This window comes from Ipomoea triloba, chromosome 9, assembly GCF_003576645.1.
Source record: "Ipomoea triloba cultivar NCNSP0323 chromosome 9, ASM357664v1".
Classification (NCBI taxonomy): Eukaryota; Viridiplantae; Streptophyta; class Magnoliopsida; order Solanales; family Convolvulaceae; genus Ipomoea; species Ipomoea triloba.
Genome location: NC_044924.1, coordinates 8710440 through 8777789, shown reverse-complemented (window position 1 = coordinate 8777789; position 67350 = coordinate 8710440). Strand labels below are relative to the sequence as shown.

Below are 67350 nucleotides of genomic sequence, written 5' to 3'. Positions count from 1 at the left end.
ATATATATATATGTATAATCAAGTTCAAAACATTAGTAAATTATATAAATGATTTGTTATTAACTTATGGATTAACACTTATTTATTAGTCATTATTGTGTTTAAAAAATTACAAATACATTACTATATGTTTAAATTATCCAAATTATTTTAGTATACACTTACTACATTTTTATATTAATTTTTATTTAAATTTAAAACTTTTAAAATTTGGCGGGCCCCCGCCGAGGCCCGCGAGCTTAAGGCGAGACGGGGCGGGTTGCCTCTACTTAGGCCCGCTTTTTGGCGGGCTTTTTAGCCCGCCCCGCCACAAAGGCGGGCTTTGGCGGGGCGGGGCCCGCCAGCCCGCATTGACAGCTCTACTCCTCAGTTACTAAGATCCCAAATGCTAGCAAAGAGGATAGTCGCATATTATATTTTTGCTAGCACAAACATTTTTTTTAACATCAAAATGGAATTTGGTGACACATGTCAACAATAAGACAATTCACTATTTTGGCACCAAGTTTCAAAATTTTCCCACCAAATAATAGAATCACAACTAACTGCTCTGATCCGCTCTGATATGATCTAATCTACTGTGAGGAATTAAAGTTGTGATAATGATTCTATTATGAAAGGAAAACAACAAAGGAGTTCAAAAACAATTACACTTTTTTAAAATTTCGCCAGGACCTATAAAATGTTTGAATCGACCTTGGTAAGAACTCTATAAATAGGCTCCTTGTGGAAGGTCACACTTTTCACATCTTGTGGTTGCTTAAAACTCTTTAATTTCCTGGCCGATGTAAGCTAGTTGCACCCTTTTGTGTTTTCCTCTTCCTCTAGTTCTTTTTTTTTTTGTTAATCACTCTCTTTCCCTTCCTGTTATAGTTTTCTCTCTCTTCCCTTTTATAGTTTTCTTTTACTTCCCCATCATAAAAGCACACATCCCTTGGATACAAATACTTTTCTAGTGTTGAGATAATACATTTTGTATCCCTTGACAACATTAAAAAATCCCAAGAAGATGCAGTTTTGGCCCTTGGTGAAAACTTAACATTTCAGCATATGTCAAGCAGTAGACCTGACAATATAATTCGTGTATTCGTGTTCGTTAAATGTGCAATTCAACTATCAGCTTAGGCTTTTAGTTGAAATAGAGCACAATACTTCAATTTGGTATCAGAGTCATGCTAAAGGTCATGGGTTCAAATCTCCGTGTCACCCGATAAAAAAGAGTGTTGGTTGGAGTCATCAAAGTAATTGGCCCGTACACGTGCAATCCTCTTCACTGCTACAGCTATCAGAGCTTGAAACATGATTGTGAGCTTTTCCTGTTCCCTTCTCCTTATTATTTTCCATCCTGGATCCGAAATCGCCGCCTCTTCTGATACACTTGTCTTCTTTATCTGCTATGTTGAGCATATGACGGAGAGCGTGCATTTTGTTTCTGCACTCTCGCTTAAGGGTCGCACCCCAATGCATGCGGCTTTAAACGGCCTAGCAAATCCACAACCTGAATCTCTTCTGCCTCAACTCTCCAGGCCCTATCAGGATGGAAATGCTTCTCACACACGTTGATCTCTTCTTCTTCTTCTTCTTCTTCTTCTTCTTCTTCAATTCTTCTTGTGAACCTGTTTTTGGCCTTCCTCGCTTGAACATGGGCGCTTAAATGACCTCCTAGAGCCTTCTCGGAGATGAACCTCCGCTGGCACATGTGCTCCCTCTCTCTCACTCTCGATGTTTCTTGTTTTGTACTCTAGGGTGCAATCCAACTATCAGTTTAGACTTTTAGTTGAGATGGAGCACAATGCTTCAATTGGATCGACATGATAACAGAACGAACACGATAAAACTGCTCATTTCACTCAAATAACTTAAACAATTAATTTCAATTTTAGATCATCAAATATTACATTTTTTGTTTCCATTTTTGGCCAAAGACTATCATAATTCATAACTCATATCGTTATAAATCATTTTACACGTTACCCATTAATAATAAAAAATTAATTTACCAAACACTTTTTTACAATCATTAATACTACATATTTATCAAAATAATTAATTTAATTCACTACCTATTATCTGATAACAAAATTTCCAAATTAAAGGCCCACTATGAACTATGAAGTTTAATATAATCCTTAAACTAGCACTAGTAATTACAATTGTTATACTATGAACCATGGTTCATATTGCATTATGAACATTGATACAAAGTTTATACCTTCACTTAACGCATTCTGTACTTACATATAACAATTACTATACATGTAAACAAATAACTTGATAATTGCTGACACATAATATAATAACTACAGGTATAGAAATTATCAACTACAAGTACATAATGTGTCAATTACAGATGTAAAATATGAAGGTTATTTTTAAATCAGGGTCTACAATGCAAAGTAGACCCTGGTCCATTGCATACTTTGCCCTATAATTACATATATCTAGTGGACCAGGTCCCGGCTGCTTCATATGACCAGGTCAGTTCATTAACGTTAGATAATCCCTAAGATGAATTAAATTGGAGTTCATAACACATTCTATGAATAGGGTATGGTTATAAATTAAACTCGGATTCTCCTACATATATAAGTTTGAATAATATAATTAATGGGTGTGGGAGCTGTTATTTGACCGCTGTCCGGGCATCTCAATTCTCAAATCGTCCGATCCGTCAGTAAATTAAATACAAATAACAAATTAAAATCAGAGGTCCCATGCATGCATGGTTTTTGGTGAATTGAGACATGTCTCCATCTGGCATTAATTAATTAGTAGTTCTGCGTCATGCTACCAATAAATAACGACTGTACTTCAATATATCTAATGTAGTTGGACAATTACGTCTAATTAATCTTTCATATACATACATTTTACATAGGCATGCATAAATAACGTACGTTATCACAAATTCATATGTTTCCATCTCATCTGTGTTTGTGTCTTCCCTTTCTTAAGGGCGCCAGCGACCCATGCATGGTGTGGGGTTACTTTGCTTACTTGGGATATAATATAATGTATCAATTTCACCTAACCCAATAATGCTTCTCTTTAATTTACACATTCCCTCCACAAAATGGGTACGTAAATTAAACACAATCATAAATAATTATGGGTCATGCTAGACTCAATTTTTGACGTGTTTTAAATTTTCGATCTATTTTAGAGTATTCGCATTTTGATGTGACGTTGTTTGATTGAAATTTGTTATAGGCAGGTAAATTTTAAAAATCGTGTGAAACTATCAATTTATGAACAAACTAATAAATTTAAAGCTTTAGGACCTGAGAATATATTTTTAGTCCCTCAATTATTCATTATTGGTTATTTTAATCCTTAACTTTTTATCGTTGGAACGAACTCGTTCTCTAATGTAGTTTAATGATTTTGTTGTTTTATAGACTAAAACTTATCTTGCATATATAGTAACTAGCTAGTGCCTTGTTACAATCCATCTACCAATTGTTAGGATTGAATGTTTACCATCCTACTAAATGTTATAGCTAGTAGCAAAGATTAACTTTAATTACTTTCTTATGCATGCATATAGCTGTCATCGTCATTGTGTTTGAATATATAGCTGGTCGGATTTGACCCTCCAAACCTCCACCAAACAAAATTGTAACTTATTTGAAAGTACAATTAATAGGGTTGTTGAGCGATGCAGGCTTTGAGAGTTGAGTTCAGCATCCTACCATCAAAACATAACGCTGACTATTACGCAAGTATATGAAAATATAGTTTTGGAAATGATTCAATATTGAATGATTAAATTTGGTAGCTTTAAATATCAATGATTAAAATTGAAAATGAGTGATGGTAATAAGACTAAATTCAAAATGAACTCATTTTTATCTAAATATAATAGCTCCACACATTTTATTATATTTGTTATACTACTCCAATGTTCGATCCAGTGAAGAACTCAAGTATCATTTCATTAATTATAAAACACATTATTGTACTTTTTAAATTTCTAATATAAGTAAGTCAATAGTCAATAATTACTATATTATTATGCTTTTCAATATTAAAGTCTTGTTTGGTAAATGGCTGTTAGTTGATTGGGTTGGCTGTTTGGGTTAGAATGTATGATTTGTTGATAACATTGGCTGATTGTAGAAAGTCGTTTGATAAATTAGCTGTTAGCTAATGGCTGTTTGGTATAATTTATTTTCTCAAAAAGCTAATTGAAAAGGCTGCTTTGGGTAGCCTTTTGAATTTTGACATTTTGGAATTAAAAAAGCTTATTATTTGCCAACTAATAGTGGTCAAATAAGCCAAAATTGACTGACATGCTAATTATTTACCAAACAGGGCCTAAATAAGGCCAAATTAAATATATAGTAATATAGGTTTACATCATCTTAGAGCTCTAGCTATAGTGGACTACTAAAGGGAGATGATGAATGTTTGAGAAAAGTGGGCGGTGGGAATCTATCATAACTTGCTTCCAGAACGAAATTATTGTGCTGATCATTTCACAAATTTGACACAAGTAGTGCAACTACCTAACAAGTCTTGTTAATAGACTCTTGATCTATTAAAAACAAAAAAAGTACATATATACTCTCTATATATAATTCAAATAAATAAATCTCACGGTACTAAATTGATTGAATATCTAACCTCTAAATTTTACACATCAGTACTCTTAACTATTAGGTCTTTCCCAATTGTAAATTTTAGAGAGATTTTAGAACAGTAAAATTTAATGAGTGGATTTTTATCAAATGGAAAGGGAGTTTTTTTTTTTTTTTTTTTTTTTGAGTTCTTTATCTTACAAATTGGGGGTTTTGGTAGGCTGAAGTGAACCCCACTGGGAGAAGTTATTGCGCCCCACGTACGCGTGAGGCGCAGTTTTCGCACCCAGGCAGGCGCGTAAAATTATTATTTTTTTGTCAGTTTTTGTTTTTTTTATTTTTCCTTTTTCTTTTTTTCCTCCACCTCATTTTCTCATTCCTAATCACACCTGTAAAATCTCCTCAAAAATCGCTAACTATTGAGGAAAGCCTTATAGAAAAAAATCAAGATTAGTGATCTGTCGGTACTAAATTGATGAAGGTAGAAGGAAAAAGGAAGAAGAAAAGCTGGTAGAGGTAGTTATGGAGAATGAATAGTTAACAGAGGATGATGTTGCCACAACATAGGCACAGATTAAAGGAAAAGAAGAGAGGGAGGGGGCCAGTGAGTGAGAGAGAGAGAGAGAGGGGTATATGTCAGACAATTTTCCAACTTTATGAACGCACCAACTGGTGCAATGTCGCAATGAAGTTGAACTAACTCTCTTCGTATCGTATCTAGCTACATTTTAAAAATATATATATTACATATGATGAAAATGAATTCTTTTATTTAAAAAAAATGAATTTTCATGGTCCCCTCCATAGTCCATACCTTGAATATGACTTTAATGGCAAAGATTTCAAGAGTTTGCTAGCTGTTGTGTTCGCTAGGGTTTCCAATCAGATTTGGAGTTTAAATCTAAGGCATTATTGTTGTTGGATATGGAGAAGATAAGGACCCCATCCACTTCCCCATATGCGTGGCGCAATTCATCCCACTATAAAATTACCAATTACAAATTATAAATTTTACCATCAGTAACATTAATAAAATTTAAGTATAACTTGATATTAAAATCAAATCAAATATTTATCATTAAATCAAAAGTTATAATTAATCATTTTTATTATTGTGTAACAGTCTACGTCATTATAATTTAATGGTGAGATGCTTAATCTTAATCTTTCAATCTAACACCTAAGACTATATGCAATTATATATAATAAAAGTCATGATTGGGAAATAAATAAATAAATTTGTAAAGGTGGGAAATGGGTGCGTTTCTCTATGTTTGATCTTTATTGAATAAAAAAAATTTATTTGTGTAGTTTGGGTATAGAGGATAGTGACTAGTCTTGGGATGACAAAAGAAGCAACTCAAAGGAATTATTGAAGAGGCAAATTGAAGAGGCCGGTATAATTGTATAACGACTGCATGCAGAAAAAGACTGAATTTTTTCATAATCATCCCACTTCCATTTCACACATCAATCCTACAAATTTGAATATATATATATATATATATATATATATATGAAATAGAAGTGAGATATGATGAATATGGTTTAATTATAATTCTTATGACAATATATAGCATAATCATGACAATCATTGATGGAGAGATGTAGCTTATTCTGGCCGGATGCACATATATTTGGGTACTTACCTAATAATGTCCTTTTATATTTTTCTTTTGTGACAAGAAAGGCTGATAATTACTATTTAAAGATGTTCATCGCAAATTATACAAAAGAGGTAAATCGCAGTAGGAATATAATGAATGCGCATTTGTTTTTATATTGAAACATAGTAATGGTAGAAAGTAGCAGTAGTGAACCAAAATATATCATGCATCAATTAGTCCTATATGGAGAATAAGATTACACTTTTCATTAAAATTCTATTATATACTTCGCAATCGCTATTTAAAGATGCATTCGGAGTAGAACCTATCTTGTGATCCTAGTCAACAAAGGATTACAAAAAAAAAAAAAGATAACATAACCTAAATTGTCTATAGCTGGCCGGCTCAAACAAAAAATTGACAACAGACAACGCAGCTCTCTCCCAATCCAACTATCCAACTAACTTGATTGGGATCGTCCCAAATTCTACTATACACTTATTACAATAATAATATTTGAAATCATTAAGTTTTAGTTGATGACTATATGCAAATATGTTTTCGTGCTTTTATTTATAAATCTTGGGCATAGAAAATAGAATTGATTAAATTAGACTCTGATACAAAATATCAGAGCATAAAGTCAATTATGAGACCATAGGATATAAGATCTAGGTTTACTTAGATCTTAGGTTTAGGAATAAAATTGATTAGGAATTTAAAATTTGAAAAGCCGCAGTGAGAATGTAAGACATTGCATATAATTGCATATTTATTTGATTTGATACTTTTAAAGGTGCTCTATGTTTTGAAAGAAAATCACCCAACATGCCACAGTACTTGTTCATTCAAAAGTTAATTGGACCATGCATGATTTAATGAAGATTTGTACTAGGTTAGCTTCATGATTAGATGATAATATTATAATAATGTAGGTCTGAGATTAGTTACTAAGCTTAGAATGAACAAGAATGGAGGACCACAGGACATTATATTACTGACTAATGCTTGCAGACCACAATATATGTGTCTAAAAACAGGCAGCACGGGTAATAAAGAAACAGCACCAACTACAAGTACTCTGCTCCTGTCTTAGCTATCTTAGCTTCATACAGACCCACTAGCAAATTCAAATTAAACAAGTTATTGCTAAAACATGCACTTTCTTTTTGTCCTGAATTTCTTTGTATATTGACAATGATTGGAAAAGTAAACACAATTTCAAATAAGAGTAGATAATTCTGCACAATAATTAATTTGAGGGAAAATTGCACTTTGCCTCTAAGTTAGAGTGTAATTGTAAAATTCGTCCTTGAGTGTTGGTCATACTCACTTTTCATCCCTAAATTATTATTAGCGTTGCATTTTTCGTCCTTTCATGCTCACTTTTCGTATATGGTATATTTATTGTTCCTCGCTATTTTGTTCAAGTCCTAGTATATATAACCTCAAAACGATGGTTTGTGGTTGTATGTTTAAAAAACTCCAGTTTACTATCTTATAGTTTGTTATTAACATTGTATTTTGATTTATAAATTATTTCTTATTTGGACGTTGTTTTGTGGTTGTATTTTGACTAATTTTTAAGATCAAGAGTTTCCCACTATGTCAAATTAAAATATATAATTAGTAATGAAGACACACTTTTATTTTCTTATACTTGCGTAGTATTTAATGCCATGTTTTGATGACAGAATGTTAGACTCACCCCCTCCATGTCGACATCCAGTAATCTATTTTATCCCATTAATGATGTTTCATATTTTGTTGTAAACATTTTCTGGTTGTGTCATTGACTATTTCAACATGTAACTATTTATATATGTAAGTATAATAGGACATGGGACATTATGAGACTGTAGAAACTCAGATTATAATACTATTCAAAGCATATGGAGAAAATTTAAAATTTGGATGCATATAGGGGTTGTACTGAATTCAGTTAAAAAAGTGTAGGGATGTAAATTGAGGTATAGGAGTGCATGGTGGTGATAGAGAAATGCGCGTGGTCCGCTCCATATTTTTGTCTCATTTGTGCAAAGTTGCATTGTCCAAAATCTTAATGATTTGAAATGAATAAACACTTATGGAACACCCCCCTCCCCCCATACATGTTTTTTTTTTCTTAACTGGCTACCTACATACCTTTTGTTCTTTTTTTATTTGTAGTCTTTGATTTTCTGCCAATTTATTTTTACCTCTTAATATTTTGAATTTAGATAAGTGTATTTCTTGAATTAAAACTTATCTAATCAATGCTCCTACTCGATCTTAAACAATTAAACCGCACTAAAAAAATTGTGCGACACGCTCAACTGAAATGATATTTACAAAAATCAAATTTCTGACCTTCCAGTTACAAGAATCATGCGCCATCTACTTGGTCATCCCTTCTAGCCCTACACACTTTATTTTCAATACTCTCCCAGTCTCAAATGATATAGTTTCATCATGGGACTAGTTTGTGATAATTATGATTAGGCGATTCACAAAATAATTAATGAATTTTTTAAATAACCACAGTCGAGGGAACTAAAAATCTCACCTCATTTAATTTCTATTTCAGTATTCTAAAATTTGTCTTCATCCTCGGCTCATCTGCGTCAAGATTGAAAATCAAGTTTTTTTATCACATACCAGAGTAATGACATCCTAATAATAATCATGATTCACAAACTGCACAGGAGACAAATCATATAGGGTATGCAACATTATATTTTCTTTAAGTACATATGAAATCATTAAATTTTAGTTGAATATATGCAAATATGTTTTTATATATAAATAGGACATGCATTCAGTAAATTTTGTAAATAAAGAAATAAAAACAATTGTACATACATTACATGTGGGGGGAATTCAGTAAATTTTGTAAACATACAATTGTGCATTTTGGGAGTGGACCTAAGCAATAATTGTTAGAGTCCATGGATGATGTGATTGACCTCAAAACCCCCAAACTATACAAAAACATATATGCTTAGCTTAGCTTCTTCATTCTCTTCCCTCCTTCAGCTCCTTCCAAATTCTCCATATCCTTTCTTCTCTCTCTCTCTCTCTCTCTCTGGTTTAACATTTTCAGTTCACAATTCACACCTAATTTTCTTTCTTGTTTAAACTGAGCTTATAATGGAGAAGAATGAGCAGAGAGAGACTCGCGATTTCATGAACGTTGACTCCTTCTCTCAGCTTCCGTTTATCCGCCCTACCGGCACGCCGATGAAAGCGGAGAAAGGCATTAGGCTGTTTGGCAAAGACTTCGGCGGTGGCGGCGGCGGCGCGGAGGATGAGTCCGAATCAAACGACACTAACCACGCGCCGGCCGCCGCCGGCAAAGACAATGACAGCAACGGCGGCGAAAGCAGCCGGAAATTCGAGTGCCACTACTGCTGCCGGAATTTCCCTACTTCCCAAGCCCTCGGCGGCCACCAAAACGCCCATAAGCGGGAACGGCAGCACGCCAAACGGGCGAATCTCCAATCCGCCATGGTCCACGGCGGCCTCTCCGCCGCCGACGCGCAGCTCTACGGCCTAATCAACTACCGCATAGGCTCCGCTCCGGCCGCCGCGCCGCCCATGCCTTATCACCATCACCACCACTCCCAGCCGTGGAGCGGCGGCACTAGGGTTTACGGCTCCCACGTCGGCTCCAACCCTTACTCCCAACCTCCTATCAACGGAAGTCCACTCGCCCTATGGCGCGTCCCCACCGTTTCGCATAATTCGCCGCCGCAGTCGGCTTACTTCAGCCGCGACCGCTCAATGCATCCGTTTCTGGCAAAGGAAGCCGCCGATCTGAAGCCGCCGTCTTCCATGATCAGTAGCGCCGCCGCTACTCATCAAATCCGGTTCGGGTACGACCCGAAGCCTCCCAGCGTCAAAGATAATCACGTGAGTTTAGATCTACACTTGTAATAACCATAGCTTAATCCTTCGTTTTTACTCCATCTTTTGTATTAGCCCGCAGATGACCAAATTTTCAAGAACAGTTTCATATATATATATAATATTTTTTTTTCCTTTAAACTTTAATTTTTTCCATATATATATTTTATATTTATAAACTTTTTTTCTAAATTCCCTTTTGAATGTCAAATTCATCATAATCACTCAATTTTGGTTCACATTTCATATGGTATTCGGATTTCTTGCCGGGTTAGTGCATATCATATGATAGTGGAGTTAAACTCCAAACTTCTTTCTTAAAGTTACCAAAAAAACAATTTTTTTTTTAGGGGTGGCATTATAGGTGCTGTTTTTCAGCTACATCTGGAAATATATATAATTACAACTTTAGGTTAAGAATAGTGGAAATGTTTAATTTGTTATGTTTTCATGCTTAGGACTGTCGACAGCTGCATTTAATTTACTTGGGAAGTTAATTAATGTGGTAACATATATACTCTTTGGAAATTAAAGGAATTAAGTGACAAAAGTTGAAACTAAATAGCGAGCTACATTTTGCATCCAGCTCGGTTCAAAAACATAAATGTGTAGTCCAATTCTAACTTTAATTTTTTAATTGTGATGAAACACATCATTCAATTTGGTAGTAGAGTTTCATGTCAAAGATTGAATGCACTAATTGATAATCTTATTAAACTTTTAATTGAGACAGAAGATTTGTAGTTGATTTCTAGTCTCTTTTTTCTTGCTTTTGAATTGGTTGGTTTAGGGAGCAGATAAGGTTTAATTTAAATTAGTCATGTTTAAGAAAACTTGATCTTGACAAACGGTATAAAAAAGATTGAGCATGAAAAAAGGAAAAAAAAAAAAAACAAAGGAGATATATGGACCAATACCATGTCTGCTTCACAATCCTATAAATTTAGATGTAAGGAGAATAAAACACAGTTTTTTGTCTGTATTGATATGTGATATGAGTAAACCTGAGATGACAACCTAGAGCCAATAATGTATATTCCTGAGCTCTGGTTTGGTACCTGTTATGTATTGTATGGACTGGCCTGCTTCTCAATTCAAATTTTAATTTCTTTATTTATTTAATTTCTTGCATTTTGTGTGTATGTGTATATATATATATATATATAAGAAACTCTCTCTCTCCAATTCATTGAATTTTTGTCAGATAGATAACCAAACTATTTGATAATCTGGGTCACCTTAGCTTGGTCATATATATATATATATATATATATATATATATATATATATATACACATATATGTTTTGTTACTCTTTTTGTCTCAATTTATATAACGATGATCTACTAAATTTTTTTAATTACAATTTTTTTTATATTAGCATAGCTATGAATATAGTTACATATAATCATTACTATATGTTTATTTTTAATATATTAAATGTTTATTTTTTTATACTACTATATGTTCAGTTTTAAGTACATATATAAACATTATTTTCAATTACATACAATACATGTATGCGCTTAAAAAAAAGTGTAAAAAACTGCTTGCTACTTGTGGTTAAGAAGTTGATCTCGAGATTCATTTATTCATAGAAATTTTAAGACAAGATAGAAAATAATAACACTACCCGAGCTTTCCGGCCGGCACCCAATCTGAAAGGAGGGAGCTTCTGTGCATATAAGGAACCAACCTCCATCGTATCATCACCAAATGTTACAACAATAAGTGGATTGACCTAACGTTGTACGAGGGAGGGAGTGCATGCATGTGTTGATTATGATAAGATAAGATGTGTAGGGAGGGGTCTGTCTGTGTACATTTTCATGGTAGTAGCGGATTACTGGCTGGGTACAACTAACTTTCTAAAGCTTAAAACAGACCAATAAGCGATGAATTGAAACCTAGCTAGCTCTGATCTGATCTGATATGATATAAGAAAAGTACGATCGTACGGCTGCTTTTCTGTTATCGTGCAGTGCTTCCCTACTGCTACTGCACACTGTACTCTACGTGATTCAACAAAAGTTGCACACACATTTTTCTTTCATGTTTTACTGTTCAACTGCTGCTTAATTATATTGCTTCACCAACACAAATATTATTGCTTTAATTTGGAAGGGAAGATACAACCTCTCAGCTCATCTTCTAATCCCTACTTTCATACATTATATCGCTGATAAATCACATCCATCTTTAATTCCCTAGCTTCCCGGCCCTAATTACTATATATGCTCATTTATTATACCAAATACGACTATATATATACATATATATATATGCCAAAGACCTTGTGGTCAAGTGGCACCCGGTGTCCCCGTTAACACTCCCACATTGATGATGGGAGTGGGTTCGAGTTTCAGTAGAGGCAACAAAAGTAGCTATCAACAGATACTCAAAAAACTAATAGAGTTAGTTGTATTCAAATATATATACATGGAGAGTGGTGAGCTAGGAATTTTACACATCCTTTTTCTATTGTTAATTTGATAGTGTCAGTTGTATAATTGTACAAAATAACAAGTTTTTAAAAGGAAATAATTTCATTTATGGTCATAAGATTTATAGGTGGTAGTCCACTTTTAATCCTTTTTCATTAGAGTATCCACTTTTGGTCCTTGTATTATTGTGGCGTGACCATTTTTGGTCCTTTATCAACAAAACAGTTTAAATATCGCTAAATAAAAGAACATTTCGATCTTCAATTATTGATGTTTTCAAAAAAATAAATATAAAAAATATAGCGATTCAATATACTTTGTATAAAAAAGATTGAAATATCTTTGTATTTAATGATATTTCAACGATTTTGTTGATGAAAGACTAAAAATGGTCATGTCACAATAATCTAGGACCAAATGAAGATACTCTAATAAACAATAACTAAAAATGGATTATCACATATAAATCTAGAACAAAAAATAGAATTAACTCTTTTTAAAAACCATATCCGTCACCATACTCACTACGCACTGAAAAGTTGTCAGTATTTTTTTATGGCCACTATAAGTGGCGGTCAAACACTCTAAACACTTAATTAGTAGAAAATTTAATTTCTGTCAACTTTGGAAATAGTAACAAGTAATTTCCCATATCCACATACAAGGTGGTCAAAACATCATTACCATTTGATACATACCCCTAGATTTTAGTACTACAAAATCTCAAAAAATTTTGAGTAGTGATTTATGATACTATTTTATATATATATATATATATATACATAAATACAGGATGAAAAGCGAAGGAAGTGAGAGGTTGTGAATTTATATGCATGAGAGACATTAAACACTAGGAAAGCAATATGACTTAATTGATGAGTATATGAGACAAATTTCCGATCCCCTTCGCACATATTATTGCATGAATGTGTAAACTGCGGTTTTAAAGATTTTTGAGAGTCCATATATACCAAGTGGGGAAACTGGGAACCCTAGTTTTGTGATGGGGCAGAGAGAAAGAGGCATGAAAAGAGCAAGTAACAAGGAAGTAAAGAGAGCAGAGGTGATTGGTGTGAGAGTTTAGGGACAGCATTGATGGAATGTACTTTCAAGGACTTGTGCACACTATGTCCTGCAATAAATCCATATAAGGTTTTTGACATCTCAAGTAGACACTGCATCAACTTTCTGCTCAGTCAAGCCAGGGGACACGTCTTAAGTTTTCACATGTGGCGATTGTACTATACCTCTGTTCCTGCGGTCACCACTTTGGACCGCAATGTCTAATCATCACTCGCCTTAAAAATCTAAACCTCATCAAAAATCCTTAAAACTATGGTTACAAAAGTTGAATTCCATCTCAATCAATATTTCACTAAATGAATGACCAATTAACAATAAGACTTACTTCCAACAACATTATGAAAATTTAAATCTTACTGGGAACCGGTATTTCTTCTCTGTAATATACTCCAACTAAGCTGGAAAATCTTGTGCAAATCACTCCATCATACACCGTTCTATTTTATATTTTTCGAAACATTATGTTTCTCAAATTACTCGATTAATTCTAAGCACCCATAACTCCTGTCCAAAAGTTACTAGGGATGTAGTGCAAATCATCCAAGTAACCTCCCAGTTAGTTCCTGTCTTGACTCTACGCACAAGGGATCTATCTTCTCAATTTCGCCACCTTGAGAAACCCAATCTCCAATTTAGACAATCCAAGAGCCCAAACTCTAACTTAGAGAGTTCTAGCTCCAAGATGTTTGTGAAAATTGGATCCCCAGTCCCCACTCTACCGCTAGAGTGGTGCCTAAATTAGTCATTGACTCCACTAGATATTAAGGTAAGTCAGAGTGAAATAGGGAAAAAGAAATGACAGTGTGGCACCACATATAGTGTCAGGCTTTACTATACATACATCCCCCAACTATCTAGGGGCCCGCAAGTAAATGCACAAAATGGTGGGGAGAAAGCTAAAAAAGTATGAATATATATGCAGAAGAGAGATTAAAGAGTCACACGCAATGATTAGGACCACATACAAGATTAGAGACACAGCCCGCAGCGGAATTTAAGAAAGCTCGGCCCACGACCCTATAAAAAGGCTGGGAACGAGGTTTAACAGTTTGAGAAGTTTGAACAGTGTGCCCATGCTAAAGTGCGCAGTGGCCAGTGGGCGCACGAAGCTGCCTGCTGCCATTAAGTTTTTGTCTTTGTACAGACTCTTTTTAGGTGGTGATGGCAGGCAATGGGTGCACGGAGAGGCCACACCACATTTAATCCTCGAAAACCCACCTGTACTTACCGCTTCTGATCTGTTTCTTCACATCAACCCTTCAACTAATCATACATAATTACATACTCAGTAGTATACTCGTACTGTAAACCAACAAACAAAAGAATTGATGGAACACTGTCAAAATTAGACGACATAACTTTATACGGGTATTTGTCAAGTATTCATATAAGCGCACTCATCCAATAGAAAGGAAGTATAGAAATTAGAAATTAGTAGAGATTCTCTAACAAGCTTGACCAAAAAATATGGACACATAAGTAAATCAAGCACCTAGGCATCTTGATTTGAATATACACAGGATTTGTTACAAAATTGAAAGCGGATTCTCACTTTGTGCACCTGGAATAATCAACTGAGTTTTTCAGGGTGAGCGCCTGCAGTATGTGCTTCTTCAATGTGCCTCGTAAGCAATGATATTCCATGATGGGATGCACTTGAAGCAGCATAATATGATGTCACGGTGAGCTGTGCAAACTTTGGAAGTGCAAAACCTGTAAAGCAGATCAAAAGGATTCCCAATGATTTACTTTTTAAAAAATAGATAATTAAATTATACACAAAGGTTATGAAAAATGAATGGTGAGAAAAAGTTAATCAGCAGTGATTTCAAAGAGATCCTTCATACTAGTTCATTGATCAGTTATACAGAGTATACAATTGGTTTGATTTCCAATGACCACTTAATGAAACTTACCCATTTGGAATCCTTTGTAAATCAAGAAACTAACCAGAAAGGTGCTACTTTGCTACTCATCCCAAATTTCTTTCAGTAGCATACGAACTCGGTCAAATATTATAAAATTATACTAGTCATCAAATTGTAAGAATATAAGTACACAATATCTATGAGCTGAGAAAGTTCAATCTAGGAGTATGGTTTGGATCAGAAAATTGCAAATTATACATAACACTATGATACAATGCTCAGTTATATTTAGAATTACAATACATAGGATTACAAAATATCTATCTCCAAACAGACAGAGATAAAGTTGTTTCAGACTATTTCACATGAAAGAATGCTTAATTATATAAACAATTACAAATTACAAAAAGACTCATTCGGCAGTTAGCATAAACTTATGAACAAATCTTGTAAACCCCCATAAGAAACCATCAATGTACAACCTCAAATTACTTGCTTTACAGCCACCGTTTAATATTTATTTTTACCAATAGGTAGAAACTATATACAATTAGAAATTAGAGAGGTTCTAGCAGCAAAAATGCCAGACCCTTTGGACAAGGTTTTTGCACCATGAAGGATCATGGGAAGAGAGATGTGCCCAATTTTACCTCTGTCCTCAGACAGATTGAACTCAAGTCTGTATAAACAATAGCACTACAGAGAGACAGAGAGTACACATAACTAATGCCATCATACAGCCCACAATAGAACCTTAAATCTAAACAAAAAGGTAACCAACCACAGCTGAAGTGTAAAAATGGTTCTGAAAATGAAGTTTGGATATCTAAAAGAGGGAAGAAATGTACCGCCAAATGCTGCACTAGCTGCAGAAAACATCAGAAGTGGAGGGAGCTGCAGGCACAAATCCAGAAGGAATGCAAAGAGGAAGAACAATAAGTTCAATTGACATAGGCAAATGAAACATCATTCAACTATATCCAAATCTCGCACATAAGATGAAATGAAGTGCAACAATTCCATTAGCATGTAACAGCCATACCCCTATAACAAAAGGAAGCCACTTTGGTCCCTTCACACGCTTCTGAACGAAAGGAATACCTGAAGTATAATCATTTTATTAATTATTAATATGAATGTGACTTAATGGAAACAAGTGAAAGAGAGCAGTGCAAGGAAGTAGTGTAAACATGCCTGTGTTCAAACCATGGACTGAACTAAGCAATCCACCAATTCCACAGCCAGTCTATTGAAAGGATATATGAGATGAGAACCAAAAAAGAAGAAACCTTTTAAGGGATAAATTGGAAACAAAGAAGAGTTAAGATTTAAGATAAGGAACTGTCAACTTGAAGTCGAATTATATTTTCTAAGCCCTCTTCAATATGAGTGATTATAAATTGGCTAAAACAAACCTATCTTTGCATTGAGATAAATGGCAATGAGAATGTGTTGCATCATGAGGAATAAGGTCAATCCATGTATAAATAGGTTTTAGCATTGACATGTTAGGTTTACATAAGTTTTGACAAGTTAAATGAGGCTATCTTGTTACAATTCCACATTAGCTTCATAAGAGATTGTGGAATGATATTTAAGTTTGTTGTGTTCTCCCACCTATTGAACTAGTTTTTTGGGATGAGCTCTTCCATTGAACTTGAGAACCTAACATTGGAGTTCTCATTGAGAGCCAATGCAGGGAAGAAAAAGGCTGCCCAGTACCAAAAAAAAGTTCCAGAGTGAGAGTTGTTTGCTCCTCAGGTGTCATCATAGTGGAGGGGGAGACCTAGAAAAAGGTTACCTAGTGCTTGATAAGGTCCAAATGGAGCCAAGAAGAGTTCGGAGTGTGAGTTAGGCCACGGTAGATGTTGGCTTCTCAAGGTGTAGGCAGTGATACGATCACATATCAGCTCCATAAGAGATTGTGGGATGGTATTTAAGCTTGAGGGGTTCTCATACCTATTGGACTAGTCTTTTGGGATGAGCTCGACTACCTATCATATCCACTCACAATGCCTATTTACCTTCTCATTTGAAATAAGTAATCCAGTTACAACCCCTCCTACTTTCTCAATTTCTCACAAGTTGTTTTACTAGTATAATTAGCACGGTTATATTCCAGTCATAAAAGCATTTTCAAATATATCTTTCAAGCACATTTTATTCCATTCACAAAGACACACAATCATGTGCTGAATTTACTAAGAACAAAATCAGTATAGATGTTTTCCTCTATTCTTCTCCCTGCTTATTTACCATTTATAATAAATTACTCATACAACTAATGCCAACTAAAGCTAATAAAGCATCACTTCTCCCAGTTTCTTGTTTATATTTTGTAGAAAAATTATCACTTTAGTTCTATGAGTATTGGTGTATTACTCATACAACTAACAACTAATGCCAACTAAAGCTCATAAAGCTTCAGTTCTTCAGTTTCTTGTTTATATTTTATAGAAAAATTATCACTTTTGTTCTATGAGTATTGGTGTATGTTTAATTTAGATCCATGACTATCAATTTTAGTAGAGATATTACTCAGCAAATGACACAAACATGATAGACAATCTTATTTGAATATTATAAGATCTATTTGTCAATTATATGGTTGACATCTGACTCTCTAATTTATCAAAATTGCACAAGTATATTACTTAAATACCTGCAAGTTTGAGATAATAAGATGCATTTCCAATTCAATCCATATTGCTTTAAGACCATGAAAAGGTACTCAGTACTCTAAAAAGTAACTTTGAAAGTTGAAACAATTCCAGAGGGTTCTAAACAAACAACTATGAATCCAAAATCCTCACAATAATCAGATTGAAGCACTTGCTGAACTAACATCTAGATACATAAATTTAAATAAAATAAAATTTTAAACAAAAAAACATTCCGATTTGCATATGAGAACCAATAAAAATCCATACCACAGTAGTGAAGTCATGCAGAACTGGTGTGATTCTCCATTCTGCGTTCCCCTGTACCGCATCAATCAAAAATTAGAAAAATATTCGGCACAACAGCTCAAAATCTAGGAATCAATTAATTGAACGTGTATACGCAAAGCGTAAGCATATAATTGAAGAAGGGAGCGAACGTACAGAGGTGGGGTTTAAGAGAGACAAACAGCGAGGGCAACGAGCCGAGCCGAGTCCAGGCTTGATGGTTGGATCGTGATACAGATTCCCCGTCCTCAGCCGCTCTTCGTAAACTTCCCGAGTCCCCATGTATAAGCCTCAGAGCTCTGTTCTCTCCTTTCCACTTTCCAGAATTCCAGTTCTCTCTCACACTCTCAGCGGAGGAACTAGGAAGGAGAAGAGAAATCAAGTCCGTACGAAGTATAGGCTATTGGGCCTGATTCCGGCCCAAATAGTTGGAATAGCCCAACCTTCAAAAAGCCCATAATTCACATTGTAATCGTGGTAAACAAAACCCTATAAACCAGAACTTGTGCTAGGGCTTTTGCTTCACAGTCGTCAGACACCACTCGGAGCGGCGCTTGCACGGAGGAGGAAAAATGCCGGCTGGTCACGGTGTAAGGGCGAGGACGAGGGACCTCTTCTCTCGGGGGTTTAGGAAGCGTGGTACCATCCCGCTCTCTACCTACCTAAGGATCTTCCACATCGGCGACTATGTCGACATCAAGGTTAATGGCGCCGTGCACAAGGGAATGCCTCACAAGTTCTACCATGGCCGTACTGGTCGCGTCTGGAACATCACCAAGCGCGCAATCGGTGTCGAAGTCAACAAGCAGGTATATACCTTGTCTCGCCCATCCTATCCTAACCCTATGTGTATCATATATTCGTATTTACAGCATGTATGTATGACTCAAATGCTCCATTCTATTTCAACATATTGATCGATAGCTTGATATGAATTCGTTGCTTTTGTATTGCAAACTATCATCTGATTATCTGAATGGAGTTTGTATTTTGATTTATTGTTTCTCTGGAAAAATTGTTAATGATTTTCCTTTTTAAAAAAAAAAAAAGTTCTGAGTTATTGACTTAGGCCTGAAACTTGAAATGGAATGTTATATTTGATTATACTTGTATAAATCCTACTAAAGAAAATATGCAATATGTTTTGGTTCCTTTTCATGTTAGAATCTCTTTCTTCCATATATTTAAGAAAAAGAGGAATGGAATGTAATGCTGATACTAAGCAATCCTCAACTCTATGAAATGAAGACACAAATTCAAGAAGGGATTTTGAGACTCTAATCCCAATTCCCAAATACAAATTCAAGAATAGAATGTAATGCTGATGCTAAGCAATCATCATCTCTATGAAATGAAGTCACAAATATACAAGAAACTAGATTACATACCAGCACAATCCCGAACTATAACACATAAAATTGGATGGTTTGTATATGCATTGGTTATTTGGGTTATTTCATTTGTTCATTAAGCTTAAATGATTCTTGAGCACAGGTTGGGAACAGGATCATCAGGAAGAGGATTCATGTCCGAATTGAGCACGTTCAACCCTCCAGGTGTAATGAGGAGTTTAAGCTGAGGGTCAAAGAAAATGACAGGCTCAAGGCTGAGGCAAAGGCCAAAGGTACAGTGATCAGCACCAAGAGGCAGCCCAAAGGTCCTAAACCAGGGTTTATGGTGGAAGGTGCAACCTTGGAGACTGTTACACCCATCCCATATGATGTGGTCAACGATCTCAAAGGTGGATACTAAGTTCTATGTTTCTGGCAATGTGTTTTTGTTAGTATTCAATGAATAGCTAAATCAGAGAATGTTTTATTGTCTTGTCACTTATTATTTTCTGATTCTGAAATTTTGTTCCTCCAATATATGTGGTAGAACTTGTTTGCCTGGATTTCTATGGTTTCCTACAGTGAACCTGACTGTTTTAGTTTTCCCTCTACATTCATTTTTGCTCAAATGTTTCTACATTTTCAATTAATATATGTGGGAGATTCAGGGAGAAATACTAGGGAGATATATGCCCGATTAATGTGACAAATTTCCCATCACTATAATATTGCATAGATCAATGCATTTGAGATTTTTCTTCATATTTTATTGGACAAACGAAAAAAGAGAATGATAAAGTTGTCAAGACATTTTATCAAAATCTTTCACTACTTGATGTTATAATTTTTATCCATTTATTATTATGAATTGGTTTATTCACTCTGTTAAAAAATGAAATGTTTATTAATCAAATACCAATCACATATTGTTATGTCAAACCATATTAATAAAACCTTAAATCATTCAGGATTTAACTAAAACATTGTTTCATCAAGAACATTGTGTTAATAAGTTGCCAATTAACAACTTTTCATCAACTTGCATTGTTAATGGCAAGTCAATGACCCAAAACTCTTCATCCTGAACATGAACCTAGGGAGATCAATGCACTTGTATTCTTTTTAACATTGGTAGCATAATTAAACTTGGTCATAAATCAGAGAGTACTAATTTCATATTAGAAAAAATTTGTTATCACTAATAAATTTTTGATAACATAAATCCCACCCTCCTTGAGAAAATTTCTATACTTCTCTACTTTTTTTTTTCTTTTTCTTTTTCTTTTTTCTTTTTTTGGCAAATGGGCATGCATTTCGTTTTCTAACAAAAAAAAATGCAAAAGAAAATTTAGAAAAATCAAATTTGTAATGCTTTTTTGATATCACATGTACACAGTATGATAATGCACATTGATCTACATTTGTATACAGTACATCTTTTTTTTTTTTTTGAATACCAGTACATCTTTTATTACTTATAATAAAAAAAAAAATGCTAAAAAGAGATTACATCGTTGTTTTGAACGGTGCACTTTTTACTCCTGGTGTATTAGTTTTCCTTGCGTTCCATTACTTCATAGGTTCATATCAATCAAACTCTCATTGCATTTCTTGTATTTAAAGGGGGTGATGACGCTTACTAAAATACTGGGATGTATATATAACCATTTTCGATCATTAACTTTTATAATATTTGTGTTTAAATTCTACAAATTGAAATGTTGTTAATGAGTTGTGCAATTACTTTATATAGCACACAATCTTACTTCTAAAATTCAAGGGTTCCCGTCCTTAAAGATATTAATCGTTACTTTAGTTGTATGCTTTTTTATCTGAAAGGTCATCACCTTTCAAATAATAATTTGTGCATTTAAAAAAATTAACTACGATATTGAGTTAATCAAGAATTAAAAGGTTATCACATAGCTAGTAAGTTCACACACGAAAACTAACTTTGGGAATCTAGCTAATCGCACGCACGCGTTTGCCAATCCATAAAATTCCTAAATATAAAATAAATACAAAACGATATCATTAACAAATAGGCGGAGAAAAACAATTTATTTTAACAATATATCCTTGCTTTTATATGTTGTAAGATTATATACTTTCTTGAAAAAAATAATTCCTTACTATTCACCATATAATTTGTTTATATTTAATTATTACCTGCAATTTTTAATAATTTATAAATAATATCACATTAAATTGTGGGCATTAGATAGTATAGTTTTAATAGGGAATAATATTTTGTAATATTTTGATTATTGGTAATTAATTTTTTTTTTGAGTACATTATTGGTAATTAATTAAATTATATAAATATATAGAAAAGTATTTACATTTAAGACAATTTAGTAAAGAAAAAAGGTTATAGGGTGTTTTCAAAAAAAAAAAGGTTATAGGGTGTTTACGAGAAAGTACATCTAAAAATTGGACAAATTTGAGAAATAGAATTATAGAAAACACAAAAATATCATGCCACTCTCATTTAAAATAGACAAAAAAAAATTAGAGTTAATTCCAGCAATAGTCCTCCGACTATTGTAATTTTCCAAATTTAGTCATCGTCTTTTAATTTGGACGAAATAAACCCTTGACTATCAGAATTGTTCCACCATTGGTCCTTCTGTTAACCAACAGTTAGATGGACGTTAGTGAAGGGCTAAAAAGGTCATTTCCTCTGCTAGGTTTTTTCTTCATGATGTTGGTTGAGTATATGTATACAATTCACGAACAAAACTTGAAAATCACCTTCGCAGCTTATCTGCCCATCTCTCACTCTCGAGTCTCGCCCTTGCTTTCTCCCTCTCCCTCACCCTCACCCAAATCCCCCTATAGTGCTGACTAGCAGTTGAGAGCAAGAAAAATCCAACCTCAGTTTCCGAAGAACCAAACTTGGGAATTGGTATTACTGAGTGTGTCAGTTCTATGTAAAAAGATTCAATAAGGCTTCTAATGATTCAAATGTGAAGAGCATACTACTGGGAACTAAGCATACAGATAACAAGTTTATGCAGGGATTACTGATTAGACAAATTGAATAAATAATACAGAATTAGAAAAACCAAACTCCTAGCAAAACTTCAAACATTACATTTATTAATTCAGTTAACAATTTGAAATAAGAAGAAGCAGTGTAGTCACTCTACACTACTAGTCTCCTATGAGCTAATAATCAGACAATTGTTTGAACTCTTTACATTGAATGCAAAAAATCAGACAGATTCCTTAACAAAATAGGTTAAGTTATTAAGCGAAAATGAAAAGAAAATTGTGATAGATACCCAGTAACGAAGCGACAGAAATTCGACGAGGGTCTCGAAAGCCGAAAATCCTAAGCTAATTTTCTGTGCAACCTTGATCTGAGCTGTTTTCAGATCTTGATCTGAGCTGTTTTCAGATCTTCATTAGAGTCTGGGTCGGAAACGTTGATCGCCAATGCCAATTGGACCAGAAACTCCTCCTCAAAGTAATTGAAATCCGTGGCCAAATCCGACACCGAATTCGATTCCCCAACCCTGGGCAATGCCGCGGACGAAGATAACGGCGTTTCGGAGGAGGACGAAGTCGGAGTCAGTGCGGAGTTCGATTCCCAAAACGGTGGCGGATCAATCGGTGGTGGGTGGTGGGTGGTGGTGCAGGTGGTGATGGTGATCGGTTACGCCATTGCCGATGTGAAGTTTCCGGAGTAAATGCTTCATCTTCGACATGGGGTCTCATTAACGAGAGAGAAGAATTCCAGATTGAATTTTTAGCGAACGACACGGTCAGGGAAAACGATCCTTTTCATCAGGAAGAAGAAGCTTTGCAAAATGACCATTTTAGCCCTTCACTTAACGTCAGTCTAACGTTTGGTTAACGAAAGGACCAATGGTGGAACAAATTTGATAGTCAAAGTTTATTTCGTCCAAATTAAAAGACGATGACCAATTTTGAAAAATTACGGACTATTGTCTCAAAAAAAATTATCCTTTTCTTATATTCTTATTATACTGTATAAAAAAAGTAAAAGAAAATAAAATAAAATGAAAAAGATGTTGGGACAACTTTCTTCTCTTTTTTCCCCTCTCCTCTTCTGTGTAAAACCCTAAATCACCAATCAATGAAATCCCATGCCATCTCTCTAAAACTCCATTTCACTCTCTAATCTCTAAGCTCGATCGTTTTTTCTTTCAGCTCTTCGCACCTGCTTCATTTCTTCCCATCTTTGAATCTTTTCTCGAAAGTTTTCATTTTTATTTACTTTTGTGGGGGGTTTTTTCAAAAAGAATTTGATTTTGCTAGCAGAAATTTAGGGTTTTGGACTGCAATAGAGAGAGGGGCTAAAGCGGAGGTCAGGCTGGCGATTGGTGCTAAGGTCAGGTGATGGCGGATCCGCCACACGTCCGCCGCCGATTGATTGTTATCCCGTGTTTGGATATTGAAGAATTAAGTTTTCTCGACGCTGGTGGTTTCCCAGTAGTAGCTATAGGTGAAGAAGTAGTGAGAAGAGAGAGGGCCGTTGCACATCTCCCAGAATGCTGACTGTTCTGCGAGTGCACCTCCCTTCAGACATTCCGATCGTAGGTTGCGAGCTCACGCCTTATGTTCTCTTGCGCCGCCCAGATAAATCTGTTATTACTGACGATGTTCTAGATTCCGCTCCTATTGACGGCCACGCCTTGAGATACAAATGGTAAGTTTATTTCTGCATATTCTTTAAATATTTCTGCATTTGACTATTGTCTCAGTTGTTCTAATTTGTAGTTGCAGTTAGTTTGGTATTGCTTGATCTCTGTACTCATTTATATATTTGAATTCTTTCAAATTGTAAAATGGGTACTTTATGTTTAGACCTGTGATGCAAGTTGTAGGATTTAGTAATACGATGTATTATCCGGGAGACAAACATTTTGTCTAGGGCTCTAGGAGAATGATGCCTCTTTTAGAATGCCTTCCTTCTTTTGTGTTTGCCCGAAGGAAAGTATTGGATGTCTATTGATTAAAGAAAATGTGACCTTTGAAGCATATGTTGCTGACTGAAGAAACTGTCATTTTGCCATTAGAGATTATTATCTTTCTTGTTTGAACTGCTCTAGTGATACTTGCTCCAACTTTGAGTGCATTTGTTAGTTTCTTCTTGTCATTGTGTCTGGAAATATATCATGTACTAAAGTGTATTTTTTCTGTATTCAGTTTTATAGTTTTAGTTCTTAAACCCAATCTTGAGACATGCTGTTTTCTTCCAAGATGCTGAATTGGCTATAGCTGCCTGCATTATTAGCTATTCATCTGACATCTTTACATTCATTGGTCTGCATGTGGCAAATGTATTTTACTTAACTTATCATTTAATTTTATGGTATAATCCTCCTGTTAGAGCATTGAGTAGTTAAGGGTTGAATTGCTTACTAGGTAGAAGGGCATCCATTAACTAGGGACTTTAATGGCCTTGTTTCACAGCTTTAGGAAACCCAGTATCTGCACTTGAAAGCAAGAGCAACAATTTTGGCAATATTTTCAGGAAGTGCGTGATATAATTTAAACTGGCTCCACTGCCAAATGACGTTTTTCTGTTTTGCTATTGGCAGGACTCTAGTGGTGCAAAGGATAGTGTGGTCTTCAGTTAGAATCTCATATCCAATGATGTTATGCTACACAAATTGAATGGATTAAAAAAAATTTGTTTTTGAAATATTTTGATTTTGGAGCATAGTCGTATGAAAGATATCTTTGTTTTTAATTGGATTGATGTGTTACTTTCATTAGATGAGATCATGCTAATGTTTGTGTTGCCGGGGTGATCCCTTTCCCGGAACTATTACACATTACTTATGTTTGAGGTGTATCTAAAGTATCTGGTTCCATGATGTAATTTGTTAACTTATTTTTATCAATTGACAATGATCACTTAGAAGTTTTAGGATCTATTTGGTAATATCTTTTATTTTTTAAAATTTAAATTTTGTTTATATCTTTCCATTTCAAAATCAAATATACTATTTTTTTTTGGTTCAACAAGAAAATTAAAAACATGTGTTTGGTTCACTTTGCATTTGTTAAGGGGCTGTGGTTAGAGAGGTGTTAGAGTGGTGATGATGGGAAGCGGTACCAAGGGAGGAGTTACATGGTTAGAATATGTTGCCAGGTGTTGGGCTAAGGAGTGTTGGTCTGTTGGATGTGAATAGGTTATGAGGGATGGTGTTAGGCCCCACATTGGGTTCACGGGAAAAGTTGGTCAACATATTTGTCAATATCCATCATGCATACAAATCCTGTCCCGAGTCTCCTGACTTTATTGTCAAGGGAGGAGTTATATGGTTAGAATATGTTGCTAGGTGTTGTGTTGGGTTGGGCTAAGGAGTGTTGGATGTAAATAGGTTGTGAGGGATGGTCTTAGGCCCCACATTGGGTTCACGGGAAAAGTTGGTCGACATATTTGTCAATATCCATCATGCATACGAATCCTGTCTTGACTTTATTGTCAACATATAAGATACATAAGTGAAATTCTTAAGATTTGACAAAAATCACTAAGCATAATTAAGAGGTTAAGTAACATTTCTCTTAATGACTTTAACGGCGAATATAAAATTTAGAAGTTAATAATTACTATTATATCATTTATATGGATATATCCATCATGCATACCAAACCGTTTCCTCACCGACTACATTGTCTTCATATATATAAATATATAATATAAATATACAAAATATAGTAACGTAAGATTTGCCAATGTGTAATCAATTGTTGCCTATCTAAAAAACAAGCATTTCTTTTATCAACATGCCAACAATCACTTGTTCGCCAATGCAAACATGTGGGTGAGAAGTGAGAACTGTTGCTAAGTAATTGATTTTTGCCGCGTGAGTTGAGTTCACACCGTCTTTAATCTCCCATCTTTCTTAATGAATTGGTTGCCAATTAAATGAAAAATTTTATGCTATTTAAGTTTTCATTAACTCTGGTTGCTATTTTGATTCCTGTTAATTTGTACCATATGTAGGTATCGCATACAAAGTGATAAGAAAGTCGCTATTTGTAGTGTCCACCCATCTGAGCAAGCTACACTACAGTGCCTTGGATGTGTTAAGGCCAAAATCCCGGTTGCTAAGAGTTACCATTGCTCTACCAAATGTTTCTCAGATGCATGGCAACATCACCGTGTTCTACATGAACGCGCTGCTAGTGCTGTCAATGAAAATGGAAATGAGGAGGAAGAAGTATTTGGGCGCTTCAATAATGCTGGCAGTGCCGTAGTTAATACAAGCTTGCCTCCATCACAATCAGCTGGCAATTTGGCAAATGGAGTGACACCCTTATACCCAGCAACGGTCGCACAAAGGAATGGTAGTGAAACGTGGTTTGAAGTTGCTCGGTCCAAAACATATACACCAACAGCAGATGATATTGGTCATGTCCTTAAATTTGAATGTGTTGTTGTAGATGCAGAAACAAAACTTCCAGTGGGACATGTGAATACTATATTGACATCTCGTGTGATTCCAGCACCATCTCCCACTCCACGCCACTTGATTTCCTTCAGTGGAGTTGATATCCCTGGGCATCTTGATTTAGATGGCCGTATTTCATCTTCCGAGTCTTTTACCGTGCTTTCATATAACATCTTATCTGATGCATATGCATCAAGTGAAATATACAATTATTGCCCCTCTTGGGCTCTTTCCTGGACGTATCGAAGACAGAATCTATTGCGTGAAATTGTTGGCTATCGTGCAGACATTGTTTGTCTTCAAGAGGTATAGATACATGCTAGAAACACTGAAGGCTGTGCAGTCATTTTAATTTCTTAATTAGAAGTTCTAAATATGGCAGTCCAACATTAATTGGTGTATCAAAAATGGATTCCTCTGCCTGGTTTTACCCGTTTCCAATTTAATTTATCACAAGAAAGTGTCATTTTTTTATGTGCATTGCTATCTTAAGTTTTGCTTCATTTCATATGATTATATTGGTTAGTGAGCTTATAAACACTTATCCTAGATGCCTGCATTTTTTTCATTTTAGGTTCAAAATGACCATTTTGAGGAATTCTTTGCTCCTGAGTTAGACAAGCATGGCTATCAAGCACTTTACAAAAGAAAAACTGCAGAGGTTGGTTAGCCACTTGCTCTGATGAAATGTTAGGCATTGGAGATTGTTGCTTCTATAAGCTGTATTTTTGTGGCTGCAGGTATTCGGTGGAAATATTAATACAATTGATGGATGCGCTACATTTTTCCGACGAGATAGATTTTCTCATGTTAAGAAATATGAGGTATGAAAGAGTTAGGAGTCTATGGAAGTCTATCTTGCTTTGGTAAATCATGTAATCATCCGCATCTGCTGTGTAGGTTGAGTTTAACAAAGCTGCACAATCCTTGACTGATGCATTAGTTCCCAGTGCTCAAAAGAAAGCTGCTCTAAGTCGTCTAGTTAAGGTATCTTATTTAACATGCCAAGTGATGTTCATTTGGTTATTATTTATTTTTTCTTGCAATCTTCATTGGTTACACTCTTTTGTTTTGCTCTAATTATTTTTGATATTGTGCTTTCATACAGGATAATGTGGCACTTATAGTGGTCCTGGAAGCAAAGTTCAGTAACCAGGGAGTTGATAACCCTGGAAAGCGTCAGCTTGTTTGTGTGGTATGGATCCCTTAAGATGTGCCCTTTATTTGATTGAAATTTTTCACGGGTTTTTTTAACTAGCATATTCCCTATCCTGAATCCAGGCAAATACTCATGTGAATGTTCAACAAGAGTTGAAGGATGTCAAGCTTTGGCAGGTTATATCAATGCCATTCTGCCCTCCTGTTTTTATGATCTTTTGGTTCAAAACTCATTGTGTTTGTCTTACTTATCAGGTTCATACACTTCTGAAAGGACTGGAAAAGATCGCTGCAAGTGCCGATATTCCGATGTTGGTCTGTGGTGATTTTAATTCAGTACCTGGAAGGTCTGTTGGTCTTAATTGATATGGAGTACTTATTTCTGAACAGTGATCTCATCTAAGTAGAGCATAAAAACTCAACGTATTTGGTTGGAATAACTTTAATAATTGAAATGTTTTGTGGACCAAATGCAGTGCTCCTCATTCACTCCTTGCAGCGGGGAAAGTTGATCCATTGCATCCAGATCTACAAGTTGACCCTCTTGGTATTCTGCGCCCTACAACCAAGTTAACGCATCACCTGCCATTGGTATAGCTTTGTTAAGCTTAAAAATCTCCATATCTAGTTTTTCACTGCCCCCGTCCCTATTCTTAAAAGTAAAGGGAAAAAGAAGAAATAACCAAGCCCAATTAAATTGTTTAAGCTTAAAAACCTTGTTATGACATTCTTCAATGCAGGTGAGTGCTTACTCGGGCATTGGTAGACTCGGGGTAGGTCTTGGGTTTGAACTACAGAGAAGGCGAATTGATCCTACTACAAACGAACCCCTATTTACTAATTGCACTAGGGACTTTATTGGTACTCACGATTATATATTCTACTCAGGTATGTTTTTGGACCAATGCTCGACTGCCAATTCTGTTTTCCTTTTTGTTTAACTTGGGATAGTTGATACCCCATTTGATGCATGGTTTTGTTTTATTTCATTATTTATATCAAGTTGGGCTAAAATTTTGCTTGTGTGATTACATTCATTATTATGATGTTTCAGCGGACTCTTTAACTATTGAATCTTTGTTGGAGCTCTTGGATGAGGATAGCTTGAGAAAAGACACCGCGCTTCCTTCTCCAGAGTGGTCTTCTGATCATATAGCACTCCTAGCCGAGTTTCATTGCAAGTCTAGAACTAAACACTGACAACTAGGTGCGTGGGTAATTTCTGATAAGTGTTTATGCCAATTCTCGATTATCATTTCTGATGGAACGGTTTACGTGGCAGTGTCGTTTTGTTGTAGGCATTGCCTCAAGTTGCAGAATAGAAGCAGAAAGAAGTGAAAAAGGATTACAGATTAAGTCATTGTAAGAATAGTAGATGGATGCACCATAGATGTTCATCTTTGTATTATGATCTACCACCTTGTCCCATAGAAAAAATTGTTTTTTTTTTTGACTTCATTTTCCTATCTAAAATAGAAAAATATTATATGCAATCTCCACCAGCGTTTTTGGTATTTTTCTGCATCCCATTCTACATCTTGGACCAAAGAGATTTTCTTTTTAGTTGTTAATCTGATCTGACTCATTTTTCTCCAATCCTAAACTTTAGTCCTCCTTGCATGAATTATGGATAGGAATGAGGGGAAATTGAACTGAACTGAACTGGACATAAATATTTATGGCATTTTGAATAAGTTTCTTTCAGTAATAGACATGGCAAGAGATGCATAGCAATCTCCCTGTAAACAAAATTTTGTATTAAATTACAACCACTCAAGAACAGTCATCTGGATAAAGCCACATATGCAGCATCCTCAATGAACAAAGTGCAGGTTCTTAAGTTTTGAAAAGATTGTTTTCATGAGGATTACCGTACATCACTAAAAGCAAACGCAAGGAATAAGAGTCAACAACCAAGATTAGCTATGCACTTTGAAACACTCGAGCTTTGGGAAGAGTTGGAGCAGTTGATCACGGCTCCGATTCTATAACATGTAGTAGTAGTATTAGTAAAAGGGATTAGTATTTTCATGCTAAAATCTATTGATGATTTCACTTTATACCTTGATGCCAATACAACCGTTCACATCCAGAGTTGTTAGCGTATTTGAACAGAAGCTTGAGAGTGCCTCGAGAGACTTGTCAGTCACCCCAACAATTCCAAACAAACTGCAGTAATAGTAATAGGGCACGGATAAGAAATCTGAGTTCCTTTTTGGCACGAATCAATAAGAAAGAAATATTTACCTTAGCAATTCAAGAGACCTACAGCCTCGGGCAATTGCTAAGACCCCCACATCAGTAACTCTTACACACCTGTCAGTTAACAGACACCAGATTACGTATATATGTGAAACGTGTTCTTTTGCTCAAGATGAAATTCTGGTGCACACCCATATAGCTTACATACCATGTCAAATTGAGAGACACTAGCCTTTTACAGTTTGCAATACAAGAAAGTCCATCATCGGTTAGATTCTGATGCACATCTTTGGTCAATACACAAGTATACATAACCAATTTGACCACTGCACCAAGTGGTGACAGAATCTACTTAGGCAAGAGGCCAAAGAAATGCAAAATTAAAAAAAGACCATCACCTGTGCACCGCAGAGATCCAGGAATTTTAGATTAGGCAAAAGTGATATCTTCTTGTAAGCTTCATCCGTAAATCTGCACACAAATAAGTGAAGCAATTGATGGCTTATTTGTCAAACACTTTAGTTTGTATGCATATCATGCATATGTAACATTGAACAGGGAATATAATCTTAGTTTCATACATAGAAAGGGCATAAAGGTTCAAACTTTGAAGCAAATAGCACTTCAGCAATATCCTTTGTAAACCACTATCCGTTAGCTTGATGCACCTAAATACATGAAAGATCACAAAAGGATTATACAACTGTACAAATAACTTGGTATTGTGTTAACTCCAGTCATATGCCTCATCTTGAATCAAGCAAATGAAGAAATCTACTTTTTATGATGAATGGCATATTTCAAACAAGGAGAGATTTAATTTTTTTTTCTTTTTTTAAAGTTTCCTCAAGAAAAATAAGCTTAGTAATCTACACACATCTCTTAGTATTACCTAGTGAGATTCAGTGAATCCAATTCTTGATAGTTGTCCGCAATTAGATGCAAACTTTTATCTGTAATATTCTGTAATATGCACAAACAAAAACTGAGGCAGTCTTTCAACAACAACAAGAAGAAATGAAACCAAATGCTTGCATTAAGCAACAAATTCATGGTCTCTGCTCACATATTAGGGGCAGTGATAAGAAGAATAAAACTATCAGTAGTTTATCTTGCTACCCTTTTACTTTCACCCCAGTATTTGTGGGAAGTGGATTAAAACTATTTTAATGTCTCCAACATGCTCAAGCAGTATAATGTGAACCATATTGACTACATTTGTACACACAAATGACACACAAACATCAAAGGTGACAACTTCCTCTCATTGTAGTCTAGTGAAATACTATAGAATCAGTTTCAATATGAACCAAGGGTTTGTTTGGAAACCCGGGAGCCATTTTCCAGATTTTTGCGTGTTTGGGTATTCAAAGGAAATATTATCAAAAGAAAATATTCACTCTGATCAATGGAAAAAAGCCCAATTTGGCAGAAAATGTCTTCCTAGATTTTTAGTCGGAACACATTTTCTGGATTCTTTATTTTCCCATCTCTCTTTTCTCTCATATCTCTTTTAAGCTAGTTTCTGGATTATTACCATCACCACCACCATTTATTATTATTACTAGCATTTTGTACGCGCGATGCGCGAAAATTTATGCCCAATATTAAAACATTGATAAATATAAATAATTAAAAATTATAATTTGGATTATATATACACAAATGATATATGTATTTTATACACACACATATATGATTTACCATTCATAAAAATCTAATTAAAATATAACCTACCATTAAATTAATTATATAATGATTTTAATAAAATGATAATTAAAGAATAGGAAGAAGATATGATAGATATAAGTGTATAGTAATAATGATGGAGTCATCAAGGTTGTTAAAAAGTAAGGGTGTTATAACAGTGTAAGGATAATTTCGTCTAACAATAATATAGTAGGGACAATTTTGTCTAATAGCAATGAAATGTACAACATTTAAAGTAAAATACATACCTTTATTAGCATATAAAAAGAGGGATATAAATCAAGGATATAACTTTAATTGAGACTTATTATGTTTTTAGATTATTATTATTATTATTTTATAACAAATAATATGTTCATTAACAGAAAAAAAAAAATGTAACTTTTTAACTTTCAGCCAAACAACAAAAGATAATTTTCTAACCTAGCCAAACACCAGAAAATTAAAATATTTCAAGGGAAATGAGTCATTTTCTGGAAAACATTTTTCAAGTTTCCAAACATACACTAAATAGTTCCATAGGCTATCTGACATCAGTGGCAAGCACTGGAGTTCAAATTGCAACATGACAACTAGTACAACAGTGTCTTTTATTTAAGAATATTTCACTTTATCTGTTCCAACTGTCTGTCCAGTTCTATTTCACAGTTCTAGGAAGCACTTTCTGCAATAAGTCTATAGGACATTATAAATCAGGGTGAGACTTCCAAAAGCAATGCCTTTGCCGAAATCATTCAAAGTGAGTCCTCAACATCCCACACTCCCACAGTCAGGAGTTCAATGCCTATCCCCCTTACTAAACCAAACAAATAATATAAAGCGACAGAGAGAACAAAAATAGGGCACATACAGTTATATATCATACATAATCATTACGTACCTTACAGCCACTTAAGTTCAAATCAACCACAAGTTTGCAGTTTCTCACTAAATGCATTATGCCAAGATCTGTAACCCTGGAAATCAGATTAAGAATCACAGATGTGAAGAAGAAAAATAAGTTCAACTAAGAATACATCAATAGTACATAATAGTCAAGACATCAATTAAGGCTTAAAATACCTTACATTCCAATATATGGAAAATCCCTTCAAATTGGGACAAATACTTGTTATAGCTTCTATCCCTGTATCAGAGATCTTTTGGCAGCCATTTAGGTTCAAAGTCTCAAGGTTTTGAAGGGAATTCCCACACTGCCAATGACAAATCTCATAAATTTGAAACTTCATTACAAGATCATAAACATGCATATGCTCAGCACACAAAAAGGTAAAGGTTCTGTTTCCTAACAAAATATCAACTTTCTCTGAGTTCTAATATTGTTTGAGGGCTACCTTGCTCCTGACATCTTGGAGATTCTTATCTTCCACATCCTGTGCAAACTCGAGGTTTATATGCCTCACATTCCGATATCTCAGCTGGAGGAAAAACACAAATAAATGAAACACCAGAGTTCCAAGAAATTAGATACAAAGTATTTTAAAATTTTTATAATGATCTTCATTTTCAGCCAACATAATAAATCCACAGAACCAAATTCTTCTTCTTTAACAGAAAAATAAATATTCCTTTTAGAAACATCTCGTATTTCCGTACATCAATACATTCCAGTCCTTGACAAAATCTCTACTTTGGCATCAAATTCTTTTTTCTTTCACATTCTCAGAAAATAAGCACTAATTTTTCTGAAACACATCAATATAAAAGAAACCAAAAAAAAACTGACCAGAGAAAGGGCTGCAACGAGGCGATTCCCAGCATTGTTCATCTCATGGAAATCAAGTGCCTGAAAAAGGGTTCAGACAAGGAGTACTAAGAAAACCAAAATCCCGAATACCGACATTAAAAATAGAAGAAAGACAATCTTTTTACAGACACACACAAATGCATATAGAAGTATAGAGAAGCTGACCAGCCAGAGGGAGGGGTGTGAGATGAGAGTGCGGTGAATCCAAGGGTTGAGGAGCAATAGAGAGATGAGGTCTTTTTGGGGTAGTCTGCTGCTGACTATCATCATCACTTTTGGCACTGTTTCTCGGTTCCATACCTCTTCTTCTGCTGTCGTTAATGCTTCTTCCTTTCTCTCCATTGCTCTTTACCAACAATCTTTCGCCTGGAACCCGCAACCAAACTACCCCAAATCCCCAATCACTTTGCTTCAAATCAATTTTCTTATTAATTTCGTCTAGGGCAAGGGCACCAAACAAAGAAGTTTATAATCAGACGTTTTGCATAATTGCCCTACTTTTGTCTAATCTATACTATTAATAAAAACAATATCTTCAGTTTTAACTTCCCTCCTAAAACAGACCTATAATATTATGGTCTGTTTAATATTGTAAAATATGGTAATACAATTCATATCCCTAATACAATTGTAAATTCAAATAGAATTCCTAATATTATGGTTTGCGTAATCTTTATATCTTTATATATATAAAAACAAAATCCTCCAAAATGAAATCTTTCTTCCCGCCCAAAATATTGTACATTAAAACAATTAAAATAATAGAATAATATTAAAACAATACAATTCATATACTACAATTCCAATACAATTCGTATAAACAATAGAATAATATTAAAACAATACAATTCCTATACTACAATTCCAATACAATTCGTATCAAATAAATCTGCTATTAAAACACGAAATCCAATACTACAGAATAATATTAAAACAATACAATTTATACTACAATTCCAATACAATTCGTATAAACAATAGAAGACACCGTACAATTACCAAATAAATCTGCTATTAAAACACGAAATCCAATACTACAAAATGAAGTCTACTATTCTACAATTCCTATACTACAATTCCAATACAATTCGTATACTACAATTCCTCTACAATTCCTATACTACAATTCCTCCGTCAATTCGTATTATACATACATTCATTAATTAGAAATTTTATAACCTACTCACACAAATCGAAATAGTAAAACGATATTGTCACGCAAATCTTTCAACAATATTGTTCTTTCACTAATGGGGTCTGTTTTTGTTTCTGCTTCCAACCTATCTCCCAAGACGAGAAGGAGTTGTATTAGACTCCGGCTAATGCGTTGTTATTTGTCAAGGGAATATCCACATTCCACAATCAACCAACACACTTTGTCAAGGGAATATCCACATTCCACAATCAACCAACACACACTGTCAAGGGAATATCCACATTCCACAATCAACCAACACACACTGTCAAGGGAATATCCACATTCCACAATCAACCAACACACACTGGAGTGGGAATATCCACATTCCACAATCAACCAACACACACTGGAGTACTTACTCCATGACTCCCAGGTAAATGCTATTAAGTTTAAAAGTGTATATAAATTAGGGAGAGCAGATTGTGACTATATCGTGGCCGAATTTTGTTCTATGAATTAGAGGAAAAAAGGTTGTGTAAATTTTGCGGTGGTTGGCATTTTGTAGTGAACACTGTAGCCATATTTAATATTTGCACCTGGAGAGCATTACAATATTTTTTTTTTTCTTTCTTCAGAGAACTTGTATCCATTTACAAATCCCTAAAGAGTTTGTGGTTAAGTTCAATAAACATTGAAGGCTCCCGGAGGAGTGGATAGCAATATGCTAAATTGCTAATTGGTAAATTCTTCTTTAAATCTTATTCTATACTAGATGTGTTTTTATTTCTTTTTTTTTTTGGTGTTTTTATTTCTTTTTGTTATACTAAATTTCTAATAGTATACATTCATGAATGCCAATTTTAAATCTTTTGTCAAGAAACATTTTATCAGACCAAAATAATATTAAATATACATGCATCCTTATTAATACTTTAAATATTTAGTTGCTACAAAATATATAAATTTTAGTTTCGCAATATAGGATACAAAAGGTCATTTATTGCAAATCTTTTGTTTGGTTTTTTGCATATTTGATTGGCCGTGTTGTTTTCATTAATGAGCAAAAAGTTGTCCAAGTTAATTCAAATCCTCAAAGGTTGATTGATTTTGTCATTGAAGACTCTCGGTATGTGTTTGTTTGGATGTCTTTTTGATTTGTTTAAGTATAAATTTAGGCATCATCATGCTCATTGTTGTTTTCACTACTCAGGGGTAGTCGGCTCACTGTTACTCTGTGGGAGGAGCACGTGGATTCTGTCTTGCCTTACTATAATGTTGATTTGACAGAACCACTGATTGTCCTTCAAGTTCCAGCATAAACAATTCTCATTGATATTTGCATATGACATGACTATAAACAAAAGCTAAGGTCAAACACTAACTCACGTTGAGTTATTGCTAAAAAAATCGGTCTTTAGTCAGGGTCAATTGTATGTGGCTTTCTCCCGAGTCAGTCATCCTTTGTGAAATTCCGCCCAGACAATATTAAAGAGAAAATGAAAAAGAAAATTGATTTTACTAATTGATTGAAAATATAAAAAAATCATAATGGAAAAGGAAAATTAGGCAAATTGAAAAAGGGAATGGATATTACTAATTGACTTAAAATTATTTAAAAACTTAAAAAAAATTAATTAAACATGATTGTTAGATTTTCTATAATAGTTACAATTAATTCATTCAAATATGAAGGAGGAAGAAAAACTAAATGCAATAGGGTGAAAATTAATATACTTAAGGTATAAAAGTATAATTGCACATATATTAGTGTAATTGACTAATAATAGTTGTCTAATAATTATTATGATAATAACACTGGTCGTTGAATTTATTTTTATAATAATTATAATTAAATTATTTCTCATTTTTCTCATATTTATTTTATTAATAATATAATTACATAAGTCATATTACATATCGATCTTTTTAAGATAATTGTAGACAAACAAGTCATATATATTTCAATTAATTGAGTTATACTTTTGCACTAATCTTATAATCAAATAAATGTACACGTTTAATATTATAATTTTTTTTAATAATTTTCTTTATTTTTATTATCTAAATATATAATAAAAAATTTATTTATGCATCGCACCGGTAATTGAACAATTATTTGCTCTAATTCAAGCAAGGAAAAACCAGACAACATAATTGATCCAACCAATTTCATCAATTGCGCTATACAATATTCGATGTTATAATTTATATAATTGTATATCGATCCAAATATTCTTAAAATATTATAACAAATCCATTCCGTGCAACGCACGGGTGAAAATCCTAGTCTAATTAATAGGGCACCAAAATTTCTTGATGTCTACGACTTTGTAATGGTATTGTACTACACTTTACAAATATAATATAGTATGTAAATTTTCCTTTTTCATTTTCAAATGTTAAATTTTTGTGTTCACTTATATCATTATTATTAGACATTTCTACATCTACTTATACAAATACAAATACAAATACATACAATATACAAATATAATAAGTGCCACTATAGTTAGGCTTCCAACTAGAACTAAAAAAATGTTGGTGTAATTGTTGGTTGAAATGAGTGATCATATTATTTTGATTTTAGTATTTTTTTTTATCTTTCTTCTTTACCCTCTGCATAAACTTTAGTAACAGAATATTCCATTAACCATTTATTATTTTCTATAAAAAAGGTCTTAGGTTCGAACCTCGTCCCAGTCAGAGTTGGCATAATTTTTAAACATATATTATGAATATGTTAGAATATATTTAAAAATACAATATAAAATTTAACATAAACTTTGTGAATTAATTAGCCCGAATAAAAAAAGGAACCTTGAAAGGATGAAAAGCGAAGCTCCCCCACTGGCCCCTCAAGAAGTAGAGGTAGAGTCCCCGCGGAGAGAGAGAACACAAGGCCGAGGCCGCCGAGGCCACTTGTGCGTTCGCCTCCTCAAGTGCGTTCGCCTCCATGCGTCCGCCTCCTCAAGTGTGTCTGCCTCCTCCATGCATCTGCCTCCTCTATGCATCCGCCTCCTCAAGTGCGTCCGCCTCCTCCATGCGTCCGCCTCCTCAAGTGCATCCGCCTCCATGCGTCCGCCTCCATAAGCAAGAGTACCCGATAATTATCAATGTAACTATTGGTTATGGTCCGCCCTGATCAATTTTGTTAAATAAACAAAAAAATATATTTATATTCTTGTTACACTCTGCGATTATCGATGTAATTATTGGTCATGGTCCGCCTTGATCAATTTTGTTAAAGAACAAAAAAAGAATGAAAACTTTACGCACTATTCTTGTTACACTCCGCGATTATCGATGTAACTATTCGTCTTGCTTCTCTACACTTGTAGCATATGATATTCGATAAGTGACAAATTTGCACTATCATTAGTCCCTAGTTGACTCCGCTACGCTCTCAACTTGGAGTAGGGGGCTGGTGATAAGATAATTGGGCAAGGTAATAGATCCGACCCGGTAACAACTAATTAAAGCAGCAAGCGTCACTTAAGAAGAGGTAACGGTTCTTAGGGTCTACCTCATCAAAGAACCGTTGCGAAGAAGCGCTCAACAATTATTGAAGAGCCGGACACTTACGGAGGGAGCCATTGCTCTTATTAGGAGGCCGTTGGTGTCCATCATTGTAGCCATTACTATTCTTTAGTATAAAAGCCGAGTCTATTAGCAAGTAGGGGGCTCTCTGGTATGATTTTTCTACACACAAACTCTTGTACTCTGACTATGTTTACGTACTTATCAATATGATCCGGTAACCATTTTTACCGTCAGCCAACAATTATAGCAATTGTCTTTGACAAACTCCCAAAACAATTTATCTCAATAACGAATGGAAATTAAAAAAAAAATCAATGACTTCATTGTTGTGGATGAAAAGTAAGTACCGCAATCTATTACTCTTATTTAATTAAATAATTTAGTATCTACAACAAAAAATAATACATATGCATTTCTTTAATTTAGAATTAGATGTCTACAATGCCTTTATTAAAAAAATTTATTCATTATTAATAAATTAAAAAATAAATATAATTTCATTAGTTATATTATCTTTAATTTCTAGAATGCAAAGATTTCTTACATTCAAATTTATTAATTAATTATATCTAGTATATATCTACTACATCATTGATTGTTTTTTTTACACTATCTTGTAATTAAATATCAAAATTATAATACAAAATATATTATATATTTATTTACCAAGTATTTTATTAATACCATGGAAAAAATAAAAATCAGTTTGCAACTAACTACTTGGGGAGGATTTGTTGACAAAGAATGTATTCAAATAATCCAAGAAATTAAAGCGGGAAACTATCCCGTAATATCTCTGGATTACATCACAGTTGTTCACTTTAAAGGTAAATCATATATCTTTATTTAGATGATTTAAAATTTATTAATTTTTACTACATTATCTAATTTTATTCTTTAAATAAACTAAGAATTTCTTTATCCACAAGAACTCATTCAACAATAATGGTTGAACCAAAAGTATCTCGAGCATAACACCTAAAGGACTGGTATGCTTTTATACTACTACTACTACTACTACTACTACTACTACTACTAATAATAATAATAATAATAATAATAATAATAATAATAATAATAAGTAAATGGTAATTAGATCATTATCTTACGTAGCTACGTACATTTAAAAGTACTCATAATTAAAAATGCTAATGTAAGGCAATAGAATATCGTGGCACACTTGACGCATTGAAAAGATGCTGAGACTACAACAATGCTGCAATCAATCTTGCAAATCCAGAAAATGGAGAAATTTAAAAAATAGTTACTGTTGCATCATTCATTAATCTTGTATATAAAATACTTATTGTGCATCCTTTAAATAATACTCCATATGTCACATTTTATCTGTCATACTTACTATTCATTGGTCAAATTAACTTTTTCTTCTTTATTTATTTTCTTTATTATTTTTTACTTATTTTTAAATTTGATTTTTTTGTGTTTAATAGTACTTTTAGTGTAGTTTCTAAATAGAGCAAAATACCAATTTTGGTCCCACGACTATTAACAAAATGACAATTTTGATCCACATGTTTCATTTATACCAATTTTGGTCCCACGACTATTGTTTTAGTACCAATTTTCATCCACGACTATTGTTTTAGTGCCAAAATTTATCGCGTCGGTCACCCATCCGTTTAAAACGTGCAAAAATCTAAAATTGTTAAGCGTATTTTCAACTTAATATCTTAATTTGAGTATGAATAAATAGATTTAAGCCTTAAAATCGATCAAAATTCACAGTTTTTCTCCTCATTTTACATTAATTTGAGGAGGAGAATTGTGAATTGTAATCGATCTTAGAGCTAAAATCTCTTTATTCATGCTCAAATTGGGATATTGAGTTGAAAAGGACGAAAATATCTTCAAAAATTTTAGATTTCGGCACGTTTTAGACGGATGGGTGACCGATGCGATGAATTTTGGCACTAAAATAGTAATCGCGGGGACCAAAATTGGTACTAAACAATAGTCGTGGGACCAAAATTAGTAGGAATGAAACATGTGGACCAAAATTGTCATTTTGCTAATAGTCGTGGGACCAAAATTGGTATTTGCTCTTTCTAAATATATAAATTTTGTATATTAATACTAAATTTAATATTATAAAAAATTGAATTAAAAATCACTTCAGTCAAGTCTCGTTAACCGAATCAGACACATAAACTCATTTTATTAAATTTAGAATTCATTTTATTTTCTAAACTTAACATGTTTAGATTAAGGGCAAAATCAACATGAAACTTGACAATAAAAACATTTAGTATTCGGACTACCTGCAGAGTCATTGTTGTTACTATCAAGTAAACAAGTTATGGAACTAGAACATACAAGAGATACTACTTATGAACTTTCTACGAATATAATAAATATTAATATTTTGTGTAATACTTTCACATGAGAATTTAGGACACACATCTCACAACACATGAAACATGTAGGGGAAAAACTACCACTGCCAAATAGTAACAAATGCTTGCAAGATAAAGATTTCATAATACAACTAAGATCACAGTAATATAAACAACAAGGCAAACCTACAACTTCCTACACCATAATCTCATTGTATGAAGAGTTAGCAGGCCAATGGAGGGCATAACTGGACCGATTGGAGTCCTCTCATTTTATACAACAATGTAATTAGCAAATCAATGAAAATAAAGAGAATAAAATACATGCATCAACCAAACTCTTGAAAATTCATGGCAATGTAATAATATTATTATGATGTCAGAAACATAGACACAGCAACACATACAATTTATGTGGCCATGCTAATTAACTACATACTTAAAGGGATTAATCATCAATTTAATTAATTGCAATTGTAGAAACAAAAGCAGGAATATGCTCCCGAAGGGTTTTGCTCGCAAACACCATTCCCATTATATTGTTGGTAGCACTCCTTTTGGCATGCTGGGAGGTTGCAAGAATTGGGATCTAATTGTTTACTGCATCTCTTTTGCTGCCCATTTACTTGTTCAACTAACAAACCAGCTGCGTCCATGGTGCAACAACAATAATTAATTAATAAATCACATAATAATTATGTATGTATAATTATTTCGATTCGTTTATATATACCTGAAAGGACGAGGAGAAGGAAGCAAAGAGCAAAGCTTGAAACCTTGGCTGCCATATCCTCAAAGTACTACGTATGATTAATTTGCTATGTGATGTGATGGTTGTGCTTTTGAGTTGAAGGCCTATTTATACTCGATATTGCTATGCAATTATATATAATTAATTTGTAGTATATTTGTCCTGTTTAAGTAATAGTGAATTTTTTGCCATATATGCATTATTTGGCATATATGCAAAAATCTCAAAAAGATTTCATGCCGTTATAAATGTTATGAGATATTATCATGTGATATGTGTCATAATCTATTGTTTTATTATATGCATTCATATAGAATTAAGCAAATATGGTAAAAATGCACTTTCACTTATTATAAAAACAGAAGTAATTATATTAGACAGGTATGTTAATTAATTAATTTTCATAATAGTTGTGCAAAAATCTCAAAAGGATTCAATACCATTATAAATGGAAAAAAAATGTTATGAGATAACATGTGATATGTATCATAATCTATTGTTTTATATACATTCGTATAGATTGTCTAAAAAAAATATACTTTCGTATAGAATTAAGCATATATGGTAAAATGCAGTTTCACTTATTATAAAACGGAAGTAATTATGTTATAATGTTAATTAATTTTCATAATAGTTATGCAAAAATCTCAAAAGGATTCCATGGCATTATAAACGATTAACACATAATGACATAAATAAATAAAAAAATATGAAGTGACATTAATCTATGTTATATGTTATATTTTACATTAGATAGTAAATTTTTAATTTTGACTCAAATAACTTATCAAATATAAGCTATTTGATTAATTGATGAATATCTATTTAATTCAATCACTTATTGTTTAAATTGAGTGCCACCCAAACCAATATATTGTTCTTTTTCATAAAATTATAAATAGAGTATTTTTTTTATATTGATGAAATATAAATAATATTGTACGGATTTAACTATAATTCTTCAATAATGTGTGAAGATTTGAAATTAAATGGATGTATGCAAAATTGTAAAATATTTAATAATATTATGTAATTTTAAGCCATGTAATGTAATGTATTCTTTAAACCATAAAATATTGTTAATATTTTACAATTTGTGCATACAAATACAAATCTTTGCATTTTTAATTTCTGTAATTGCATTTGACATTATACGACATTAATAACGCTTTATTTTATCAAGGGTGTAATTTGTTGGTCATTTGCTTGATTGGATCACGATTTTATCGAATTAATTAAAGTATTGATTATTATTTTCTAAATTTACTTGTAAATTGTAACATTCCAAAATAATAATTATTAAGTTATAAATTGTAATAAAAATATGTAACTACATAAATAATAATTTATATACTAAAAAAATATTTTTTTAGCTAATGTTTTTTTTTAAATTATTTTTTCAAATATGGATCAGACTGAATATTTTTTTTTTATTGTTCAGATCGAGTTAGGCTGATATGAAGAGTTAGCAGGCTAATGAAGGATAGCACGGGACCGATTGAAGTCCTCTCATTTGATACAACTATTTAAGTCGTCTGTAAAATTGTTTTACATTAACCGTATAATACTTTTTAAAAAATACCTAATACTTATATGCCTTTGTAAAAAAAAGTGTTATATTTTAGTTAAAAAAAATATAACACATCTCATGTAAAAAAGTTTCACATTAAAGTTATTCTATTATTTAAATTTCTGATAGTTATGTCCAAAACTGAAGTACTCCATCAGTATATAAATGTTCAATACTCTTCCCAATTAGACTCATGATTCGATTAAGTTTGCAGCCCATTATCATCGGTAGATATTTAAAAAAAAATCTTATTCATAATATTTGGTAAGATTTATTTATTTATTTTAATTATTCATTATTTGTGTATTTATTTATTTTTATTAATTGATTCTACTTCGATCTACCCTTTTCTTGGTCATATATTTATATTTTATAATTTATAAATCATATAATTATAAAGACTAATTCATTTTACCTCATTAACTATTAGTTTGATGATTTACCTAATTATAATGATGATGAAAATGTTTAGGACAATCCAACTTCTTCGCCTCAAACCTAGTGATCTTAGTGCATCTAATCCACCTACTCATAAAAAATTATTATAAAAAAAAAAAAAAAACTAGTGTTTGAAAAAATTTGATAGAGAAATTATATATTGAAGGAATACAAAATAGAGTTTGTAAATTTTTCAAATGCATTTAACACCCAGTACTTCCCATTTGAATAGGTATAAACAATCACACCACAAAAAAAAAAAATTTAATGTTAGTCGATCTATATTATATTCAATTTCCTAATTACTAATGTAAATGGGTGTACAAGTTCAAATTTAGTGTTGTATCTATCTTTTTTGTTTCACTTTTTCTCTCACTGATTTGGAATTCATCAAAACTTAGGTAAAATACATCTAATTACCTCGAAATCATATATTTATGTAGCTGAGCATATAACATATATAAACATAAATGTGCAATCCAACTATTGACTTAGGCTTTTAGTTGAGATGGAGCACATGCTTCAATTTGGTATCAGAGCCAATCTCTGGTCTATGTGTTGCTGTTGCTTGGAGCGGCTTTTAGTTGAGATTGAGTACATGATAAAATTGCTAAAGATGTAAGCATATTTTTAGTAAATATAAAGTAATTTTAATTCATTATTTATAAAGATCTCTTTTAGTGATGTGAGATTTTGAGAATATAACATTACCATACTCATATTTATATACATTACTTGAATCTAACAACCTAAAAATTTGTTTAACATGTGATATTTAATTTGAACAAACTTTATGTGTGATGCGTCATATTTGTGTTACTAGTAATACGTGGGAGTTGTTAAATATTAAATTTGTAATTCTAGTATTTCTAACTTCTTCCGTTGAAGTCCCGAATAGTAAATTAAAATTTGTAATTTTGATATTTTTGATTGATAGAAAGTTAATGCTATCGATCATTTGGCCCATGAGATCCAAAATGACTTGTGAGTTGTGACCTACTAGCCCCTTTGATAACTATGATTACTTCATAGTCTTATTTTAGTGTAGGTGGAAGAGTTATTAACGAGAATAAAGTAAAATGACAAAAAATACAAGACACAAGAGTACCTTTGGATGATAACGATTCAAATGAATATTGAAGATTAAAAAATATTTTTATGTGTTATATTTTTAATTAATATTTTATATATATATTTTTTTAATTTTTCAGACTATAGACCAGTAGGCTAGCTAAGTCTTTTTTATTGTTCAGATTGAGTCGAGCCAAAATGAAGAGTTAGTAGGCCAATTGAGGGCATAACTGGACAGATTGAAGTCCTCTCATTTTATACAACGATACAATTAGCAAATCAATGAAAATAAAGAGAATAAAATACATCAACCAAACTCTTGAAAATTCATGACAATGTAATAATATTATTATGACATCCGAGACATAGACATAGCAACACATACAATTAATGTGGCCATGCTAATTAACTACATACTTAAAGGGATTAATCATCAATTTAATTAATTGCAATTGTAGAAACAAAAGCAGGAATATGCTCCAGAAGGGTTTTGCTCGCAAACACCATTCCCATTATATTGTTGGTAGCACTCCTTTTGGCATGCTGGGAGGTTGCAAGAATTGGGATCTAATTGTTTACTGCATCTCTTTTGCCCATTTGCCTGTTCAACTAACAAACCAGCTGCGTCCATGGTGCAACAACAATAATTAATTAATAAATCATATAATAATTATGTATGTATAATTATTTCGATTCATTTATATATATACCTGAAAGGACGAGGAGAAGGAAGCAAAGAGCAAAGCTTGAAACCTTGGCTGCCATATCCTCAAAGTACTACGTATGATTAATTTGCTATGTGATGTGATGGTTGTGCTTTTGAGTTGAAGGCCTATTTATACTCGATATTGCTATGCAATTATATATAATTAATTTGTAGTATATTTGTCCTGTTTAAGTAAAAATGAATTTTTTGCCATATATGCAGGATTTGACATATATGCAAAAATCTCAGAAAGATTTCATGCCATTATAAATGTTATATGATATTATCATGTGATATGTGTCATAATCTATTGTTTTATATGCATTCATATAGAATTAAGAAAATATGGTAAAAATACATTTTCACTTATTATAAAACGGAAGTAATTATTTTCAAAAAAATAAAAAATAAAACGGAAGTAATTATATTACACATGTTAATTAATTTTCATAATAGTTGTGCAAATATCTCAAAAGGATTCAATACTATTATAAATGGGAAAAAAATGTTATGAGATAGCACGTGATATTTATCATAATCTATTTGTTTCATATACATTCGTATAGAATTAAGCATATATCATAAAATGCAATTTCGCTTATTATAAAACAGAAGTATTTATGTTACGCATCTTAATTAATTTTCATAATAGTTATGTAAAAATCTCAAAAAGGTTCCATGGCATTATAAATGATTAATACATAATGACATAAATAAATAAATATGAAGTGACATTAATCTATGTTATATTTTTCATTAGATCGTCAATTTTTAATTTTGACTCAAATAACTTATCAAATATAATCTATTTGATTAATTGATGAGTGTCAATTTAATTCAATCAATTATTGTTTGAATTGAGTGTCATCAAACCAGACTATTGTTCTTTTTCATAAAATTATAAATTGAATATTTTTTTATATTGGTGAAATATAAATAATATTGTACGGACTTAACTATAATTCCTAAACAATGTGTAAAGATTTGTAAATGGATGTATGCATAAATTCTAGAATATTTAATAATATTATGTAATTTGAAGCCATGTAATGTAATGTATTCTTTAAACCATATAATATTGTTAATATTTTACAATTTGTGCATACAAATACAAATCTTTGCATTTTTAATTTCTGTAATTGCATTTGACATTATACAATATTAATAACGTTTTATCGAGGGTCTGATTTGGTAGTATTTTCTTGATTGAATAACGATTTGATTGAATTAATTAAAGTATTGATTATTATGTTCTAAATTTTCTTGTATACTGTAACGTTCCAAAATAATAATTATTATTGTAATAAAAATATGTTACTGCATATAGAATAATTTATATATTAAAAATATATTTTTTTTAACTTATTTGTTTTTTTAAAAAATTATTTTTCAAATTATGGATTAAACTAAGCATTTTTTTTATGAAGAGTTAGCGGGCTAATGAAGGGCAGCACAGGACCGATTGAAGTCTTCTCATTTGATACAACTATTTAAGTGGTACGTAAGATCGTTTTACATTAAGAGTATGTTTAGTAACCCGTAAAATGACTTCCTAAAAATATTTTCCGAGTTTTCGGTGTTTGGCAACGTCCGAAAAATGCGGTCAACGGAAAATGTTTTCCGTTGACCAAGGAAAATCAGTTCATTTTTCCGGAAAATGACTTACGGAATCGTCAAAATGACCGTCCCGCATGTTCTCGACCAAAACCAACCCATATCCCATATCACCCATGACCGAAAATGGACCAAGAGGTGGGAAACCGCCGGAAATCGTTAGAAACCGACGGACACAGTACAGGTTTCACAGAAACATGTTGTTTTGCGTTATTTTTTTTTAAAAATAAATTGAGTTTTTAATTCTATTTTTTAATAAATAATATTATTATAATTTTTTTATATTTTAAATAAAACAATTACAATGTTTAATTATACAATTCTATCCATTTTCTAGAAAATGAACCAAACACACAAAGTTAGTTTTCCAGAATATATCCAAACACTGAAAATGAAATTATTTTCTGGAAAATGACTCATTTTCCAGAAAACATTTTCCTGAAGCCATTTTCATGCTTTCCAAACGGACCCTAACTGTATAATATTACTTAAAAATAAAAAAAAAAAACTAAAACGTAATTCTTATATGCCGATCGAAGTCCTCTCATTTGATATATATAATATTTGATGTTATAATTTACATAATTGTATATCGATCCAAATATTCGTAAAATATTATAACAAATCCATTTCGCACTAGTACAAAATAGAGCAAAGAAATATGACTTTAGGCTACCCTTCTTTAAACAAGGGTAGTGTATTGTTAAAAAAAAAAAAGCGGTGGCATAATTGTAAATAAATGAATAAGAATCCACTACCCTTTTAAAAACAAAGGTAGCCGTTTTCAAAAAATATAAAATGGGATAAATTTTCCGCTACCCTTTGCTCATAGCAAGGGTAGCGGATATTTATTTTAATATTTAATTAATATTGCTATTCACTACCTTTTCTAAATAAAAGGCAGAGGAAATGGATTTAGATCTCAGGCCTCTCGAGTCTCAACCCTAGTCGTCGCCCAAATCAGATCTCACCACACCATCGCCACTCTTCAACGCCATTTCCGTCGCCCTCACCACACCTCCACCGTCGCCCTCCCTCATCCTCCCACGACGCTGCTAACACCGCCTCTCTCAGCCTCAATCAAATGCCGTCACAGACACCAAGCTAAGACTCCAACACTGTCTCCACCGCCACAGTTCTCCTTAGCCGCCACCCCGGCTGCTTCTGCGACTTCCACGACCGCTTGCTGCTATCCGCCGAACTGAAGCCGTATACGCAGGTATTTTTTTTTTTTGTTAAAATTATTTTTTATAGGCGGCGAGCACCGTATGAATAATGCTGCTGCGGAGGAGGAGGTGGTCGTGTGCAGCTCCACCTCTTCGTTCCAGCGACCCTCGCATCCGCTACCCTTGTAGAAGGGTAGCAGAAAGCCCTTTACAAAGGTAGCGGATGCCCAGATCTGTACTTGTGTCATGCAACGCAAGTGCAAAAATATACTAGTGTTACTTAAAAACTTTTCAAAATTTTATTTTTCTAACATCATAGATATATTTTAAAAATAAATTACTCAGTTATCCATTATTCATTATTTTGGATGTATTAATATAGGAAATTCATCTTCTCAACTAAGATAACCCAAAACTATTCTGATCTGACTCAAATCAAGAGTGAACATTACTCAAACTAATACCTTAAAATAGCCCTCTTTTTTTTCTCTCTCTCTAATCTTTCCAATATGAATTGATCTCACATTCTCACCCCATCAGGCACAAATATATATTCTGCATTTAATCGGTTTCTATGGTGCTTATATATCTGATTGGCATGAAATTTTTTATCTAATTACCAAAGATCTTACAAATTTTCCTCCTTTTTAAAAACTGTACAAATAATAACCAGATGAGATGAGCTTAGAGCTTACTGCTCCTTCCATATTCGACCTGTTACCTTTAGCTTAAGCTCTTGGCCATCGCCGCCGGAGAAGTAAAGCGCTATGCTTCTTGGAATTATGAGCCCATCTTGACTATCCCGAACCTTTCTATGGCTTTCACGGATACTCCTTGGCACTCCTTGCCATGTCAGTTTGCGCCCATGCCCGCCTACTTCCAAGCAATAGCTGAACAATTTAGCCTCGTCGTCTTCGCCCATGAAGCGCAGAAAGGCCATGTACACCGGCGTCGTTCCCAGAGGGAACGCCTCAAAATGCAGGCAGAACTGGTTTCCATGACAGTTAAACACCTACAAAGTACAGTGATTAATTCAGATCGCATCCACTAAGATGCTGTATGTGTTAAGATCAAACAGTTATCACTACACCAAAAATTATAGCCAGCAGCTAAAGTGCCCAATTTTGCTTGAACCTATGACTTGACTAGGTCCTAACTTGTTACAAAAATACAATTTTATTTCTTTATATTGTAACATTTTTAGAGGGAAACTAAAGCTTTGAACCTTTAGATCTCTGCCTAACAATCTCCTAGTCACATGGACTTTAACGAACCTTAGATTTGCCCAACAATCTGGCTCTGGATTTGACTCTTCACCAACCCCTACTCAATAATTCCCCAATCATTATTGTGTGAACCAGGATCCACACAGTTGTGTGGACCATACTATCAAATAATGTACATTTAGTATAAAAATAATGTACGTTTAGTATAAAAATGATGTACATTGTATTCAGAGGATGTACATTATTTGTATACTGAATGTACATTATATTCAATACACAAATAATGTACATTTAGTATATTAAAAATGTATTTTTTGTTATGATCTACACAATACCATATGACCATGGTCCACAAAATAGTTTGCCATAATTCTCTAGCCACATGAACTCTTACTTGCCTTTGCCTAACCATCCCTAATCACATGGTGTTGGACTTGACCCAGCCTTTGTCCAAAATGCTGAAACCACCAAATTAAAAAAGAAAGGGAAAAGCTAACTTACAGTGAGCATCCATGTTGCGTTTTCAACTTGTTGAGGATCTGACTTGACATAGCGATGGTTAAAGGTGCAGCCGTGATGCATGTCGACCTTGTGATCCTCCCTGAGATGGTTTACCAGGGCCGGGATGTCGCCTGTGACACAACACTCTGATCCCGCGTAGGGGCATTTGTAGGGGCGGAATCTACAATGTTTTTCGTGCTTCAGCTTCCTGTAATACGGGAATATATCATGACACCCCGCGCTTTGGTATCTGCAGGGAAGATCCAACGACTCCGCCACTTTTTCCAGGACTAAGCACCTGATGTCTCCCAGCTCAGATTCGCAAGTCGGACAATTCTCCTGCGCTCCATTGCAGCTTGCGCATAGTGTGTGCCCATTTGGACACTACAAATTAAAGAATATTTCGAAAAGGTTAATAACCAAGTGGTAGCTAGCGTTATTAATCTGGAGATCCTAGCATAAACTACAATCCATTTGGGATACATATGATCAAAACTTTAAAATTTAGAAACACCCCACACTTATGCCGAAATAAGGTTTTAGGGTGATCGATCAATCAAGTGAGATAGTCTCACCAAACAAGACAACTAATGGGGCCATGGGGGTAATTAATGACATTTGTAGCTTAAATCAAGAGAATTTATGCTACCTTGAAGCTAGAGACACAAGTAGGTACATAGAGATTCTAATCAACTTAAACTCAATCCACAATTCCTTGATCACAAGGGGTAGTTGCGGTTTTCCTCGTCACTCAAAAAATAAGAATAGCTAAATAAATGACTTTTGGAGCTTGATGAATTAATAAACAATCCACGATGCCTTGATCACAGCTTAGTTGGGGCAGGATTGTAATCATCTCTTTTCAATAAGAAATCCATGGACCATAAATCTAAGAAGCTAAACCCAACAATTTTGATCTTTTTGTACGCATACAAGACAGATTCTGTTCCAATAACAACATAACAGGGGAATTGAAACTCAGAACACGATGGAGTCGCCGGAAAATCAAGAAACTAACCTGAAAAATCGGTGGAAGCATAGAATTTCTGCAGACAGGGCACTCCAGCAGCTGGTGCACGTCGTTATTCAAACGCCTATCCATCTTCTCACTACCTCTCCCGCCGGCATACTTCACCAGAGCACTGCTTTTCTCCGGTCTCCGTTTCGTTGCCGCGGCCATATCAAAATTTGCAGACTTCATCGGCTGTGTTTCCACCACTTCTCTACAAGCGCCACCTCCGGTAGCCATCATCGATCGATCAAATACTTTGACCTTGACTTAGCTCTCTGATCGAGTCCTCTGTTTACATAGACAACAAGCCCAATCTGGTAAGCGACAACAATATACTGTACTATCTAAACGTCTTCGATGGTGTGCAGAAAAATATACAGTGCAACTTCTGGATATATGGTCAATTCTTGACTTAGTTTTTAGTAAACAAAAACGTAACAATCGAAATAAATAAATAAATTGAGAAATATAAAAATGATATTTTAAAAATAATGTAGTGGGAAGTTTTGTTCACTATTCGGTAGAGTGAGAGCTGAGTCTATGATATTTTTGGCTTTTGGTAGATACAGTAGGTAGGATAATAAACTAATCATGACCAAATAGATTCTTTAATTTCACCAACCATTAAATCCCAAGATATTAGTACATGTAAGCATTTTTAATTTTACTATTCTTCAATTTACGAAAAGCTATTGACCGTTATTACTTAATGTATGCATTGGGTGAAATTCCTCTGATAATTCAATAAAGGGTCACGAGAAGATAAACTGATCAGTATAAGTTGATCATAGATAATCCGCTCAAATCAAAATGTCAATAAATAATTCCTTTTAAAAGTGAAACTTAAATATTATGATTAGTAAATTAAGAGTTCTGGTTAGGTCGTTTCAATTATTATTCTGGTTTAAAAGGATTAGGAATGCTAAAAGCTACGGTGCACCTCACGTAAGAATGTGCATCATGGTCTAATATGAAATGAGAAATTAACGAAATTCTACTTTAAAATATGCTGTGAAAAGTAAGGTGCATTTACTAAACAAAAATTTATCAATTCCTTTTAAAATAAAATGAAAATAAAAAATGTGTTTACTTGTACATTATATTTCTCCCATTTGAAAACACTGAAACACATATAAAAGAATGAAAAACTGAAGAAAGGATAATTAGGGAAAATAAAAGGCAGAAGGGTCCTTCAAAACAATAAAAAAGAGGATAACTTATCCCTTAATCTAAAATAAAATGTAATTAGGCACATTAACTTCCTAAAATTACTAAATTAGCTTCTTCTTTTTTTTAGGTTTTCCTCGCGTTGTGATGACTTGGCAGTCGGTTAAGATGATATGACATGTTAAATTAATTTAATATGTTATTATTTCATAATAGGTGGATATCCCCAAAATCTTCCCAAGCTAAATCCCCAATATTTTCCCAAATACAAATCAAAATCCACATAATCTCAAATCCTAACCTAATCAACGGAGCTTCGCAACCAACAATCTCTAAATCGTAACTTACCATACATAGACGACTTGCAAGAGAGTTGACGACAATGATGACCGGCAAGAGAGTTGGATTATTCCTAAATCGTAGCTTCTTAAAGGCAAGCTAGAAGGTAAGCTTTGCAAAAAAAAAAAAAAAAAAAAAAAAAAAAAAGAAGGTAAGCTTAGCATTATGTTAGGACGGTGCGGAGGCGGAGCACCATGTGCCTCAGATTAACGACGGCGAAGAAGAAGAGGAGGATGACGTTTCAGCCACTGACGTCCACGGGAGGAAGTGAAAATTCCATAGATGGCACCTCTCCTCACATCCAATTTGAACCTCGATCTCACGCCGTCGTACTCTACCGCTCCAGGGACGCTGCGATGAACGACATAGAGGGCGTTTCGCCTCACGACAACCAAAAAGTGAATGCTTTTGAAGAAAATCCACTTTCTTCCCCAACCCGACCTTCCCCAGCCACTCTCTGAACTTAAACTCTCTTATCTCCCATGGATTATTCCTCAATGACTCCCAAAAGTTTTGTACTTTAGCGATCCCTAATCGACCAATTTTATTCGTACGTCTTTGTATACCTATGTTGATTTGAATAGAAAATGCATGATCAAGATGACAACCAATTTTTTCATGTCACCATAATTTTTTTTATTAAATTTCATGTCACTAATTTAGATTGGCAACTGGAGGAAAACTTGAGAGAACAATTTTAGAAAGTTAATGTGCCTGATTACATTTTATTTTAGATGAAGGGGTAAATTGAACACTATGAAAAAGTATATGGACCTATTTGACCTTTCTGCCAAAATAAAATGAGATAGTTGAAGTAAAAACAACCTAAACTAGGAATGCAAACGAATTGAACCGCTTGCTAACAATTCAGTCAATTTTTGTTTTAAGTTTGATCAAATTTGAACTCAAGTTGGTTTGTAAAGTAATTGAGCCTATATTGAACTTAAAATTTTTTGCTTTTGTGACTTGTTGGGCCACTCACAAACTAAAAGCTTGACTTGCTATTAGTTTAAATTTTTAGTTGCAACGAAACATATTAGATATGTTTATACTTCGAACTCGAGCTTTATTCTAATCAATCAAATCAAGATCAAGCTTTATAAAAATTAGCGAGTCAAATTTGAGCATAAATTTTTTAATTTGATCGAGTTCAAGTTCAAACTCGAACCTTCCTAGATTCAAACTTAGTTCAATCATTTGCACCACTAACTTAAACTTTTCAAATAATCGAAAAAAAAAACATTTAATGCATATAATATTAACACGATACATTATATCTGATCCATCTTTTTTCATACGTCACGAAATTAAATTTAATTTGCAGATAAATTAGTATAGGGAATTAAAGAAATTAAATGTACAAACTTATTACGTACGATAATCTCCATGAACAATATATGTATATTAAAGAAATGAGGATGGCGGAGCATGTACATAAGTAACAACAAGGGGTTGAAGGCTGGCCAGCAAGTGAGAGGCAAATTGTATTGTAGATCATGATCCATCTTATAAAATAGATTATTGATATAAATTATATTTTTAATGAACAATGGTTATAATGCTAAGTCCTTCCTATATTTCTCATCCCTATGTATCATTAAGTAATTGATAGTTAAATTTATTTATTAGTTAGTGGTGGGCTAACCAATTTATTAGCGTCCAATGAAAGTCAAATCATTAAAAAAAAAAATTAAGAGGAAAAAGATGTATTCTTCATTTTTAATAATATACTACATAGTAACCACTCAACATAAATCTTATATCAGGTATTCACCTTAATGGATGAACTCTGCCCTCTATGATATAATAATTGCAAACCAATGTGCCAATGCCTCCACTAGGAATTAAACATGTGATCTTTCACTTGGGAGGGTCACAGCTATATCGCTTGACTACAAGATCTTTGCTCCAAATGAAGTTTAATAATTAATGAAATGAGGAGAAAACAAAAATAGTAATAGGACAAAAGAGGTGGTGAAAAAGACAGAAATAATGGGATTCGAGAATGGTATTCCAAAGCTTATCAAGAAGGGCAGGGCAGGGCAGCCAACGAACCAATTATTAACACCCACCAATTCATAGGGGGACAGGGACTACCCACTGCAACAACGATGACAAGCTAGCATAGGGCTTGGTACCCCAACAACAACAACAAAACTCGAATGTTCACTTGCCGACTTGAAATTCCAACCTTTTAACTCAGAATATCCTTGTAAGTATAACAGTAAAACGAAGATTAGAGGAAAGAAAATAAAAGAAAGAAAAATAAAATCTGAAAAAGTAAAAATAAAAAAAGAAGAAATATATAGTTCAAGCGCCTACTTTGCTGCCAAAAATAAAATTCCTCTTACAAGACCCGAAGAATCCAACACATTCTTTCTCCTTTCCTTCTATCCTCCACATAAACAACTCAACTTGCAAAAATCATCTAAAACCCTTCAATTAAGGATGCTCTCACTACTTTAATTTTTTTAATTGAATAATTAAGTCACCATATTGTTTTGAGGTTTTTACATTTTTTTTTAGAAGTAGGCCATTTTTTAGCAATGACTCCATATACAAGAACCCGCAGTTAAAGACAAGGAATTTAGTAGAAGATGAACCCATAATATATATATATATATATTGTTTAAAAGTTAGATTGATGAGTCATTTGAATTCAGTATAAAAAAAATCAACTCACACTAAAATATATATGAATATATTTTAAAAATCATTATCTTTTATAAATGAATGCATTGTGGCATAGTGAGGGAAAAAAATCCAACATTTTAAAAGTAAAAGTAAAAGCTGCTTTAATTTTTTTAATCAATCTTTGTGTGTGATTGAGGTTGTAATGCTTTAAATTTTGATTTATTGGAAGCTTGTATTGTTTTTCAAGAAGATTACGAATACGTTAATAATAGATACTCCATCCATCCCATTTTATTTGTCTGATTTGGTTAACAAGCTAAGGTTTGACTGATATTTTTTTAATTCAATTTTCTATAATATTAAGTTTAGTATTAATATACAAGAATTACAATCGACAACACCTTCCCGTGAGACAGATATGCGACAACGTGAGTGAACACAGTATACTACGCGGATGCACATAGCCTAAAGTGTGTGCACTTAGCCTACATGAGTGCACACAGTTTAGGGTGTGTGCATTCGTGAAGTAGACTATGTGCACTCACGTTGTCGCACTGTTTCACGGGAAGGTGTTTTCTCATATGAAGTCAACCCTAATATACAAAATTTATATATTTAGAAAATATATTAAAAGTACTATTAAACACAAAAAATTAAATTACAAAATAATTAAAAATTATTAAATAAAATAAGCAATAAAGAAATAGTTGATTTGACTAATGAATAATAATAAAGAAGCGGTTGAGGCCCGGAAACTCCTAACCAAAACTCACGGCCCCATGCGAGGTAGTCAAATTTGGGTGAGCTGGTCACCCCCTCGGCATGGTGTCATCAAACTAAACACCGACGGAGCCATGAAAGCAAACTCGGGCATGGCAAGTGCGAGAGGAGTGTTCCGCGATCACGCCGGAGCTTGGATTGTGGGGTTCACCGCGAAAATTGGAACTACCAATAGTTTTATCGCGGAATTGTGGGGACTCCGAGAAGGTTTGAAGATCGCAGTCAGTAGGGGATTTAATAAGCTCGTGGTGGAATCTGACACTAACACCTTGGTCCAAGTCTTGAGTAAAGAGACGGAGCTGAGGTCGGAAGAAGACACTCTCATCGCGGATTGCAACCTGCTGATGCGTCAAGTGCAGGATCTGGAGCTGGTCCATGTCTATAGGGAAGGGAACCATTGCGCCGACTTCTTGGCGAACATGGGGCAAGACAGTGAGTGGGGGACGTCGATACTGAATCACCCACCGGATGGTGTCAAACACATCCTCGCTAGGGATGCCAGGAACGTCGCTACTAGAAGGATTCGTTAACCTACCGGGGCTTTTCCCCTCTTGAGCACAAAAAAAAAAAAGGCAAATGAGATATCTTTTATAGAAAATGAAACTTTGTGATTATTAAATCAGTTACTTAGTTAATATGGTGTAGTTGGGGTTGCAATGCTCAAAACTAATATACTCCGTAATCAACTTTGCAACCATGACGTAGGCGAGTGTGTTAAGTGTACAAGAAAAGAACAAACAAAAAAAACTTCGGTGACTTAGTCAACGACGATTCCATTTATTCTTCTGTCTTTTGTCACTTTTAATTAAAAAAAACACGCAAATTTATGTATATGCTGAAATCTTTACTTCCGTAGTCAACTTTTGACAGAATCATAGTTGAAAAAATCGTTAGGGGCTCATAGGGCGTCTAAAGAACATTTAGCGACATATATATATATATATATATATATATATATATATATTAGAAATGATGTTCAATAATTAAAACTTAATACATAAGACTTTTAAAACCTGTCTTTGTTATATAAAGTGAAATTGCATAATTTTACCATATATGCTTAATTCTATACGAATGTATGTAAATCAATAGATTATGATACATATCGTGTGCTATCTCATAACATTTTTTTTTCCATTTATAATAGTATTGAATCTTTTTGAGATTTTTGCACAACTATTATGAAAATTAATTAACATGTGTAATATAATTACTTCCGTTTTATTATAAGTGAAAATGTATTTTTACAATATGAATGCATATAAAACAATAGATTATGACACATATGACATGATGATATCTCATAACATTTATTTTTGTTTCATTTATAATGGCGTGAAATCTTTTTGAGATTTTTGCATATATGCCAAATCATGCATATATGGCAAAAAATCCATTCTTACTTAAACGGGACAAATATATATACTACAAATTAATTATATATAATTGCATCGGTAAGTGTAGCAATATCGAGTATAAATATATATACTACAAATTAATTATATATAATTGCATCGGTAAGTGTAGCAATATCGAGTATAAATAGACCTTCAACTCAAAAGCACAACCATCACAACACATAGCAAATTAATCATACGTAGTACTTTGAGGATATGGCAGCCAAGGTTTCAAGCTTTGCTCTTTGCTTCCTTCTCCTCGTCCTTTCAGGTATATATAAACGAATCGAAATAATTATACATACATAATTATTATATGATTTATTAATTAATTATTGTTGTTGCACCATGGACGCAGCTGGTTTGTTAGTTGAACAAGCAAATGGGCAGCAAAAGAGATGCAGTAAACAATTAGATCCCAATTCTTGCAACCTCCCAGAATGTCAAAAGCAGTGCTACCAACAATATAATGGGAATGGTGTTTGCGAGCAAAACCCTTCTGGAGCTTATTCCTGCTTTTGTTTCTACAATTGCAATTAATTAAATTGATGATTAATCCCTTTAAGTATGTAGTTAATTAGCATGGCCACATTAATTGTATGTGTTGCTGTGTCTATGTTTCTGACATCATAATAATATTATTACATTGCCATGAATTTTCAAGAGTTTGGTTGATGCATGTATTTTATTCTCTTTAGTTTCATTGATTTGCTAATTACATTGTTGTATAAAATAAGAGGACTTCAATCGGTCCAGTTATGCCCTCCATTGGCCTGCTAACTCAGTAACTCTTCATATTGGCTCGACTCAATCTGAACAATAAAAAAGACTTAGCCTGCTGGTCTATAGTCTGAAAAATTAAAAAAAAAAAAAAATATATATATATATATATATATATATATATATATAATATTAATTAAAAATATAACACATAAAAATATTTTTTAATCTTCAATATTCATTTGAATCATTATCATCCAAAGGTACTCTTGTGTCTTGTATTTTCTGTCATTTTATACTTTATTCTCATTAATATTTTTTAGAGTATAGTTCTAGACTCATTAGGATATTAATGGCTATCGTGTGATGTTGAAAATAAATAGTCTTTGTTCGGTGTCTTAATTTTTAATTTATAAAAAAAATTGGAATACAAGATTTTCCAAGTAATGGGCTAATCACTATCACATGAGTAAATGTACACATGAAAATTTAATCAACGTCAAATCATTTGTAACATGCTAAGTACGTAAGATTAGAATTTAATTACACTTTTTTGTTTATTTAAGTAGTATGATTTTTTTATTATTATAAATCCAGTTATAAAATTCAATTGCACTTTGCGATTGATTTAATGGGTTTATTTGACGCTTTTACTATAATTTTTTTAAATAAATTAATCAAGAGAATGAATGTATTTTTTTAATGTAATATGGTAGGTAAAATTTGATGAATATCCATCGTTCTAGTGTGTAAGAAAATTTGCACCATATTCATACATAAGAAGATTAAAACAGCAAACACATCCAAACGTGCCCTATTTCCCTCTCCATTATATTGTGGCATGTGTCTCTACTACTTCAAGATAGAATGAAAAATGGTAATTCCTCAAGAGAGTAATGCTCCTACTATTACTTACTCATTGATTGTATACATAGTCTCTAGCTAGCATAGGCATTAATTATTTAATTCTATTTTTTACTGATAAATTATATCGTAGATCATTGTCAATGTAACAATAGATGTTGATTGAATGTAGTATAGATTCAAATATTATTGATGTTGTGTGGTGTTGTCTTACCAAATCCTCAAGATTAGGTCAAAATAATATTTTATTGTGTGTTAATACGTTATGATTTGGGAAGTGGCAGTTGCACCAAGGCCGACCAAATGTAGGGAATTTAATTAAGTAAAGTTTTGTTGAAGCAGATTTTCAGCCAAAATTAATAAAAATTAATATAGTTGCTTAATTAGCCAATACTGCGCATCAACTCTGATCTGATCTCTTTCAAGAAAGCCACTCTTTGAATGGTACTGAGATTGAATCTATAGCCCTGGATAATGGCAAAAAAACACTCAAAACGTTGAGAACAACTCTTGAAGAGTATTGATTGAAAGGAGGAGGAAATATATATGGATCTTTTAGATTTACCAGAGAATCAGAGATCGTCGTTCTTTAGAAACCTTCATCAGTTTGCAGACAATTCTGCAAATCATGGAACGCCATCATCTCTACGCCAGGCCCAGATCTCAAACGGCTGATATCTTGACAGAAGACGGGACTCTGATTCATTTCCGGGTATAAAAGCTGTTTATTAACGAAGTGTTGGTTCATGAACTGCAACTTTTGCAAGGGCGATTCCATGGATGGAGTTTAATGAAATAGTTCGATCCGGGGTGGAATTGTGTGTGGTAAAACCTAGTTACCTAGTGTGTAATAAACCTTCCTAATTGCCCTTCAGGGTTGCAATTGCATATCATTGATGATGATTCTTGGCGTGACAGGTCCGAGGTTGTCCATATTCTTTTGGCTTCAAGATTTACACTTTCCTGGGAGATTTTTCATGGACTTGAACACCTTGCCTTGATAATCACCCATTCTGAATTAGAATGTTTCTTCATAGGATAAGGATTATGTGGTCATTTCAAAGATGTGAGGGAAGCATCTGTCACTATCAGGTTGATCAACAAGACTAATGTACTCAATCACAACTTACATTACTATCTCGAGCCACAGTCCAGCAATTAATTAAGTTCCAAATCATCATAACCGCTATCAAACTCTAAGAGATCTCAAATTCAATCCCCACTCCCGTTTTCCATTCTCTATTCTCAAGCTATTATACCTAAATGGACACACATTTCACCTAATTCAAGGTAGTCACCGTAATAAACTTCCATCAACACATATATGACTTGGTGTTATCCTATACGTATATGACTTAAGGAATCATAAATTAGCACCTACGGGGAAGAACTGTTCACAATGTAAACAACCAAATCTACCCCATCATCAGTGAAATTGATTTATCTCATATGCTTTGCAACGTATATAAACATGTGAAAGTGCAGCACAGTAACTCAGAGATGGCACGAGCAAACCAACATGATTGCTCAACATAGAAGATTATAAGCAATTGAAAGCAGAGAATAATTGAGCATTGAAGAAAAGGAAAGATATATTTTATAGAATAAGCAAAACTTAGAAATGCATTAAGAATACCTCATGTGAGTTGTCCACGAGAGCAAGTTCGATATTTTTTAAAGCATGCCTATGTATAATGGCAGTTTATACTTGAGCAAATGCTATGCTGAAAGAAATTTAAACTACTGAAAGTGAGAATAGGAGGATGAGGCGATCAGTGCAGTCTCCTCCTTCTAAGCGGGCGTGAATCTCCACTATCAACATCTGAAATTCTAGAAGCATCATTTCTTCTTCTGGAAGATGAGGTGGAAAGAGAAACTGTAGAATCTATTTCGACAGCAGTATCTACCGTCTGACTCTCGGAGTGAATAACGGCTGCAATGCTCGAAACAGAATCTCTGTCGTCGACTGGTAGAGCCTGCTCCTGACTTCTGTCAGTGCTACGGAAATATGTTTCAAGCAGCCTTTCAGCAGTATTAAGGTTAGCAACACTAGCAGCTCGATGCAAATTTGATCTGCGTAGTAGAAGAGATGAAAGTCGCCGGTTTTCTGGGTTTTCCAGGCTTTCCAAAATATCTGAATCAGTAGGACCTGCCAAGTTAACCACGTCATCAGATGGCAAGACAGGGTTCTGTTCTCTGCGTCCCCTTGAGGTAAGAATGCGGTTGAGCAAGGAGTTGCTTCGCTCAGGAGATTCGTGGGAGCCATCAAGACTTTGAGGCTGCATCTGGCTCAAATCAAATCTACTGCCAAGTCGACGAATCATTTCTTCCATCGGGATGGTGAATGCTGCAGCCCTCTGAATGGTTTGTCTCCAGCTCTCAACCCGTCGTGCTTGAGGTCTGTGAGGAACTTTGAGTGCAGAATCCTCTTCGGTCTCCCTAGCACTACCCCCACGACCATAAATTGGAGTCACATTCTTCATCGTCACTTCCCCCTTACAAACAGGGCATTCTTTTGCATCTGAATGGACATGTAACCAACGATAAAGGCAAGGCCAACAAAACAAGTGGCCACAACAAGTCACGACGGGTTCCTTCGCCAAATCCAAGCATATATTGCAGTCAAAGAAGCTACCTTCATCACTGTTTCCCTTTTCATTTTCTTCTTTTTTTCCGGATACCTCATCATTCAAACATGAATTGTTAGTATCACATGTTTTGGTCACTTCTGCAGGCCTCTCCTCTGCAGCAATACTAGCCTCGCCAGTCTGCAATCTGCTCCCACCAATCAATTCCAATGCAATGTTTCTAGTTTCAGGCGGGACTGGAAACTCTCTCCACATGGACCGCCAACGTTGCCTCCTCTGTCTCCTTTGCCTAACTGCTTCCCTAACTCTACCATCAAGGAATTCCTCCAAATTAATATTCTCAATTGGAAACGATTCGGGATCAAATTGTCTCCTTTCCCTAACAAAAATCTCCTCCAAATTAATATTCTGAGTGGGTAATGGTCCAGGCTCAGGAACCACTTCACCATTTGGATGATCAACAGGACCCAAATTAAGATCAAGATTCATCGAATTCGGAGTCCCATCCTCCATAGTTCCTTAAACTAAACACCCAAATTCTCAGCTCAGTGCAACCAAAACCTATGTATGTGTCTTACACTCGATCAAACCAAAGCTCAGATTTCTCCCTCTGAATTCGAAAATTAAAAACCCAATCTTTGGTAATTCAGATAATTAAAAATGAAGTAAGCTCGGGTGGACTTAACCAAGAAACCCTAATTTACTGATTAAGAAAACCAAAACCCAGATTCCACTCGAGAAATTGAATAAAAACCATTATTGTTTCCTGGCCATAAACAATAAAGCCCGGAAATTTATGCTGAAACAAATTCAATGAAAGGAAAAGAAAAATCCCTAATCATTTGTGGGTCAGTCAACAAAAACAAAACCCAAACTTCATCACAGAAAACGAACAAAAAAAAAAGGGAGCGATGAAAAGAGCCAATGAGATTGTGGCCCAGAATGAGATTCAATTTCAAGAATCCAGCTCAAGATTGAAAATTCACGTTCTTGAATCCCAAGCAAAATTCAAATATAGGGTTTAATTACAATTTACCGATAAAAGACAAAAAAAAAAACTCAAAAGTTGCTTCAGCTAGAGAGAGAAAGACAGAGAGACCTTTGAGCAAAAGATTGGATTTTGAGGCTCAAGAGCGTTAAGCTGGAGCAAGGAATGCTTGTTACTTCTCTGAAATCGGTGGAGTACCGAGTGGATTTTTCATGGGTTGTTTTTCTCTTGTAAATAGGGATCTGGTCCGAGAGAGTAAGAGAGATGATGGGCTGCCTGTTAATTGTGCATTTGTGTTCAATTAATTCCTATTTTCCCAATAAAGATTAAAGAATACATAGAAAGAGATAGAGAGGAGATTGTGGTCACTTTGATAATATGTCAAATATTAGTTGCGTACAATAACAAAATACTTTACATTAAATCTTGAAAACTAATAATTCAACAAAAAAAAATGCTCACTCTAAAATTGTTACTCACAAACATAAACTTTTGATATGGTAAAATATTATATCACAAATATACAATTGTTATCTGAGACTTTGAAAATGACTATTTTATGAGTAATAAATGTAGGGATATGTAGTATGAACTAATTTTAAGTCCCCATTTAAATGACAATAATTTTGATATTATTATTTTTCTACTCAGAATATTTTTGTTTGAATGTGTTGTTTTTAAATTTTAAAATTTATTATACTAAAGTACTAATTGATTAGTTATATGATAATATATTCAATGTTTTAAGAGAAGGACAAGTCAAAATGGGGAGTTAACTTATAGTTTAATATGTTTTTGAAATTTTGTTGAAGTGGTCATTAACTAAATACACTTGTTGTATTATAGTAGTAAAATATTCTTTTGTCACTTTTAATATGGAAAATATTATACTTCACCGGCAAATAAGAATAAGAAATAAACATAATTTTTTTTTTACATGTCTCAGATATGTCACTAATTCTATGTCTATAACTGGTAGTGATAATAACTCACATACTCGTTGACAGTCTAATATGCATGTCGAAAAAAATTGATTGATCATACATGCATTTGCCATCCAAGTTTGCCGATTTTGTTGTTGTTGTTGCTGCTGCTGCCTGGACTGTGTGCAAATGAATTAATTAGTTGATGTATGTTGCAATGACTGAAATTTGTCATGAGCAACATAAATGAAGTGGCGATGAAATTAGTCTACATATGCTAACTGATAGTTAACTAGTGGCTCTCTTAAATAGGAAACTATTCACTAACAGATCACAATTTATTTTACCGTCAATCTAGTTCAATACTTTTTTACTTAACATGAAGAAACACAATTCACTAGTGTAAGAAATGCACGTTATAGATCACTAGTGTAACAAATAGTCACAAGAAATGCACAACAATAAATTTAAATAGCTAGCTTTTTAGTTTTCACGTTATATATCTCTGGCATACCACATATGTGAAGAGATTGGTTTTTACGTTGTAGTATTTTATTTTTTCATCCATATCCATTGCTCGTTTTTATGTATTTTATTTTTCGTCCATGTCCAACAATATTTATGATTATGCTAAGTGTTTCACTGTTTCTTTTTTTAAAAATTATTTCTTTTGTTTTAATATTTTACCCCACTCGAAAAAGTTTATGAATCCGTGTCCCTGTATGATTGTGACAATGATACGATAGTTGAGGATTAAATGTTGAATTTACTCAAAATACGTGTTACCTAGCTAATTTTACAGAAATTAATAACAAAATTGAGTGTTGTATGTATTTGGGTAGTGCAAAAATTTTCCTTAGCTTGCTAACATTTTACTTCAATGTTATTTTTGTATGAGAGTTTGCTGCTTATTATTTATTCACAGTTGAAACATAAAGATATTTTACCATTCCAATCGGTATCAAATATACATAATTGTATCGAGCGAGCACAATCTACACCATATCGATCATATTTCTCTAAAACATATTCTAAGACGAAGAAATTAATATAGTGTATGCTCAAAACGAATAATAGATGAATGATAAATTGATTTATAAATAAAATAGTCCATTTGAGTTGGAAAATAAATATAAAAAGACTTGACTTTTGTTTCACATTAAAAAATTAATAATTATACCATCAACCCGTATCCATTCACACACTGAATATTTACAATTTGAATTGTAAACATTTATTATATATGTTATGAATATTTAATTATGAACATTCAGTATGTAAATTGTGTATTTTCGACTCGGGTTTATAGAATAATTTGCATTAGACAATGAAGTGGATTTGAATAAAAGTCCTTTCGCAGTCCAAAATTAACTGGGTTAGAAAAATAATTTAAAAACATAATGAAATGGCATTTGAGGTATCGAACCCTGTGTGTCTAGTAGAGGTAAGAAACCTAAGCCCGCGTCTTTAGCGCCTATAAAACGGACACCTCCTTCACTGTACCGTAATTGCAGAGCGTTTTTTCCCGCCATGGTCGCCATGGAAGTGGACTCGAAGAGCAACGGAATCCTCCAGAGGAAACAGTCTCTCTACAAATCCTTGGTACAACAACAAAAACTACGAACCCTATCTTCTACTAAGCATTCATTCTCTCCCTCTCTCAAATCAACATGGTTAACGTATTTCTAAATTTTCTTTGGTGTTTTAATTTTTCAGGATGAAAGCTTTCAGATTCACAAGTTAATGTACAGGGGTCAACAGTACAGCCAGATATATTTTGCTAGACTTCACTTGATGAGAACTCTCCTGTACTCTCTCCTCCCAAATTGGAAACCCCATTTACCTGGTATCTGCTTCTTCGCCCTATTTATTGTAAATTTCGCATTCAAAAAAGTTTAGCTGGTATATGCATATATTTTTGTTCAATTTGGTCTCTATAATTTTGACTTCTAGATATTTTAGTAGCAGAATTTCTGGGAAAAAATTCAGACCTTGAAACGGATCTTTTTCCAATAGTGGGGGAGGATTGATTTGAGTGTTCTTTACTCTTTCATTAGTTGCATTTGAATAGAATGGGATTAGGGTTTTGGCCATTATAATTTTTCTTTAATAAGAAATTTTAGAAATGGTTTATCAATATTTTGAATTTCCACTGGACAGTACCTAATTCAAGTTGGAAGTTTCATTCTTAGTCTGCTTCCCTACTTTCCTGGGAAATTTGTGTTGGGTTACAAAATTTGATTGGATTTATGCGGGTCTAAGACAAAAATTTTGGACTTATCTTCTTCTTATCCACCTTCCCCCTCAGGCCTTTAGTTTATCCTCTCTCCACATTTTGCTTTGCGACTGTACTGACAATGGCAAGACCCTATCAGTTTGAAGTCAAATTCACTTCTCTGTTTTTTAGAGTAATATTTTTAAGTGTTGAGCTACATGGATCAGCTACATTTCATCCTATGGTCTTACATTTGCTACTGTGAATTGATGGTTAGCTTTAATTATTGCAGTCTGTACTGTTCTGGGATTAAAGGAAGGGAAAGAATGCATTATTGTTGGGACCCTCTACAAGCACATGAAGCTTAAACCTTCCGTTCTTGATGAGTACTCTAAGGGGGTATAAAATTCTGATAAATAACGTTTCATATTTGTCCTCTTTATCTACTATTCTCTGCTTTGCCAAATTTTGGAATTAAGTTACTTCATAATTGAAAGCCACTAATAACTCAAATTTTGGTGGACAGAGATCTGCTACACCGCTTGCAGAGAGTCACAATTTTGTGCACTCGGATGATTATTTAGTTTTGGAAGATGAGAGTGGAAGAGTCAAACTGAGTGGCAGTTTGTTATTGCCTTCAACATATGTAACAGGTTCACATTATTAGTAGCTACACGATCTCCTGTGATGTGCCTGATTGTTTCTTGCATATCTGGCTTCTTTGGATGTAGCAATGGCGATCTTTTGAACAATTGTTGAGTATCACTAATCTTGAAGTTAGCATTTAATTGCATGGTATTGGAGAGGAATTCAATAGAGTTGCAAATAAATTAACTAGTCATCTGAGGTGTTTCTTTGAGTTGTTTTGAGTGCCATAGGATATGCTTATGAACAATTCCCTTTTGTATCGCATTCACATGAACTAAAGTACTACAATAAAAAGATAAAATAATCTTATGTGAAGATATGGTTACTTTATCATATTCTATAATATACTCCTTAATATTTTATAGCATTCTGTCATGATCATGTTTGCCTGACATACTTGATTTCTTTGATATGATATGCTTTATAGGGCTTGTTGTGGCATTACATGGAAAAGAAACTACTGCTGGTGATTTTCTGGTTGAAGATGTTCTAGAGGCTGGCCTAGCACAACAAATAGAGCAACCACTTCAATCAGGTGAGATTGCATAACTTGAATGCTTTCTTAATCTCCGGCATTTTATTCAGTGTATGTGCTTGCTTGTTTTCTGGTGCTCTGCCATTCTCTGGACCGAATTTGAACCTTTGTTTGCATGCAGCCCTGCAAATTAATTTAGTGTCCAGATGAGGTGATATGAATCAAAGTTTTCTTTTCAGTATTTAATCATGAAGAAGAAGAACTGATTTAGTGTATGAGCCTGAGTAGGTGATTTCATCATAAATTAATGGAAATTGGAGTAGTACAGCTCTTATACTAAACAAACTTTAGAATTAGTATGTAAGAATTCAGGTTAAAACGTATTTGTTGGATGAACAGATGAAGACAAGTATGTGGTATTCATCTCTGGTTTGAGTGTTGGGAGCAGCACCTCCAATCCTCTACAGTTTCAGCTTTTAATTGACCATATAACTGGACATTTAGGAGATGAGAAGGTTCGTTTG

At 33.7% G+C, this 67350-nt stretch overlaps 8 protein-coding genes across 10 annotated transcripts in view; 4 read left to right on the top strand and 4 right to left on the bottom strand.

Annotated features, from left to right (window-relative positions):
- Positions 1-9189: 9189 nt before the first annotated feature.
- LOC116030400 (zinc finger protein 8) lies at positions 9190-10213 on the top strand. Its single transcript, XM_031272637.1, has one exon. The coding sequence runs from the start codon at positions 9317-9319 to the stop codon at positions 10100-10102; it is 786 nt and encodes a 261-aa protein (XP_031128497.1). The 5' UTR covers positions 9190-9316; the 3' UTR covers positions 10103-10213.
- Positions 10214-14923: 4710 nt separating this feature from the next.
- On the bottom strand, positions 14924-18770 carry LOC116029983. The gene is made up of 6 exons (XM_031272051.1): positions 18571-18770; positions 18397-18447; positions 16661-16712; positions 16509-16567; positions 16315-16360; positions 14924-15311 (listed from the first exon to the last, which is right to left on the bottom strand). Exons 1-6 carry the CDS (start codon positions 18694-18696, stop codon positions 15169-15171), a joined length of 477 nt encoding a protein of 158 aa, XP_031127911.1. The 5' UTR covers positions 18697-18770; the 3' UTR covers positions 14924-15168.
- A 157-nt stretch (positions 18771-18927) lies between these two features.
- On the top strand, positions 18928-20356 carry LOC116029982 (60S ribosomal protein L21-2). Its single transcript, XM_031272050.1, has 2 exons — positions 18928-19223; positions 19909-20356. Exons 1-2 carry the CDS (start codon positions 18987-18989, stop codon positions 20164-20166), a joined length of 495 nt encoding a protein of 164 aa, XP_031127910.1. The 5' UTR covers positions 18928-18986; the 3' UTR covers positions 20167-20356.
- A 3424-nt stretch (positions 20357-23780) lies between these two features.
- Positions 23781-29866, top strand: LOC116029997 (carbon catabolite repressor protein 4 homolog 1). Of its 2 annotated transcripts, none has more exons than XM_031272073.1 (12): positions 23781-24423; positions 26737-27490; positions 27759-27845; positions 27925-28008; positions 28085-28171; positions 28293-28379; positions 28466-28519; positions 28598-28689; positions 28819-28933; positions 29083-29230; positions 29397-29549; positions 29641-29866. In XM_031272073.1, exons 1-11 carry the CDS (start codon positions 24266-24268, stop codon positions 29540-29542), a joined length of 1812 nt encoding a protein of 603 aa, XP_031127933.1. In that variant the 5' UTR covers positions 23781-24265; the 3' UTR covers positions 29543-29549; positions 29641-29866. The 2 variants fall into 2 exon arrangements, with proteins under 2 accessions (XP_031127933.1, XP_031127932.1); XM_031272072.1 differs by having other exon boundaries at positions 29625-29866.
- A 139-nt stretch (positions 29867-30005) lies between these two features.
- Positions 30006-34486, bottom strand: LOC116028551 (F-box protein At3g58530). The gene is made up of 12 exons (XM_031270286.1): positions 34167-34486; positions 33981-34040; positions 33589-33672; positions 33317-33447; positions 33135-33210; positions 31437-31507; positions 31126-31212; positions 30943-31015; positions 30753-30820; positions 30590-30658; positions 30406-30511; positions 30006-30327 (listed from the first exon to the last, which is right to left on the bottom strand). The coding sequence occupies exons 1-12, from the start codon at positions 34341-34343 to the stop codon at positions 30262-30264; spliced, it is 1068 nt and encodes a 355-aa protein (XP_031126146.1). The 5' UTR covers positions 34344-34486; the 3' UTR covers positions 30006-30261.
- Positions 34487-47904: 13418 nt separating this feature from the next.
- On the bottom strand, positions 47905-51441 carry LOC116029290 (E3 ubiquitin-protein ligase SINAT2-like). 2 transcript variants are annotated; one of them, XM_031271220.1, is made up of 4 exons: positions 51095-51441; positions 50077-50460; positions 49071-49361; positions 47905-48384 (listed from the first exon to the last, which is right to left on the bottom strand). In XM_031271220.1, exons 1-4 carry the CDS (start codon positions 51326-51328, stop codon positions 48373-48375), a joined length of 921 nt encoding a protein of 306 aa, XP_031127080.1. In that variant the 5' UTR covers positions 51329-51441; the 3' UTR covers positions 47905-48372. The 2 variants fall into 2 exon arrangements, with proteins under 2 accessions (XP_031127080.1, XP_031127079.1); XM_031271219.1 differs by lacking the exon at positions 47905-48384 and having other exon boundaries at positions 48745-49361.
- A 9122-nt stretch (positions 51442-60563) lies between these two features.
- LOC116029289 lies at positions 60564-62876 on the bottom strand. Its single transcript, XM_031271218.1, has 2 exons — positions 62677-62876; positions 60564-62187 (listed from the first exon to the last, which is right to left on the bottom strand). Exon 2 carries the CDS (start codon positions 62088-62090, stop codon positions 60762-60764), a length of 1329 nt encoding a protein of 442 aa, XP_031127078.1. The 5' UTR covers positions 62091-62187; positions 62677-62876; the 3' UTR covers positions 60564-60761.
- Positions 62877-64929: 2053 nt separating this feature from the next.
- LOC116030198 (DNA polymerase delta small subunit) overlaps positions 64930-67350 on the top strand; it is a 4624-nt gene continuing 2203 nt past the window's right edge. The window contains exons 1-6 of the mRNA XM_031272369.1: positions 64930-65090; positions 65205-65334; positions 65996-66102; positions 66230-66356; positions 66779-66886; positions 67226-67341. Coding sequence (XP_031128229.1) covers positions 65019-65090; positions 65205-65334; positions 65996-66102; positions 66230-66356; positions 66779-66886; positions 67226-67341 — 660 coding nt within the window. The 5' untranslated portion in view covers positions 64930-65018. The remainder of the gene's footprint in view (positions 65091-65204; positions 65335-65995; positions 66103-66229; positions 66357-66778; positions 66887-67225; positions 67342-67350) is intronic.

What these genes read in the sequence shown, in the direction of transcription:
- LOC116029982 (XM_031272050.1), top strand. Translation starts at nt 18,987, where the DNA reads ATGCCGGCTGGTCACGGTGTAAGGGCGAGGACGAGGGACCTCTTCTCT. An exon ending in GTGTCGAAGTCAACAAGCAG is followed by an intron (nt 19,224 to 19,908) that starts GTATATACCTTG and finishes TCTTGAGCACAG; the next exon opens with GTTGGGAACAGGATCATCAG.
- LOC116029997 (XM_031272073.1), top strand. Translation starts at nt 24,266, where the DNA reads ATGCTGACTGTTCTGCGAGTGCACCTCCCTTCAGACATTCCGATCGTA. An exon ending in CTCATGTTAAGAAATATGAG is followed by an intron (nt 28,009 to 28,084) that starts GTATGAAAGAGT and finishes TCTGCTGTGTAG; the next exon opens with GTTGAGTTTAACAAAGCTGC. An exon ending in AGCGTCAGCTTGTTTGTGTG is followed by an intron (nt 28,380 to 28,465) that starts GTATGGATCCCT and finishes TCCTGAATCCAG; the next exon opens with GCAAATACTCATGTGAATGT.
- LOC116029983 (XM_031272051.1), bottom strand. Translation starts at nt 18,696, where the DNA reads ATGGGGACTCGGGAAGTTTACGAAGAGCGGCTGAGGACGGGGAATCTG. An exon ending in CTCTCTTAAACCCCACCTCT is followed by an intron (nt 18,448 to 18,570) that starts GTACGTTCGCTC and finishes GATGCGGTACAG; the next exon opens with GGGAACGCAGAATGGAGAAT. An exon ending in TGCATGACTTCACTACTGTG is followed by an intron (nt 16,713 to 18,396) that starts GTATGGATTTTT and finishes TCCTTTCAATAG; the next exon opens with ACTGGCTGTGGAATTGGTGG.
- LOC116029290 (XM_031271219.1), bottom strand. Translation starts at nt 51,328, where the DNA reads ATGATGGCTACCGGAGGTGGCGCTTGTAGAGAAGTGGTGGAAACACAG. An exon ending in TGCTTCCACCGATTTTTCAG is followed by an intron (nt 50,461 to 51,094) that starts GTTAGTTTCTTG and finishes TTTAATTTGTAG; the next exon opens with TGTCCAAATGGGCACACACT. An exon ending in ACGCAACATGGATGCTCACT is followed by an intron (nt 49,362 to 50,076) that starts GTAAGTTAGCTT and finishes TGTACTTTGTAG; the next exon opens with GTGTTTAACTGTCATGGAAA.
- LOC116030400 (XM_031272637.1), top strand. Translation starts at nt 9,317, where the DNA reads ATGGAGAAGAATGAGCAGAGAGAGACTCGCGATTTCATGAACGTTGAC.
- LOC116028551 (XM_031270286.1), bottom strand. Translation starts at nt 34,343, where the DNA reads ATGGAGAGAAAGGAAGAAGCATTAACGACAGCAGAAGAAGAGGTATGG. An exon ending in GATTCACTGAATCTCACTAG is followed by an intron (nt 31,213 to 31,436) that starts GTAATACTAAGA and finishes TCATGTATTTAG; the next exon opens with GTGCATCAAGCTAACGGATA. An exon ending in AGGTCTCTTGAATTGCTAAG is followed by an intron (nt 30,512 to 30,589) that starts GTAAATATTTCT and finishes CTATTACTGCAG; the next exon opens with TTTGTTTGGAATTGTTGGGG.
- LOC116029289 (XM_031271218.1), bottom strand. Translation starts at nt 62,090, where the DNA reads ATGGAGGATGGGACTCCGAATTCGATGAATCTTGATCTTAATTTGGGT.